The sequence below is a fragment of the Typha angustifolia genome, chromosome 3, assembly GCF_048772165.1.
Source record: "Typha angustifolia cultivar Huaian chromosome 3, ASM4877216v1, whole genome shotgun sequence".
In the NCBI taxonomy this organism is placed as follows: domain Eukaryota; kingdom Viridiplantae; phylum Streptophyta; class Magnoliopsida; order Poales; family Typhaceae; genus Typha; species Typha angustifolia.
Window position 1 is genome coordinate 1,740,160 of NC_133241.1, and position 60,948 is coordinate 1,801,107.

Genomic DNA, 60,948 nt, shown 5'->3' on the forward strand with positions numbered 1-60,948 from the left:
ATCAAGTCGTAATTCATATTTCATATTTGGATTGGCTGATCCTGATCTTTTTCGACTAATTTTTCAAACCATGCATGATATAAAGCACTATATGTCTATGGTTCTGTGTAAGATTAAATTAATTTGTATCAATTTACCTATTTATAATCTAAACCAGCATGAAAGATTGAATGGCTCTTAATAAAACCATCAAATTAGTATTACGAACCTGCTTGATCCGATTTGTAACGGTTGAGATTCAGCACAAATTTGGGATCCGTGAGTGGAGGCACGGATTTCTAGGTATAGGATGAACGTGATGATGGAGTGGAGGCCGAGTAGTTGATGAAGGTGGCTCAACAATAGATGATGGTGGTGGTGATTTACGGGTATAGATGCGATAGATGGATAAAGACCATGATTGGCCTACAACTATGGTAAAAATCGTACGAGAGATAGAGACAATTAAGATAGAGAAATGAAGGAGGAGAAGTAGGCCTACCTTATGGGATTAAGGGATCGACGAAATAGGGAGATTAGAACAAACTAAAAGAGATCGTGCTAACGGAAGAGGTGGCGCTGGTTGGTAAAGGAGGAGGAGGGAGGTGTAGATGCCGGCAGCTTAGTTGAGAGAGATGCCATGCTAAAAGCCAGTTAATCTTTCATTCTAAGCATGCTTAAGATACAAGTCATAAGGCCATATTTATAGATATTAAATCAAAAAGTCCTAAACAAATATAACTAAACCAATCTTCATTATCTTCTCGGATTAACCCTTCGTTTTGCCGCAGATAGATTTTGAATCTAAAAAATTTATGAATAGAAAAATTGTAGATCTAGATGTTTGCGATCGTATCCAACTAGTTCGATATTATTTAGACGTCTGTAGAATATTTTACGAATATTTTTCCAAAACTGCGTTTAGTTAGATTTAGCTAATTAAATAAAATCCTAACATACTAATATTCTAGTTAAACCAAATAAGATAATTAGACTCAATTCATTGAGCTTATTATCTTTCAAGATAATTTGATTTAATCTGAAACACATCAAATAGTGGAGAGACGCTAGATAGGATTGGGCGCTCACCGTCAAATAAAAGAAGCAAAGAAGAGGGAGAAAATATCACGAGGCTAGATTGGTATAAGGAAAAGTTTATGGGAATATGTGATTTTAGACATATCTATATCTACACGGGAGGAACAATTCATAATTTGCGTGTACGTATTTGCAAATAAAGTAATATCAAAACACTCGAATTGAGGACTCTTGTTTTTGCGATTTGATTTTATTCGAATTGAACCTACACTGCATGCAAAGAGAGAGAAGGAAAAACTCCAACAAGCACATATATAAAAGCAAGTAGCAAGTAGCTAGTAGCATCTCAAATGATTAAAAGAAGTCCTATCAAGGTGATCGCTATTTTCCATGACGGACCTTGTAATCACGACTAGGTTGAGTATATGCCTGACCCCTTGCAGCGCACGGGTCAAGACAGGCTGCATGGCCTGGATTAAGTGTTCGGGTTGATATAATCGGCTGGCCGGCAAGTATCCTCCTATGTATCTCGACATCAAATGGCAACTCCATCTCGACCACCTCTTCCACCGCCGTCACCATCTCCGCCGCCGCACACTCCCCGTCGGTCCCGTTGCACGTGCCGGACTGCGTGGTCTCGGTCGCCGTCGCCATCACCGCAGCAGCGGCCGAGCCGGCGACGATGTTATTGAGGAGGAGTAGGACGACGGAGAGTAGGAGAGACAGAGCTCTAAGCTTGTTAGCCTTCTCCATCGATCTTTATAATACTTACTTAGCTGCTGTAGCTATTCTTGCTGCTTCTTTTACGTGCACTGATGCTTGTTATATATAGCAGCTAGGAAGAGCAAAAGGCTCGGAGTCGACGACAATTTTGCATCACATGGGTCAGCTGGATTGACAGAGAGGGTCTTTTTTGTGTCGATAGAACGATCGAGTTAATTATAATAATTTAACTAAATGGACTTGCTTATGTTAAACAGATGTGTATTTGATCAACGAGAAACTTGAGAGTAACTTTCTTCTTTCTCTTCTGTTATAAACCTCTTAAAGATCTACGTACAGGAGAAAACATCTTCTATCCGTCAATAATTAATTATATTGGCTTTACTTTACTTTACTTTGGATGCTAGTAATTAGTAGCTCTCAACATTTCTCCCGTGGGTTCCAAAAAGCAACGACATCGATCCAGCCTTGTTAACAGTGTGGACCAGCAATTTGCTACCTGCTGATCCACATTAGTTACTGTAGAATTTAAGTAATGGCCATTAATAGGCTGAATTTATTTAAGGCGTTATAATTGTTTAGAAATTTAGAAGCCTCTAAGAGTCTATATATACGTCCGTTTGCCTATGAAAAGAAAATAACAATGATATTAAAGCTACTTTACTTCTCTCCTTTAATTCTTTTTCTCTTTTTTTCTATATAATATATGGCAAATACTTCAAATGCACCTTTAAAAATTATAATCTTAATCCAACGGCTATAATAGCCAGTTTTCATACCCGGTACCGGGAAACCGACGGGGTTATACCCTTGAAAAGGAGTATATTAGTTAAGAAGATTAATTACGTGTGCCTAACTTACCTATTTTCTTGTTATACCCTTGAAGATCTTAACCATTAGATTTTCATCAAAGTGATTGATAAACAATTAATGGTACGAAAAAAACGCTCTACACTTTTCTTTTCTTCCGTTAAGATTTCTCTCTTAAATATAACTATGCTTTAATTATAGGAGATATCATTTAATATTAAATAATTTAAATTTGATTATTTGGAGATAAACTTCAATTTAAATATAATTCTCTATCTCTATCTATTAAAATTTAATTTAAGTCAATCTTAAACTAATGGGAGATATATGTAAATAATAAAAATAATCAAAAAGATAAAATGTAATTAAATTTTCATCAGGTTAATTATAAAAGACATCAATACCCTTATTTTGATATATATACATTACTCTCAATTAATGATATATGTCTTTTACTTAATAAAATATTAAGATAATATAATTGTTAAAAAATAATGTGCAAGATTATATATTAAAAAAAGTTACCTGCTGAATCGATAATATCTTTCATTCCTATTATACCCTTAAAGATCTTAACCGTTAGATCTTCATCAAATTGATTGATAAAGAATTAATTCTATTACACGGAAGAAACCCTCATAATATATTGATCCGATAAGAAAAGTGTGTTTCTCATAGAGAGAAGCGAAGAAAAATATGCTAACCATAAAAAAAATAGACGAATAACATTATATATAAGGCATCACTTAGGCGTTAAGGCAATTGCTCTAGGGTTTCTAATCTTTTATTTTATTTATACTAAATAATTTAACATGAAACTTAGATTTACTTGTTACATAAATTTCAGAAATGATTGGGAGAAAATGGCATAACAGTTTGAGCAGTGAAACAGATGAAAGTTTGTGGGCACAGCTTAATTTTAGGTATATATTCTCCTATCTTTAGTTAGCTCAAATCACGTTAATTATTGGAAGACAAGGCTTGGACTCAACGATAATTGTGCATGGCATTGATGTAGATGGGATGGGGCTATTCGATGAGTACGTTGGATCGATAAGAGTAAATGGAATCATCTCGACTTGTATAATAATTCTTTTTTGGATTTATCTTTGCGTGAATAAAATGAGTTAATAAGGCAAAAGATAATAATTTTATGTGAAAAAGAAGACATCACACCTAGTTTTGCCTTTAATCCTCACTATAATTAATGAGATTACAAATCACAAGCTAGCATTAAGTGTCATTTATTTTTATAAGCACTACAAGATAAAGTTAGGTAGAAAAGTTGTTCCCAGGACCGGCATTGGATTTTTATGTTGAGCATAATAAATTATTAATAAATAATTTTATCTATTCTGTGATGCACACTCGGTCTTTAATAATTTTGTAATTTGACTTTTCTTTTTTCTCGAAAATTCTCGTTTAACACCCTGATATTATTTTCACTAATTATATTAACTAAATTACTAAAATACCCTCACCACTATTTTTTATCCTCTTAAGCCAAAAATAGAGCAAGAGCTCTGTGCACTCCAATACACCGGGCTCCATATATATTATAATAATAATATAATATATATTATTATATTAGTTATTTTAAATTGCTTAATAGATTATTTTAGCGTTATTATTTTTTATTAAAAAATATATGATTAGAAAACTCTCATCGAGATCTTTAAAATAAGATTAATATTCAATAGTTTTAGAAGTAATTTTAAATTACTAATTTTTTAATTAAACGCATCGAAATTACATTACACGATTCCTTGCGCGACATAGGAAGATCCAAGATAAAGAGGCTCGTTTTGAGTTTCGAAATGCACTAATTGAACACTTATGAAAGAGGCACGGAAATGAAGGAATATAAATTTTAATGTAATTTTTATTTGATGTATTTCATTTTTAATGTATTTTATGTTTGATGTATTTCATATCTAATGTATTTTAATTTTTAATATTTACATTGGGGATAATTTTGAGTAATTATATTTTAGGATACATAATTTATTAGACTCATTTTTATAAATAATAAAAAAATTTAAATTTAAATTAACTCAAAAATAATTTAATATTAGACTCATTTTTATAAATAATAAAAAAATTAAAATTAAAACTAACTCAAAAGTAATTTAATATTAGATTCATTTTAAAGGTCTTGATGAGACCTTTCCAATGGTATTATTTTTGTTAAAAACCGATTAGTAAAACTAATTATATACTTAGCTTAACTAACTAAATTATTTAATAAAGGATACAAATAGAATTAAAATTATTGAATATAACACTTATTAAGTAATTTTGGCATTTTCAAAAAATTGATGTGACAAATGGAGCCCGGCTCTATTTTCATGGTGGGGCTCCAAATTTGGAGCCCCACTATTCATGGCTCCAAATTCGAAGCCCCATATAGAGCCCGGTTGGAGCTCCATCGGGCTCCAAATTTGGAGTTTTGGAACCTGGTTGGAGATGCTCTAAAAAGCATGGGTAATTTAGATATTTATAAATTATTTTATATACTGGTACCGTTTAAATTAATAGATAGTATTAAATAAGCATTATAAAAAAAATAAGGGTCGGATTATAAAAATTTTAAAATTAGAGTGTAAATTATAAAATAGATAAAATGTAGGATGCTCAACGGTGAATTTGTAAATACCATAATATAAATGTAAGAGCATTAACGACAAGAAGAAATTTAATTGGATGATTAAAGAGGCTTGTATTATATAAGGATTTCGAATTCAAACTTAGATAGAGACCGACTGATTGCTTACACCCCCTACCTCGGAGGAGTAGGGTTTTATTCGAATAAATTAAAGATAGTGCACTAAATAAAGAGAGGAGAGTACATCAAGCAGCTTAGCATCCTCTGTTTTGGTTTTGGTACCTGCAACCATTGTTAGTATACGATCCACCCTTTCCAGGGCACGAATTACCGCAAGCTGCTCTGTCTGCAATACCTGTGTTTCTTGCATCAATCGTGCTGGCGAGTATCCTCCTATGTATCTCCACATCAAATGGCAATTCCATCTCAATCACCTCTTCCACCGTCTTCATCGTCGCTGTCGCTGTCGCTGTCACCGCACACTCTGCCTCGGTCCCGTTGCACGCGGCGGACGGCGAGAATTTGGCCGCCGGCATCGCCGCACCGGCGAGGATGTTATTGAAAAGGAGTCCGATGAGGAGGAGAGAGAGAGCTGTGAAGTAGCTGTTAGTCTTCCTCTCCATATTTAGTTTAAAGGAAGATCTATGTTTTGGCCTCAGTAGACGTTACTCTGTCTCTCTGTCTCTCTCTGTCTCTCTATATATATAGAGGGCTTAGGAAGGCATTAAGGATTGGAAGACATTGATACAGATGGAAGACCAACCGTCCCACGGGGATGTTAGGTAAGGAGCGTTTGGGTCAGGTGAGGGTTGTAATCATGTCCACATGATTACCGACGATAATATAAAAAGTCCCATCGACTTCCTTCTCTGCTCCTAATTTGAGCTTTTAAGACAGGGGAAATTAAATACCTCCAATGCTAATGCTCTCTGTTGTCATTTTCACTCTTGATGAATTTCTAGTAAGAGTTTTGAGATTCCTCTGGTCGGGTATTTTTGTCATTTAGTTTAAAAAAACATCACCGGCTCTTAATATCAATTTTATGTCACATTAAATATAATCTTTTTTTACTAGTATTGAACTAAACATTATAATAACTTATACTAGTATTAGTGCTCTTCTTCTAGTATTAAAAATTAGAATAGCTATACATATTCCACTCTTATTTCACAAGTGAACACAGCCTTAGCTTAGTCGGCATTAATTTTCCCATTTACATTTCGGATTACATTTGTATATAAGATTACACTAAGATTATGACTCAACAAACTTCTAAAGCCTTAGTGTATAATACTTGAACAAAGTCAAAGGGAAGTAGCATGACTACCTAATTAATGGATAAATGAAAAGGAATTAACTTTGTGGCCCAAATAGTTCCTACTTGCACTTGCCAGTAGTATTATACTTCTATATTCACTTCTGAAGATTGAGAGAATGAGATGGATGAAGCAAGGATCTCTCGCTTAGTTTGAGCAATCTAGACCAAAAAGAAGAGCTAAAATTAGCATCAATAAAATTTATATAAGAGATGTTCATATAATTGCCATCAAAAACTTTCAAAATGTTATAATTGAAAGCTATATTCTTTAAAATATTATAACTTAGTCGCTAACTTTGCGACTCTTTCAGAATAATCATTATAGTTAATTTTTAATAAAATATTCATAACAAATTATTATTAAAATTAATAAATATATATATATATAAATAACTAATGTTGGATAGTATTTTAATTGTTTATGCAAGGAAGATAAGTCATTTTGCGATTTAAGTTGTGTTCTAATACTTCACCAACGGGATAGCAATTTTGAAATAATACAACAGTTTCGATGGCGACTATAACATAACATGATAGAAGAATATAGTGACAATTATAATATTTTAAAAGTTATTTCATCGGTAATTATATAGAAATCTCTTTATGTTATATAACGTAGAAAATATATAGAAAAAAGAAAGACCACAGTATCAAACCATGCCAGATGTATTCCTCCATGCTTTATCTAGTTCATCAATGACATCCTTTATCGTCGGACGCCCTTTGCTTGAGCTAGCAATGCAAAGAACAGCAACTCGTAGGATGGATTCAAAGTCCCTTAAGCTTAGTTCTCCGTTAAGGCGTGGGTCTATAAAATCTTCGAGAGGTCTCTTTCCATTCATCACATCCTTAGCCTATATAAACCAAGAAAGACTAATGAATAGATAATCAGATGACTTAAAAGTTCTAAGTAATTACTTAACCAACTAATAATGTATATCATGTCTTTCGTCGGAAAAGAAGAAAGTTATCGGATTGAGCATGTCTGAAGCACAGAGTAATAAGCGACAATATGCACCATATGGATATTTATCATTCAATTCTAATATTTCGCGCTTTTAGTGCCTTTGCATAAGCGTTTTAGGGTTAAGGTGAATCAAAATTAAAAGTCAAAATGTAAGGTATTTTGAGTATTTTAATTTACTCTTTTTTTTAAAAAAGATAACAGAATATTTTATATATTAGTTTAAAATTAACTCATGATGAGTGAGCATTAAAAGTATAAAAGAATCATACTTAGTCTAAGGCAGAAAATACCTTCTTTGTTAGAGAATCTCTGGCCTCTATGTTCAACTCAATCACTTTCCTCCCTGATAGAAGCTGCAAAGCCACAATTCCAAAGCCATAGATGTCACTAGCACAAGTGAGCTTTGCATGTGTGATGTATTCAGGATCCATATAGCCTATGGTCCCTCTGATGTCTGTGTACACTTTGGTTTCTTCTATCTGAAGCATCTTTGCCAACCCAAAATCTGAGAGCTTTGCCTCCATATTCTCAGTCAATAGTATGTTTGTTAGCTGAAATACCCAATGAAAAAAAATCAATTAAAATAGTTAGGTATTCCAAATTAGTAACAATGTTGAGTGGCTTGGTCATTATAGATAAAGTGATTTTTTTTTTAACTTATAAGGGTCAGATGCTGATAGTTTTCTTATTGATGGTATGGAAGTTAGCATAAAGTCCCTCAGAATGGGGATTTATGTGTTTAATTTGGAGATTGCTTCTTACCTTGATGTCCCTATGAACAATACAACCATCAGGGTGAGAATGAAGAAACCTTAGAGCAAGTGCACATTCTCTTAAGATCTTGATTCTTTTATCCCATGAAAGCACAGAGTCACTCCCTATCAAGAACAAAATAAAAAAACTTTAGACTATATCATAACAAGATATATAACATTTCCATAGTAACTTAAGAGGAGTTTTTAGAGAATACTCAATAGATTCTGAGCAAGGTTTCCTTTGCAACAATACTCATAAACTAAGTACTTCTCATCATCCTCATCACAATAACCAAAGAGGCAGACCAAGTTCGGGTGTCGAATTCTCGACAGACCTTCAACTTCTCGCGTAAAAGATCCGTTCATCGCAGTCTTATATATGTGCTTGATTGCTACAAGCTGCCCACTTGGAAGAACTCCTTGATACACTTGACCTGCACTTCCTGAGCCAAGGTTTACTTTGCTATTACCAAAGTTTATGGCCTTCTCAATCTCTGCTTTCGAGAATTTATAGAGCCCTGACCATTTGTTGATCACTATCCCTTTCAATTTTTTGTGACAATTAACAACACAAGAATGTTTTATTAGGACAGTTAGCTACTTGGTTTTGAACCATTTCAACTCAAGTGTCTTGATATAGTACCTTTTGTAATAAGTTTATCCTTATCAGAACTTTCAGCAAAGCCTTTCTTTCTCACATACTTGATAAGAAAAAGTAGAAGAATGAATCCCATGATTGCAACAATAACCACAAGTATTGGCTTAAAAGCAGCACCTAATAATTGGAAAACATAAGAAAGATCATAAGAAAAACTTAGCTATATATATATATATATAGGATATCATGAATTGGATAAGCATCAAAATATTTCAATGGAGAATAAGACTTACGCTTGATCTTTATGTAGCCCTCATCTGAAATCGTCAAAAGAAGTTGACGTTAGTAGGCATTGAGCATTGAGCATTGCAACCCTTTATAGTTTATAACTATGATATCAAAGTTTTTTATACACATGTACTAAGTAGGCTATTTCATTGATAGCCTTCTACATTTATCAAAATTTGGAATTACCTTAAGTATAAGTATAATCCTTTGCTTGTAAGCACCTACAGAAGTCCTTAATATATGGGTCAAAAAGTATAGTGCCAATTATGATATATATATATATATATATATTGTAAAAAGAAAGCAAAGTATTAACTAAGATTGAAGACTGGCCTGCAGTATTGTCTTGTTGAGCCAGTGATTCTCCAAGAATGGTGATGAGGAAGAGAAGTAGGTGAGATATGGGAGACTTCATGCTTCTTCTTTGGAGTGCAATGGGCACCATGGGCTTCAAATGAGAGCTCGATTAGTTATAGGGGACGTTTCTTCGTGTGGACCGTTAGAAATCCGTCTCTTACCTCTGCTTGGAATTGGATATTCTTTTTCTATACTTAGTGTGTATGTTATATATATATATATATATATTTAGAGAGAGAGAGAGAGAGAGAGAGAGAGAGAGAGAGGGAGGGATTATGAGCTGTTCACAGTGCACTTCATTTTATAGTAATCTTTGTGCTCAACGAGTGATAATAACAATTTCGAATTGGTTAAGAGAGCTACATTTTTGTTTGTAGGAATCAGCATTATATATATGCTTGGATGGAGGCGTCAGGATTAATTATCTATTTCTCAAGTTTTGTTTATCTTCATATATAAAATGACCAACAAACCCGTTGAGATTTGGACTCAGAACCACTGTGCTATATCAGGTTGACTCAAAAGCTTAAAGCTTGTAGGTTGAGGCAATCAACAATGTATACTATTCCTATTGTATACTTTCGTTACAAGAACCTAACATTTGCTCACAAAGTTATGTGCTTTGATTATCCTGTTTGAATACACATACCTTGGAGCAACCTGAAAGTAAATCCATGGATTAATTTATGAAATAGTTAGCTAAAACTTTCCATAGGTAGACTTATATGAGCTGTCCCTTTGTCCTGTTTCATTTGCCTGCCTGTTTGAGCTGGACCTCTCTCTCTCTCTCTATCTCTCTGAAATCTCTGAAAGGATCATCTCAATATGGCCCTACAAGAGGAGAGTAAAGCTTAGCAATTACTCCACTAGAACCATATTAACAAAAAGAGGGGGGGAGGGAAACAAGTATGAGTGAGTGCAACATAAGAACAATTCACTCAAGAAGAATACACACTATCTGAATTGTCATCATAACCAAAATTAGCTTGTCAGATTGTTTTCAGTAGAACCAAAAAGCAGCACAATATACACAACTCACTGGTTTTGATTTAAGTTACATATCAAAGATAAAAATAACAAGATAATGAAAGAACAAAAATAAAGCACCAAACAATTTTCTCTAGTGTTTCAATCAGTACAACTTGAATCCAGATACTATAGCAACCATAGGATCAGTTATGGGGTGCTGACTGCTGAGCAGTCCCATGGCCTCGTTTGTCTTCCATGGCTGATCTCCATAGGAGACGGCTTGGCTAAATTGTAATAGCTTTCTTTATGCACTACTACAAAAGCTGTTGCAAAGCTTAGTCTCTTCTCGTGTCTCCGTTGTACGTGCTAAACAATCCTGTAGAGGAACTATCAGTAAATTTCCAATGCGCGAGTCTTCCGTTAAGACCTAAGCTCGATTCAGCTTCATTATCTTCATCTTCACAGTTCATCGGCTTCCACTGATCCATTAAGGTAGAAAGCTTATTCACACAGTGGCTCATGTCAGGCCTTTGAAAAGGCTCGCGTGCAGTGCAGTGACGTGCAAGATCAGCGACATCCATCAAGCTATTACGAGCTTCATCATCAAGATCAAGAGTAGAATCCACAGACTTGATAAACCTTTCCTTGTCAAGTATGTTTCGGCGAAAGCATGCTACAAGATGGCTTTCATCATCAGGGAGGGTGTCATCAAGTACTTTCCTTCCACTGATTAGCTCCATTAGTATCACGCCAAATGCATATACATCAACCTTGGTAGTCACCTTTCCTGTAACTGTAATGTGTAGAAAAATGTAAGTTTTACATGCATAGCATCTCAAATAAGCAATGAAGATACTTTAAGTCACAGAGATAGATGCCATCACAGAACATACTTGAGTTCAATCTCAGTCTTAAATTTCTTAGCGATTCCTGATAAGAACCATTAGATAATTCCTTACATTAGGAAAAGGCACATTATAAAGGTATAACCTACAGTCATATGCAAAGGAGAATGGTAGGCTTTTCCATTATGCAAACTCAAATATTTTGAAAATCAAAAATGATAAATAATGAAGGCATTCATTGAGAGATTATTATGCAAGAGAAAAAAAGTTCAGTTCAACTAGTACTGTTACAGAAGTTCATTCTTTCATAGCTATTCCTAACATTTCCAACCATTCCTAAAGCAAAGTTCACATTTTGATATCTTGATCTGTTCTTTTTTCCTCTCTCTGTACAACAAACCCAAATACTCAGGAAGCACAGATTGATACATCTATTCCTGATAACCTACACACCAAATAAAGGGTTTCCCATGTCCATGAGGCCCCAAAACCCCAACCAATGTAAGGTATGAGGAAGACAAGATTCATGCAGCCTTACAGTTTGCCGTCTTTGCTGTTTACAATTTTACATGACTTCAAACCAAGTTCTGACATCAAGTATGACAACAATAAAGTGCATCATGCAATTGTCAACTGCATGAAGTAAATTGACCTTCCGTTAACATGTTGTAAAGTTCAAGATATAAGTGTTATGGAATATCCAAGACATAATAATCCATGAGATTTCAGATCTTTAATGGTTCTAAATAAGGAAGAGAAAAACCACAAGGGTGAAAAATGAATGGGAATTGGGAAGATAAGAGAGGTTACTAAAGTCACCCAATAAGAAAATAAATAGAAGGTAGGGAAAGGTAAGTTATCAGACTTGCTACTAAGCTAGCATCATGCATAGGTTTTCAGACAATTTATCACACTGGTGTTATAGGTGTCACACCCATCTTATGGGTTATAACAAGAGAAGGGGAAAAACATTACTTTTCTAGTTTTCTTTAACTTCTCAATTCTTTTAACATACACCATATGCTCCTCTCCCAATCTCTTGGATAAACAAAAAAGGAACCCAAGAACAAAAGAATGAAAGAATTAAACTTGAAGATTACAGAGAATCACAATCTTTTCCAAATGTTTCCTCTTTTATTCTTGCCAACTTTACATTTAAACATAACCCAAAAATGTTCCTTATTTTGCATGAGAGCTTATTAGCTCGCCAAATTTTCATTTGTTTCCTTTTCTTTAGGAATTTTTTTTTCATGCTCATTTGTTTCTTCCTTTATTGTGCAATAGCACCTTTAATTGTTCTAGATAAGATGCCTTAATCAAATTAAAGAATGTTTGACAATCAGAGGCTTTTCCTCCATAGGAATTCAATGAGAACTCAAGGTCCTCTTATCTTATCTTGTTGTCGCTTCAAGAACTAATGGTAAATTGCAATTATTATAAGGATTCCAATATTTTCACCAAATTCTAATCGCTCCTCCAACTATTTTCTTTATTCCTCAACTAAATCTTGTTCCATTTCCTGAAAGAAGTGATACCTTATTTTTTCATGATCACTCAAGGAATTGATAGATAATCATTGTCAACATCTATGATGATTTATGATATAAAATTTGCTGACTCCTTTCCTCCATTTCGGAGACCACACTTCTTTCATGAAATGTTTATCTTTCAGTCAATCTTGTGAACAAGTCCCACTTCTATGGGTGACTTTTCCTGCCCTTATATTGGACTTTCCTTCTTCATGGACAAGGATTTGATGATAGTTCATCTTCTGGTGCATCTTAATATTCGACATTAGTGTTTTGTATATATACACAATGATCACTTTTTAATTGATGATCCAAAAATGGATTCCTTTTCTTGCCCAATGCCCCTCTTGAAATTCTTTTGGGACTTAATTTACATTTTTGCCATAGCATGTTAAGCAAGGAGGTTTTCGTAGTAAGATCACAAATGCCTCTCAACAAACATGTCCTTTATTTCATCCCAATATACAGATCATACTCTTAACATGAATTATTTAATATCTCCTAGTTTGCCAGCATAAATACGCTTGCCTTTGATATCATCTCAAAGAATTAGAAAGACTTTCAAGAAAAGCAATCAACTCCTAATGAACAGGTGGTTTCAAGAATCGCATTGTAATCACATTCCAGATCGAGATACAAATCTTCATGAGATCCATGATTACAAATGATTCTCATGTCTCAACTTTCAAGCGGGCCACTATATTAGTTAGGGTCCAAATCCAAAGTCTTCGATAAACTTTTAAGATTTAACATCATAAATGAATGCTTGCAGAAAAATGAAATTTCTGATTAATATAGACCAATGAAGCATGGACACCTCTCCCAGGAGGAGGTCTCCGTGTTAGACATGTGTCGGACGTGTCGAACACGCATCCCGTGGGTTCGGAGTATCCATAATTAAAAATAGAATAAAATAAATCAGGCACGTGCGGGACAATGCTGGGACACGGGCTGGACACGGTAGAAATTTCGGCTAATGTTTAACGGATTGGGTTAGGTCAACTTTTGTTAACCCGGATCCAAACCCAAAACAAAATAACTAAATCCTCACCCAGCCCTAAATACCCAAATCCTCATCCTCACTGAACTTACCCTCTCACCTAAATCCCTCAAGCGGAGCTGCTGAGCAACGATCGCAATGATCCAAGGCAATGATAGCAACGATCCAAGGTAATGATCGCGACGAGCTACTGAGCGAGCATGACGGGCTGAGCACAGGAGGACGACGGATTGCTACAGCGAGGTTCTTCTCTCTCTATCTCTCTAACGTTGATCTAGTGATCTCTCTTCCTCCCTCCCGCCCTCATTCTCTCTCTGTCTCTCTCTCTGATAGGGCTTAATCTTAAATTTAAATTTCTATTAATTGTTTTAATTCTAATTAGTGTGATCAACTTTTAGTTATTTTAATTTTTATTAGTTCTTTTAATTCTAATTAGTGTGATAAACTGTTAGTTATTTTAATTTCTATTAGTTACTTCTTTTATACTGACAGTTCTTACAGCTTGATGTATATTTCTTAGTTCTTTGAATGATACGTCTTAGTTCTTATAGCTTGATATATGTGTATTTAATACTATTATATTGCAAACTTTTACTTTAGATGTATCAATAATATATATATATATATATTTTTTTTTTTTTTTTACTTATTTCACCATGTCTGTGTCCGTTTTCGTGTCCTATATTTTTAAAATTTGTCATACCGTCAAGTTTGTATCATGTCGTGTCCGTGCTTCATAGATATAGACTAAGCATATTGGAATTCTTAAACAAAGATGACCATGATTCAAGAACTTCTTAGCTTCATGGATATCTAAAACTTACTTCTAGGAGGACAAAGAAAGAGAAATTTTCAGGTCGAGTTATTATAAAATAAAATAAAATAAAATAAAAAGAGTTGGAAATGAAAAATACAAGTTGAATGTGAAGGTAAGAAAAGATAAGCAAATGGACTCGTTCAAAATTACAAATCTCACATGGTCACATGTCTTGTACCTAAAATGCAAAAGACAGATACTATTTACTTTGACAAACCATACTCAATTACTCATTCGTCAGATTTTCAATAGAATTTTCAAATTAGTTTTATGTAGTTACTCTTTGATCAATATAGAAGGGCAAAGGATATATACAAAAGAATTGAGCATGAAGATCATAGTGAATCTTGACGTTATCCAAATCTTTCTATTTTTCTTCTATTTACAACCTGTCGGTTCTCCATATTTTCTTCTCTCCTGCATGAGATATTTCCTTTTTTTTTTCTAAACTACCTTTTTCCTCATTTATTTACTTAAACAAAACCCTTTGGCTTCTAAAGCTTCTGTTCTTTTTATGCTGGAGATCTCTTATTGATTGTAATATTTAGGCATGCCTCAGTTAATAGAACAATGTCCCACATCATTCATTAAGCTTCTCAGTCCAAGTACTCAAAATGTATCCTAGAATCAACTAAGCAATATCCCTTGTATTTGAAGAATCATGTACGTGGATAAATTACCTAACACATACCTAGAAACATATCCAAATTCCAAATCTTGTTTTTCAATACAAGAACTGGATAGCAGATGTTGTGGATCAAGCAATTGACAGAGAACCGACTGGAAAAGAACTAAACAAGAGGTTTAGGGTTTTAACAGGGACAAGTGTTAGGAATAAAATTTTCATTACAAAGAATAGGTCACTGAATTGGCTAGTTTACTGCATGAATCCTTTAGTCCAGAAAAATTAGAGCTATCACTAGTGGCAGTAGTAAAGAGAGGGAAAAGTGGAGTAGAAGAGGTGCGAAAAGGGAACATTGTAAAGACAGAAACTATATTAGAGGTAGAGAGGGAGCAAAGGAAAGTGAAAAGGATGAGATGAAAGCGGGTGATGAGTGGTTGTTTGATCTCCTTTGACCATAAAGTGAGGAGAAAAATATAAAAAGTGAGAGAGAGAGACAGAGACAGAGACAGACAGAGAGACAGAGAAAAGAGGTTGTGGCAATGCGCAAACTTCTGGACCATATGGGTTGGGGGAACAAAGAAAGTAAGAAAGGTGGCACAATGAATCTATAGAAATTGGATCTCAGCTACAAGACGCTTTACTATCAAATTGCCCATCTCTTTTGATGTTGTTAAAGGCATGATATACAATATTAAGTAGCCTAAGCTTTTGGGTTAACTGATTATCTCACATAGAGCTAAGTTTTCTAAAGATCATGGCTACAAACCTCATCAAGCACAATTTAATCCTAATTTTCTATTATCTAGTTTTGTTCGATGTGGAGGGTTGGACATCCTCTTATTAATCACATGTTCACATACAATGTATTAAGGCCACTCAGGAGGGACCATGTTAAAGATATAATATACATTGTTAGCCATGACCTGACAACATAAGTTTTTGAGTTAACTGATTATTCAACAAGTTTCCAAATTAGGAAATAAGCTAAGACTCTTAATCAAAAATAGACTCCTTTTGGAAGTGGTGGCAAGAATGAATCTCAAGTAGGAAATAGGCTCTCACACTTGGTTGGCCCAATTATATTCCTTAATGGTGGTCGACCACATAGGGTCTCTCGTACTCTAATCCTAATCAGCTCCTAGACTAAAGGTTCACCCGATGGTTAAGTAGAGTCACATTAGGTCTCTCCTAAGTCCTAATTTAATCCTAATAATTTCCTAATATAAATGTTCATCCGATGGTTCATTAAAGGCAGTATGGACAAAACCACATTTAGACAAATGTGCCACCTAGTGCAGGTTGAGCAGAAAGTAATCTGAATAGGACAACCCCACTAGATAATGTCCAATAGAATATGATCACTACATTACACTAAGATGCAAAAAATCTCAACTCTGTCAAGATAGTGTTCATATATTCGCCACCGCATTTTGTTCTTTTTATCTCTTCCACATCTTGTCGACTCGGTTGTTTTCTTTTCGTCATCCAAACTAGATTAACATCTTAAACAAGCAAGCAGGGAAATTAAGCCGGTAAGGTCAAACTAAAAGCAACATAAAATAACCGCATTAAATATCCCATACCTTCGGTCCATTGGATTTTCTAACCAATGTAAGAAGACATGGTTCAAAAAACTAAACAACATATGACAAGGTTCCAAAAACTAGGCCTCGTTTATTTTAGGAATAAGATCAATTTTAGAATAGGTATTCCTCTTTGTTATTCTCAAATTGAGGTTTTTATTCTAGAAATTATTATTCCTATATTCATTTGTATTTTAAAATTAGAGTGTAACAATTACTTTTAATGTGATATAAAGTTAAGGAAAAGATGAAAAACAAGGTGTTTTATTTTTTTTATAAATTACTATAAATACGCTTTGATTTGATATAAAGTAAATTAATGTGAAAGATATCAAGGGTAAATTAGTAATTGGGTTAGTGTGTGGCATAAGATATAATTTTGATAAATCTTGTTTGTATTGTAGAATATAATTATTATAATATTTAGTTATTATTCTAAAATAAATAGTTGTATTCCGAAATAAGAAAAAAATTTATTCCTAAAGTAAATGAGGGCTAAAAAAATAAATGTAAACTGAACTCAAACAACAAAATGTACGGATGAGTAAAGGGCACTTACTAGCATACTCTGGTGCGAGATATCCAAATGTCCCTGCTAAACGTGTCATCATAGACTTTCCATTGTCAGTAGCAAGTTTGACCAATCCAAAATCTGAAACCTTTGCTCTCATATCCTTGTCTAAGAGTATATTTGAAGGTTTGAGATCCCTGTGAATAAAAGTTTCTTGTGCCATGCTGTGCAAGTACTCTATCCCTCTAGCCACATCCAAAGCTATTGTAAGCCTCTGCTTCCATGTAAGAGGAGAGTAACCACTCTCATGTAAATCAAACAAGTGCTGGCCTAGTGTGCCTCCTGGCATATATTCATAAACTAAAAGCCTCTCGGCACCATTTTCACAGTAACCCAGCAGCGCAACTAAGTGCCGATGCCTGACCTTCTTAAGGACATCAATCTCTGCCCTGAACTCCTCCTGCCCTTTCTTCCCCATTAGATCACATTCATTCCTCTTCACAGCAATTGTTGTCCCATTATGTTCCCCCTTGTAGACCACGCCAAATCCACCCTTGCCCAAAATGTTGCTCTCACTGAAGTTATTCGTAGCATTCCGAAGGGACTGGATCGACATGTGCATTCCCTGCATCTCAAACATATGGGTGCCAGCACTCTCCGCACTGCTCTGGCTGTAAAGCTGGCTTAGACCTCCATTGCTTCCATTCCCATTCATGCCAACAACCCCAATCTTAACTACTTCCTGCTCACCAGGAGGAGTTCCTGTCGGGACCGGTCCAAACTTCTTCACATTCTTCTTTTTGCGGTAATGCAGGAAGAGAGCTACCAAACAAGCAACAAGAACAGCCACAGCTACAACTGTTCCAATGACCACAGTCGTCCCCGATGATTTCGACCCAGAAGACTGATCTTCAGCAGCGGAGGATCCCGACGAGCCATCCGTAGGAGTGCCAGAAGCTCCTTCGTCTCCTGATCCTCCTCCAGAATTTGAATTGCCAAAACTGTTTCCAGACAATTTTACAACCACAGATGAGTTAAAGCTTGGTACCTTCCCCGATAGACTGTTATTGGTAACATCAAGAAGCTGCAGCTGGGGCAAGGTCGCCAAGCTATCCGGCACCGATCCGTGCAGCCTGTTGTTGCTCAGTATCACCTTCGTGAGCGAGGTGAGGTTCGCGATCTCTGGCGAGATCGTCCCCGAGAAGTTCTTGTTCGGAAAGTTGAGCACCGTGATAGCCCCCGCCGTATCGCAGGAGACCCCTAGCCACCCTCCTCCGCCTGCCCCGCATGGGTCGTTCCCCTTCCAGGAGGTGGCAAGCTCGGTCGGGTACCCGAACCCGGCAGCGATTTCCAGCAGCGTCGCCACCCTGGCATCACAAGGCCCGGGGGTCGGCTTGCAGAAGTTGTTCCCGCTGTCCACATCCGCCAGCACGCCGGTGGCGGTGAACGACGGGAACGGCCCCTGCAGCTCATTGTTCGACAGAGTGACGTTCTTGAGCGTCGACATCGACGTCAGCGACGGGGGCACAACGCCGGTGAGGCTGTTGTCGCGGACCTTGAATGACTCCAAGGAGGTGAGATTGGAGAGATCGGGGATCGGCCCGGTGAAGCCGTTCGACTGCAGCCAGACCAGCTTCAGATCCGCCATGGCGCCGATCACGTCGATCGGGCCGGTGAGCTTCTCCGGGGAGACCTGGTTGTTCAGATAAAGACTACGAATGGTCGATCCGGCGAGGGAAGACGGTAGCCCCCCGGTGAAGTTGTTGTAGGACAGCCGCAAGATCTGGAGATTGGGGAGGGAACCGAAAAAGTCTGGGACGAGGCCGCCGATGCTGGCATTGGAGGCGGAGAAGACGGTAAGGCCGTCGATGGAGGCAACGTCCTTGGGGACGGACCAGGGGTCGAAGGGGTTGTCGTCCAACGAGACATACTGCAACCCGGAGAGGCCAGAGAAGAAGTCGGCAGGGATGGAGGAAAAGGCGTTTCCGTCGAGGAGGAGGCGCTGGAGCGTGGCGAGCTTGGAGAGGGAAGGGAGGGGACCGGAGATCTGGTTAGATTGGAGCTGCAACGATTGAAGGGAGGCGAGGGTTGAGAGGGAAACGGGGAGGGAGCCGGAGACGGATGTCTTGCCGAGGTTGATGTCAGTGACGGCCCCGGAGGAGTCGCAGGTGACGCCGTCCCACGCCGGGTTACAAGGGTCGGTGCCGGACACCCAGGACTTAGGCAAGTTAGAGAGGCTCTTCGCGAGATCCCACATCGCCTGGGAATCGCCGGATCTAGCGGAGACAAAGGCCGCTACGACGAACATCATGTAGAGAAGCCGTAGGAGGAGGAAGGAGGAGGAGCTTCCGTTCCCCATTCTTCCCATCTCGGAAGGAGAAGGTGAGAGCACACAAGGTGTTTGTTTGTTTGTTTGTTCGTTCGTTTGGTAGAACGAAAGAAAAGAGAAAGAGGATTGATTACACCACCTCTAAGATCTAGGTTGGCAAAAGCGTGTGTATGGGCCTAATCCCCCGTTCCTCTTCTTCTTCTTCTTCTTCTTCTTCTTCTCTCACTCTCCCCCCCTTTTCCTCTTTCTTTTCTCTCTCCTGCCTTATTTTAGGGTGGCAGTTTGTGAGGTGCACTCAAAATGTAGCTGTTCTTTTGGAAGAGCATATATAGAAAGAGGGTCTCATTGGATCTTTGAATTGGATAAGCCTAAAATTACACATTCACCCCCCATATTTATTTATCTATTTATTTATTAATTAAAAAAAACTATTGAAAATATTATATTTTTAATTATGATTAGTTATATTAAACTGAGGAATTTTTTTTGATAATTATAATAAAAATCCCTTTCCAATAATATAATGAGGAAATCTATATAAACTAGCTAAGATATTACTTAATTAATACTCTTTCCTTTTCCATGCATTACACTTCTTTTACTTTACGTAAGAAATTCTAGTCATCAAAAAGCATTTTATTTTGGGGTACGTTATAGAGTGCACCTATTGTGGCTCTTTTGAAGCCATGTTTACATACTCTTATTATAATGACATCTCTTGAGTGGTTCCTTAATTCCATTGGTCACACTAGATACTAGTTTGAAAACAGTGCATGTTACTACTTAGGAAAGTGACCATTGATGGTGATTGAGGTGTGAATTAATATAAAAGCTTGAGCTTAAATAAAAGGTGTATGTTATTTGGATGTGGACACTATAAGTTGGTATAAAAAGGCTATCTAAATGTTTGGCTCGAGTCCGACTCAACCATCTTAATCGGTATTTTAAATGAGAGTTAATTGTATCTATAAATCTAACTAGCAATTTTAACGATCGTAAAATTATTGCTGCTGATTGGCTTACAAAAAAGAGAAGAAGCCTCGACTTAGGGTAAACGTGGGATAGGAGATTGTCTTCTGAATTTAGGTCAGTTTTTTGTCTCTAATCCTTCCGAAGATTTGTAACCGATTAACTTTTTAATATAATCATCTTTATTTTTTATATAAAAAATAGTGGGCATTTGCATGGCGAGATGTTAATCATCGACAAACAAATAGATATGCATATGGAGAAGAGGCTTCAAAGAGTTTGGAGTGGGCCATTTGGTGGTAAACAAATTAATATGCTTAAATTGAGTCAAAAAGTAGACACAAAAGGAACTTTTAAAGTGTTTTTACCACCTTTGAAGTTTGAAGAGTTATTTTACTTAGTCTGCAAGTTAAGGCAGAGATGCCTTTCTGGGTGTTTCACAACTCATTAATTTTTTACTTTGGAGGTATAGATATTGCTATCATGTGTTGAGTTTTATTTACCAAACTAGCCCTCTTAAAAAATAAAAATTACATGTCCGGTACGCTTTAAGACTGTAAATTATTGAGTCTTAGAAAAGAAATTAGGTTAAATGCATTTTACCCCTCTGTATTTATGTACAAAATTATTTTACCCTCTTCTATTTTAAAAAGACTTAAGTCGGTCTCATACTTATGACTGAGGTGAAACTATTAGTTTTTCCGTTAAACTTAACTAAATAATATCAAAATGACCAAAATACCCCTATCGTGTTTGTTAGAGAAGACATGTAGATTTTAATATAATGTAGTAAAATTATGAAAATAGTCATAGTACTTGGTTAAATTTAACAGAAAAATTAACAGTGTCAATACAGTTATAAGTATATGGATTGATCTGAGATTTTCTAAAGTATAGAGAGTAAAGTGATTTTGGTATAAATAAAGGAGGGTAAAATATATTTAACCCAAAGAAATTTGAACATAATCCTTTTTTCGGAATTGGAAAGAGGTGTATATTTAGAAGTCATTATCTAGTTTAACGGTTTTACTAACGTCTTACGTAACTCTCGAAGTGAATTAGAGGTATAAAAAATTTATCGATAGGTTTAAAATAGTATAAAAAAAACTCATCGGGTGTTTTCTCAAGTGTAGTTAGATGTTCTTTTTATAACGGAACTCATTAGGCTACAGGCTGATTAGCTCTCACTGATATAAAGATGAGCCACAACGAATCCAAACCATGCACACACATACAGTGCTCCAATAGGAAATCTGATGAACGTCAAACTCCAGTGTCTATAGAGTTATTAAAATCATGACATTAATAATGGGTTAGTAAAACCGAAAACCACTTAACCACAATGGTGGCTTGTATGTAATCAGATATTATACAATAGAAAATTTGTAAAATTAATTACTAGATTTGGAATTGGTTGAACCTCTCTAAAATTTATGTCATTATGTATAGGATTGCCAAAGATTGTTATACCATTTTATTAAATACAAAATTCCATATATCTAATAGACAAGATAATATGGCAGTTAATTAGGCTAACAATATAAGTTAATTATCTAGAAATTGGCTTTGGGGTAGAGATAAGCATGAAATGCCTCAACTTCTTGAGATCATCTATTTTTATATTTTGAATGTCATATTAATTGTGATTGTGTAAGCAATATACTCTTATTCTATAAAAATAAATATCACTAGATTCATTTCAAATAAGAATTTGAGTATAGTAAATTATGCAACACACCTTTTTAATTCAAATACAAATTCCTAAATTTCTAGTCAAATGTAATTGTGTATTAAAACTTAATAATGGGCTAAATCTTCTATTAAAATCCCATTCATTCAAACAATTTAAATCTTCAGGATCTTCACTTCACTTGTAGAATAAATTCTAGACTAATCTTATTATCTTTGCATAAGAGAGATTATATAAGTATAAGTTATTATGATATTTTATTTATAAACTAGATGTGAGTGATTGAAATAATGTTCTTCGAAGAGTAAAATAGTAATTAGTAAATAAAATAATATTAGATAAAAAAAAGGAGAGAGAATTAAGTATTAGTAAACTAGTATTGAGATAAGTGATTATCTACTTGTTATACTTAATATAAGAAAGTTTATGCCATCATATAAAAAAATTAACAGTTTTATATTAATCTAAATAATATAGAGTTCATGAGTAATTTAATTTTAGGCATAATCATATGCAGTAACTAAGAAAATTACCCCTCAAAAAAAAAGTTAGGTTAAGATTTAATCAAACCATGCCTCAACTATGCATTAATTGATTCCCACTTGGACTTCTTTTTTTCTACCCCATTTTGTGGAATGATGCAAAGACTGTAAACTAAGGAAAATTTATTGGGTCCTTTGTTACATCCTTTATAATTATGAGGTTGGTAGAGTTGTAAATGAACATGGCCTAACAACCACTCACTTCTCATTTATTGCACTTTCTACTTATACCGAGTTTATGACCAAACTAGCCATGTTATATATATATATATATATATATATATACTAAAATAGACTACTTCTTAAATTTATTGTTAAATTATTATTAAATAGGGTCTAATAGTTCAGTATTTTCATCTGGTCCTAATACGCTGAACTGATTAGTGTTTTATATATATAAATTTTTTTAATTTAATCTTTCAATAATTAAAGAAAAAAATTATTTGGCGATAAAATGTCAAACTGATTAGCATTTTTATTAGGGCTATAGTAAATTAAACCTCATGTAGTAATAAGTTTATGGAGCAGTCTATTTTAATAATAAAAAAATAAAAAAGGGTTCTATTTTTCTTCAAAAACTCCACTTGTACTTCAAAAGAACACTTTTGAACAGCTAAATTTATCTATCAGGACAAAAAAAACCCACATCCAAATTTAATACGCAAAGGATTTGTTTTACTATGGCAGTTATGTAAATGATATTATGAGCATTTTACTTTTAGATAAAAATGTGAACAATTAATTAGAAAAGTTGAATAGTTTGGCATGGTTTAATCAGCAATTGTACCTTTTTTTAATATTTCTGATTGCTACACCATTTTGTAAATCATATCCTATATTTTACCTATTTTTAAATTTTTTGTAACTTGGCCTCTCTCTTTTTTTATAATATTAATTTAGTACTATGATATTATTTTGACTAATAAAGATTAATCATGTTATATGATTTATCTAATTTTACTTCTTAAATTAATAAAATACTCTAGCTACCTCCTCCCCTGCTTTTTACCCCTCCACTTCCTTGTTTTATATTTTCCCAACCACCTCCTCGCGTTGTTGTCGCTGCCCCAACCTTCCCTCTCCGGTTCTTCCTTCACTTCATCTTTTTTTTTCCTTTTTTCCCCTCCTTCTCTTGTGCTTATCCTTGCTCAGATTAGGGGGTTTGCTGAGCATTTCGACCGTCTCCGATCTAGGAATTAAAATCTCTACTTGGGCAAAATTAGATATTGAGGTTGATGGAAAAGATAGGAAAGAATGAGAGGATGAAGAAGGCATAGAGAATTTAGATGTTTTATAAATTATTTACTATACTATAACAAAATATTTCTTTTTTGATATTATTTTTATTTAATTACAATTAAGTTAAGTTAACCCAAAGTGTTAAATAAAAATTATGGGGAAATGAGGAGTCGGGTTACAAAATCCTCAAAGATAGGGTGTGAATCACAAATATGTAAGGTATAATTTGTAAAATTTTTATCTTTTTTATATTTTTTTTCAGAGCAACATATTTTATAACTAAAATGAATAATCGAACACAAATGTGTTATGGACCAGATCTAGAATGACCGGACATAAAAAAATTATAAAAATTTAGGTGATAGCCTCACGAGATAGGGTTCTAATGACTTTAGTTTCATATCAATCAGATATCTGGATGAAAAGATATTATTAAAACAGTATAGCAAAGCCAAAACAGAGCAGAACGGTGAATATCTAACGTTGCAGCGGTCGTCAGAGGGGTGCAGACAGCCAAGGGTGGTGGTGGTGGAAGGCTGTATAGTAGAGTGGCTGCTAGAGGAAGACAGTGGCTAGGGTTTAAGTGTTAAAAGGGTTCTACAGTTATGATCTACTCCTATAAAAATAAAGACGATCTAACGGCTACGATAAAAATAATAAATGCGATAATAAAAAAATAATTAAACTCAATTAATTCCTTAGATACTTAAAGCCTAGTCTCTCTATATATAGAGGTCGGGTATAATGAATCCTATTTGGACTTAGTCTTAAAAGCTTATACGACTTGAACTAGAACTTGTCTTAGAGACTTACATGACTTAATTGAACTTGTCTTAGTGACTTAAATAATTTAATTGAACTTATCTAATGGCTTATATGACTTAACTAAACTTATCTTATGAGCTTACATAAGTATAAACCAATTAAAAGATAAATAGGCTCAATCCATCAAACCCAATGTCCTCGTAATACGATCAAATATGACCCGATTTACATCAAAATGGTAATGTCCAAACTTATAAACCTCTTAAAAGGAACACGTTGAAGAGGACCTATTTTGCAAATTACTTATGTTTTTCAAACTTAGGATGTATGAATCTTTGAGAAAATAATTTCAAATCTCTTTTGGAGTTTTTGACTTATAGTCTACTAAATTCTTATTTTACTTGCCTAGCATGTTTCAAAATTTAAATATAATAGGATTATTTGTAAACCATAAGTCAGCGACTTTTAAATATAAGCGTTGATCAACTTATATGAAAATTTTAAATCTTCTAAAAAAATTACTAAGTGTGAGATATAAATTTTATATAATTTGTTGATCTAGTTTGTGGCTTATATTTTAAAGTCCCTGAATTGAAAAGCAAATTATATAAAAAAGAATTTCTAAAACTTGGCAAGTTTTCTTAGAGGATTTAAAAAATTTCATGTAAGTCAGTGACTAGATCATCGATTTTTCAAACACATATATCTCGTATTTGAATTCTAAAATAAGTTAAATGTGTTAAAAACATTAGGGGAAGACTTAAAATAGTGAAAAACTCTCTTTGTGCTTCAGAAATCCTATTGTCATCAGGTTGTAATAAGCCAGACAAAGATAGCCGATTATTATTTTAAAAGAGCTTTTCTTTAAGGCGTAGATAAAATAGAACCTATTCATCTAAACAATTTAGGAACTAACACATTCCTCGTATAACTCTAAAAACTAAATTCAATTCTCTACTAGTAGCAAAAAAAATTGGGAGGGCTGAGATGGTGGTGGAGATAACTGGCAAAGTACCTGTAAAAGTAATGAGTTTTTTGTTGGACTATAGTACAAAATAGTCTCTAAAATACAAAATACTATATAACTATTTTTTAAACTAGTACTATAGTAAAATTGTTGCCTGAGAGATCGCTTTCTCTGAAAGCGATTTATCTAGGAATCGCTTCCTCTGAAAGCGATTTATATAGAAACAATGATGAAAAAAAGTTCTTTGTCTAAGACGATAATAGTTCTACTAGTTTTTCAGTGTATTGAAAAAAGATTGAAGATCGCTGTCAGAGAGCGATTTTACTAAAGTTCTAGTTTAGAAAATAGCTTAAACAGTCATCTAGTTTGATGAATATTTTATAGTTTAGTAATATTTTAGTCAAAAACTCGAGAGTAATATGAGATAAGAAGGGCCTTTGTGCTAAAGTTATTGGGATAGTAGATGGATAATCTAGCCATTGTATACAGCTTAAGGCTAATTTAAAATGAACAACCCACCCTCCAAAATAAATCACCTGGACATGAAAATGGTCTACGTAAGGAAAACAATTGCTACTCTTATGAACTTTTGTGTTATTTAAAAATATCAAACTAACATTAAGACTCAACATTTTTAGCATTAGCAGACATCAGATTTAGGGCAGGGTGTAGTTCTCAGAACTAAATGATCACTTTGGGCCTCAAGTTAGACCCTAATAATAATGGAACATAAATTTTGTAATGCAAAATCATAAAACGACTATGTACATAGACAGAGAACAAAACCTTAACCAAAAACCCTTTACGAACTGTATTGATGTAGTAGCCTCATTCGCAGGCTAATAAATTGGCGTAACCTTCCTTTTTATAGAAGGTTTATAAAGTGTTTGCATCTATACCATATAATAAATAAGAAAAAAGAATCACTTCACAACCCTTGGCAGGAAAAGAATGAACAGAAGGAAATTCTAGGGAATATGCTGTGTCCTCTGGAAGGTGATTTACATTTTTGCTCATTTTCTAATCAATGTAGAATTCATATTGCAACTCGAATTTCGTTCAACTGAGGTTTAGCTTCTCAGTTAAGCGTCAACATAAGAGTTTGGGACAAGTAGCTTTGACAGTGCTTTTTTTTACTATTAGATGAGGCAGATATCTTACCAACAAAGACAAGATACTGACTTCGCCCACAGAGTTCCAGAAGTGATACACAGGATATTTAAGCTGCTACAAAGTTCCTGCTTGACGGCAAAAAAATGTGACAACAAACACTATATATTTGTCCATAGTTAAAGACATAAGAGAGCGAGTGGCAACGAATGCTGCAAGATGATTTTCTATAAGCATTTTCACGAAGGAGGTCCCCTATTTTACAAGGAACATTTACAAGTGGGCAGAGACCATGCTACAGAAATATCAAGTGGAGGAATCCCTTACAGAGCTCCGTGTGCGCCTTCTAACTCCTTCTGGGATCAAAATCTTACGTCGTTTACTGGGTTGTGGTTCTGTTCTTGTATCATCCACTAATACCTCATCTCTATTCAAAGGACTCTCGTCATCAGTAATTACTATGTCATGGAATGATGCAGAAGGGACATTCTCTTGACAAGCCTCGTCAGAAAGCACCGTCTCTGGCTCGTATGTATTTACTTTCTGATGCGCAGCATCATCACCATCCATTGCCATGGTATTGCCATCAGCCTGGTTATCTTGAATAGCTCCACTATCTGCCTTTCTACTGTCAAGTTCCATGCAATCATCAACAATTCTATCTCCAGCCTCAATTGCACCGGTTGTCGCTTCACTGGTACAAAACTCATCCTCATTTGTTTTAGTTTCCTTACTACCTACACCATCTTCAACATCTAGCTTGATTTTGTCAATCTCCTGAGCAACCTTGCAGTTCCCATCATCTGGATTAATCGGGCTTATCTGAGAACCTTCAGCACAGACATTGAGTTTCTCACCAGAAGATAAAGTTGGGCTATCCGGAACATATCCAAAATTTTCAGTCAGGGGGGTTCCTGTTTTTATTGCTTCATTTTCATTAGAAACTACAATCCCAGCATTTAGAGATTCAAGGGAAGAATCCACATAGTTATCCTTCCCTTCTGTAGAACTATCTTTCATCTCATTTATTCCGTCCTTGTGGGAGCAGGAGGATGAACAAATTTGGTTGTGAGCACTTCCAACCGGCAGCCGGCTATCTTCTCCATCTAGGCCTGACTGAGCCAGCTCCTTATCCAGATGTTCCTAGTAGTTACATACAATCATAAGGGAAAAAAAAAGGAGAGAAATTAATCTAGAAGTGATACTAAAAAAAATCGGTTATACTAATCCAGCAAGGAAAAGGGAATACCTCATGAATGCAAGTTGCTGATGTAAGCATCTGACAAGGTGAATCATGCTGATGAGTGTATTTTCCATCCTCTATGGAAGATACAGAAATTGACCCTGTTTCAAGATTGTTCTCCAAAACAAGTCCAGTTCTCCCGTCAGATTCAGCAGCACAAACATGAGATCTGGCTAACACTTCGGTTTCATTTCCTCCATCACTAGATGGAATCGGATATACTGGATCAACCAGTTTGGCAGGGCAGCAGCGCTCAACAAGATACTCGACAATTGGTTCTTGCTCAACATCATTATTCTCAGTATACCCTTTGGTAAGATGTCCATTTCTGCATGAGGGGACATTTTTCTGAGAGGAGTCATCTAGAAGTTCATATATCAGCTTCCGGATTAGAGAACGCTTCAGAGAAGCATCAGCAGGTGGAAACCATTCAGCACTGAGCTGAAAGAAAACATGTCTAGAATAAGACAGAAAGGCATAAAATTCATACTTCATTGTATTATGTGAGAAAACCTAGAGTATCTGGTGCTTTAGATGGAACTCAGGGACCTTGATTATTGTTAGCGTCCTTCTTTTCAAGCAGTATCCAACAAAAACTAGTAATGATGGTATCATCCAATTATGCTTAGTTTCTCACTATAGTTTTATGGATACTAGAATACTTTCCAAAAATGCATTGACATCTCATTTACATAGTTATATAACATAATTCAACATACAAAAGAGACATAATTCCACAAAGTTACAAGCCACTAATAAGTACTTTGATTATAATCTGCGCTTCATAAAATTGGTTGGTCCTCAAGTATTCTCAGAGTTCTGACTTAGTTTTAACAGAATAATTTACATAGCTTGCAAATCTGTCTGCAAGAATATCCAAAAGCACGATTACTCGATTGGAACTCGTGGAGGCCCATGTAAAGTATTTGGGTTTCTAAGAAGAAAAGGAAGAATGAACATATCCATCTTTTGATTTTTTTTTTTCAAGTAAAAGCTACAAAAACACAGATAGACAGAGAATCTTGAGCCCATATACAATGGCTGCACTATTAAGTCAACAAATTATAAACAATACATTGGAGCATATGTGATCTAAACACAGCATGGAATTTCTTTATGAAATAGATTGACAGTATAAAATCACTCCATATCTTGATTTTTCAAAGTCAGCAAAAATATTGCCGTCTATTGAAGTATAGAAATTCAGATTAAAAAAAACAACTTACAAAGCTAGAGAACTTGGTAATTTTGAATGGGTTGAAAGCAATTGGAGCATCTTGCAGAAACAGCTCTACATAATGGAGTAAGAAAAGGCCACAGTCAAACGAGTTCTCCTGTTGAGGCAACTAAGACACGAAGAACAGATAACGAGCTATTAGTCATAAAGAAAATACTTAAAAGTTAAAGTTTGGCTACAATACTGCAGTATTTAAGACAACAAGAAAAGTGTATAAATCTATATACTGACATAACTGCAACAATAATCCAACTTCAAAGTACACAAACAATGACAGGAAAAAAACTTAAAAGGGCATCCATAAGATATATATTGCATTTCTAGGTAGCACCAAGCATCTATTACAAAAGGGCATCCATAAGATATATGAAGATGAAATGAGTTCTCTTGTGCCACTTTTTGTATCGCTCGATACAGCTAGAGTATCGAGCAGCACATCATGTGTGTTGCCCGATATCTATTTAGTTTACTCAAAGATATCCCTCTTTGATGTCTCTATTTTTGTAGGCTTATTTCCAAACCCAAAAAGAAGAAAATGTGAGAAATCTAGGATAGTAGGTTAATCCAAGGATGAAAAGTTCGAATCTGATCAAAAGATTTTTTTTTTTTTTCTTATTTTCTCTTCCTCTTTTCTTTGGTTCAGAAACCAAATCAGCGATTAACCATCCTAAATGTAGCAAAATGAAGCTAGATCTATCATTTATACAGATCAATCTACATAGATCTAGCATTTTGTGCTAGATCTATGTAAATTACTCTTCAAAATATACAAATAAAAGGGAAAGGGAAAATATTTGATAATTATTTGATATTATGTGTTGTATTTCTACTTGACTATTGCTATATTTAAATCTTTTGCAACATCATCTAGGGAAAACATTATAATGTAAGCTTCAATACATATATTAGAACTTAGAATATGTATAAATACCCTAAAATCCCTAATTACGAGTGTGATCCATAGGCATGCCAGTGTACCAGTGGTGAACTACTAGCTGGCAAGGGATGTGCCAACATTGGCTTGGCACAGTATATATCAATGGCACATGTCATGCCAAGCCGGTGTGCCATGACAAATCAAATGTCCTTATCCAAAGAAACAATCTTTAAACATTTTTAGGGCCTTAAATTAGTGTAACACATTAAAGCCTTTCGACATTATATAATTATATATTAGTGTAACACATGTAATTAAGTCCTAATCCCATAAGTTTCCCTTACTTTTCTTAGATTTTCTAAGTTAATGCAAATAACTTCACAAAAATCAAATATTTCCTTTTATTTTTTAAATCTTAAGTATAATTTATATGACTCAAACACCAAAAGGCAAAGAGGTACAAAAAGGATGAAAGATATCTTAAATTAGGTTTTGTTTAAAGTAAGATATGCTCAATTCCTGATATAATGGGGTCGGCATGAGTGGCAATGATGAAGTATTGAGATACTCCCACATATTGGTACTGATAACTCACTGTCACGATACGTATTGAGTATCAAACTATCAACCCATGCTAATAGTACTATCTAGCAAGGTGAAAACTACAAATACTGGTTATAATAACTAAATTGGAAAATCCACAACTATCTGAACAAGCCCAAAATCTAGAATCATACAGGATAGTTAAGTTTCTACTTAGTAGTTTGGCCCTCATTCGCTTCAGGGTTATTCTTTTCCCTGTTTTAGATTTGGTACACTATTCCATATTAGCATGTAAACATCATAGTTTTCCAGCCCTAGATAGAAGCAATATTCATCCAAATTAAATCTTAGACCACATATAAACTTAATTACCATTTTACTCTTGCTTTGACTAAAATTATTTTAAAAATCCTCTCCTCTCTCCTACCATTCATCTATCTCATTCCAAAAATTAAAAAATTTCGCTCAATTTTCCTACATATATTCTCTTTCCTACCACCCACCAATCTCTTAACCAAGTTTTAGATAAAACAGGTATAACATGTGAAAACCAAGTTTAAAGGGCAAAATAGTAACTTTAGCGAACAAAATGACAGTCAATATTTGTCAACCATGTTTTAAGAAAATAGGTATAACATGTGAAAATCAGGTTTAAATAAAAATAGTAATTTTAATGATCACAATAGGTATTAATATTTCTTAAGAAAAAATAGGTATAACATATCAGAACCAAGTTTGAAGGGCAAAATAATAATTCTAACGGTCAAGATGGGTGTTAATTCTAATAGTCAAAATAGATATAACATGTGTACCCATTGCATATATAGAGAATAATAATATATATTCATTGCATAAATATCCAATGGTAATATATAGTCATTCCATACATTAAGAGTGTTATATGTAGTCACTACATACATAGACAATGGTAATATAAAACCATTGCATACATAAAGAATGTTGCTATGGTCTTGCTTGATTGGTTTTATACATACATCATATTATGTACTCATTGTATACAAGAGAATTGACATGTAGCTATTGCATAACTCGGTGAATGTTATATGTAGCCAATGCATATGTAGACAGTGGTAATAATTTAATCATTGCATACTTGAACAATGGTAATATATAGCCACTGCATACATAGGAATGTTATATGTAATCATTGCATACGTATACTCCCTTTAGAATACAATTGCACAATGCATGTATAATCCCCTGATGATGCAATTGCACACGTAGTGCCGACTACAAAGTATTGCACACGTAGACCTGGCTTCCCTCTTAAGCATTGCACATGTAGCAGCTTTAAACAGAAGCTTTGCACACATTGTGGCTTTAAAAAGCATTGCACACAAAATGGCTTCCTACTAAAGCGTTGCACACATAAGGACTTCCCTCTCAAGCAATGAAACACAAACACCTCTCCCAGGAGTAAGTGTCCGTGTGTCCAGAGTATCTGTAATTAAAAAAATCTAAAAAAAAGGGGGACATATGTGAGACACTGCTGAGACACGAGCGTGACAAGGTAGGAATTTTGGCTAATATTTAACGGGTCGGGTCGGGTCAATTTTTGTTAACCCGGATCCAAAACCCAAACTAAACTCTCCTAATCTTCCCACGCCCCCGAAAAACCTTACTATCAGCTCCATATCCCTCTTAGCCAAAGACGATATAGTGTGCAATGGCGAGCGGTTGTGTGACGACAAACAACGAGGTTATCTCTCCTCCCCCCTCCCCACAACCACTTCTTTGCTCCCCCCCGCAAGCAACTCATGTGTCTCTCTCACTGCCTCTTTGCTCCTTCTCTGCTCTCTCTCTCCCCCCCCCTGCAAGCAGCTTATCTGTTATGCTCTCTCCCCCTCCCCGCAAGCAGCTCCACTCTCTCTCCCGCCCCACAAGTAACTCCTCTCTCTCTCTCTCTCTCTCCCCCTCCCCACAAGCAACTCCTCTCTCTCTCTCTCTCACCGCCTCTTTGCTCTCCTTTAAAGCCTTTCATATTTATATTTTTCCTTTTTTTTTATACCAATAGGGCATTAAGGCTCAAATTTAAATATTTGTTGTTTGTATTAATTCTAATTAGTGTGATACTAATTATATGAAATTTAAATATCTGTTGTTAAATTATATTAAAGCCCCTCTGCTCTATTAAATTGTTAAATTTCTAATACATATTTCTCTATTAATGTAGTTTTATTGTGAATAAAAATGAATACTGAAAATACAGAGTCTAGTCAAAATACTATATCTTCTATAGATGAAAATGCTCATTTGTGGAGATATGTTACTAAGATGAAGAAATTGGGAGAAGGTGAAGGGAATCATAATTTTAGATGTAATTATTGTCAACAAGTCTACAAAGAATCATATTATAGAGTAAAGACTCATTTGTTAAAAATTAGTGGGCATGGAATTAGAGGTTGTCCAAAAGTGAATAGTGAACATGTTATGAAAAAGAAAAGAGTTGTTGATATGGCAGAGTTGAAAATTAAAAATTCGATGCCTAAACAAATTCATTTGCCAAAATTTGGACAAGTGGCATCTTCTAGTAACTCAATTGGAGGTGTAGATTTTGATATAGAAGGGACATCAAGAAAAAAAAAAAGAGCAACAGGAATGACACCCATTGAGAAGTCATTTAATTCTGGTACTCACAATCAATTATGTTGTGAGATTGCAAGAATGTTTTATTCAACTGAGTTGCCTTTTCATCTGGCAAAGAACCCTCACTATGTTAGAGCCTTTCAATTTGCAGCAAATAATAATATTTCTAGATTTGTGCCCCTTAGGTACAATATGTTAAGAACTACACTACTTTAACAAGAGAGAGCAAATAATGAAATATTGCCAAGCCCTATTAGAAGCACATGGGAGGAGAAAGAGCTAAATATTGTATGTGATGGTTGATGCACAAAGGAGACCGCCTATAAACTTTTTAGCAGTGACTGAGAGTGGCCCTATGTTCTTGAGGGCTGTGAATTGTGTAGGAGAATATAAAGACATATTTTATCTCTAATTTGATCATTAAAATCATTAAAGAGATTGGGCCTCATAATATAGTCCAAGTGGTTACAGATAATGCACATGTTTATAAGACAGCAAAATACTGAGACAAATGAGATTGTGTTTGATGAGTGTAGCTGGATTTCAGTAACTGTAGAGGATGAAATGTGAATAAAAAAATTCATCATGCAACATTCAATGAGGTTGGCTATATTTATCAACTTAAAATTGTTTGCTATTGCAGAGACTCACTTTGCTTCAGTGATTAAAATATTGAAAAGATTCAAGAAGATCAAGAAGGGTCTTCAATCAATAGTAATCAGTAATTAATGGAGTTCTTACATGAAAGAAGATATTGGCAAAGCACAATTTGTTAAAGATAAAGTCTTCGATGACTTTCAGTGGGGGTAAAATTGAATATATACTTACCTTCACAGAGCCCATATACAGTATGCTACGGGTTGAAGACACAAATAAACCATGCTTACATTTGATATATGAAATGTGGAATACAGTAATTGAAAAGGTGAAGACGGTCATATTTATGGATGAAAACAAGAAGGCAAGGAATCTATTTTTTATTCAGTGGTGCACAAGATCCTAGTAGATAGATAGGACAAAAGCAATACACCATTACATTGCTTAGCACATTCTTTGAATCCAAAGTTAACTTAATTTCTATAGTCCACTTTCTTATGACTAAATATTTTATTATTCTTTCATTGCTATTGTTTACAAATTAGATGATTATGTTAATAGATATTACAGCTTATCATGGATTCAAGAAGATCTAAATCATGTACCACCGCATAATGATTTGGAAATTTCTAATATGAGAAATAAATGTTAAAAAGATTATTTCCAAATGCAAAAGAACGAAAAATGGTATACCAAGAGCATACTAGTTTCTCCACATCAACCAAAAGTTTTGCCGAGTATGATTCGATAGCAAACAAAAATAGTTTGAACCAAACATGTGGTGGGTTGCTCATGGTGCGGGTTGCTCATGGTTTTTCTGCTCCTATTTTTCAGAATGTAACACTTAGGTTATTTGGATAACCTTGCTCTTCTTCAAGTTGTGAGAGGAACTGGAGCACTTCACAGAGAGCTAAAGATTTAGTATATGTGCATACTAATCTTCGCCTTCTATCAAGAAGGTCTCCAGATTATTAGAGAGAGGAACCCAAGATGTGGGATGTTGGAGGAAATTCTAATGATTCATTTAATGGTGCAAGAATGTTAGAGTTTGCTGATCTCTCAATTGATGAACTGGATTTGGAGACTATAATATTTATTGATGAAGGCAATGGGCCAGCTGAAGGTGAATGATCTACCTTATGTTGCTATTTTGTAATGATTGTTAGTTTTAAAATTTCTGTGGAACTCAATTACGTGGATAGTTGGACATGTTTAGCATTTCTAGGGCTTGTAATGATAATTCGACGCCTTTAAAGTATTTTGTACACTTCTTACTGTCTTTCAATTTGTTCTTACCTTTAAATTAGTTCTTGATGTATACTTCTTAGTTCTTTGAACGATACTTCTTAGTTCTTATAGCTTGATGTATGTGTATTTAACACTATTAGATTGCAAACTTTTATTTTAGATGTATCAATAATATATATTATTTATTTATTTATTTATTTATTTATTTCGCCGTGTCCTATGTCGTGTCTGTGTCCTATATTTTCAAAATTTATCATGTCGCTGTGTCCGTATCGTGTCATGTCCGTGTTTGTGCCGGTATTGTGTCGTGTCCGTGTTTCATTGCTCTCAAGCATTGCATGCATACTGGCAACCTTGCAAGCATTGCATAACTAGCTTATATTAATATATATCCATTGCACATATAGAGACTGTTATATGTAGTTATTGTATACATAGACAATGGTGATATATAGTCATTGCACAACTATAATTGATCAATCCATCCCATTATTCGACTTTATGTCATATCAAAGGGTAATTTCATAAATTTATGAGACAAAACCTCTTTTTTCCTTCTTTGCATTCACTTTATATCACGTCAAATGTAACTATCACACCACTATTCTAAATTACAATTGAACATTAGAATACATGCATCTAGATTTGAGGTACAATTTTAGAAGTAAAAGAATAGATATAACTATTCTAGATTTCTCTTAATCTTAATGCGAACGAAGCCTTAACTTCCTATGGACATCTAGAAAGAATGATGTCACAAAAAAGCTAAAGCAGACAAGTGTATAGAAATGCAAAAGTTTTCGCTAGTCCAATTAAAAGTGATACTGGAGTAGATTCAATGGTACACCAGCTAAGAAGGTTTATTATCTTAGAACCAAGTGTAATGAACTTGAATATTCAAAGGCAACCTACCATAAAGACCAATTAGAGTACCAATGAATCATAGCCTAACCAGAATGAACTGAACTGAGAGGTGTTGACAGATCTGATTTAACTTGAAGTTTGAACAAATATAAGATCATTTGATAATCATAAGATCTACCAGAAGGACATTCAGGTTTACTAGAGCAAGACCCCACCCAGGTTCTTTTGAACAAAATTTCAAGCCTCAAATGCACATTCAGCTAAACAGTAATTTTCAAAAGGTTAGGATGAAACTTTCAACAGAAATTTGTTCCTTTAAATGATCAAGACAATCTCACAAGATAGAAGGACTAATGAGTATGCAGGAGGAGTTAACAAATTGACTAATGTATCCTAGAGGCAATCATAAAATTGACTTCACCATTATAAGTTATAACTAACTGAACTAAAAATATCATTTTACCCATAGTCAGTGATAAATAAAATAGTACCTTAGAATAATAAACTTCGGAGACATCAAAAAAGATTCTAATCAAATTGTTGACGAAGAGATGTATACCTCAAGTGAGACAAATCTTAAGTTTAAGAAATCTGCTGAATTATCATCAGGAAATTCAGGGTGTCTTTCCTTCCATTCCTCCCATAAGTAACTAGCACTCGCAAAGAGAAAAGCATCATCAGTAACAAGAACGAGCAAGTATCAAGCAAAAGATTACATCAACAAGAAGTCAAATAATTCCATGTTAGTAGAAAGGTAAAAACCAACAAGAAGACAGTGCTAGAAGAGATGACCAGTCAAGGCATTTAGAGTGAAACTTCAATGTACAGAATTACAGATAACAATGGAACAAGGAAACCTAAACTAAAGCAATTATTTCTGTAGAGTCTTTGAACTCCGAAAGATGTGACACTTATTTTAAGACAAATCGCAGGTTGGTCAGTGAAAACCTCCCAGGATTGCTGCCATATGCTATGTGCATAGTAATTTGACTATACTGTATATAAAAAATTCAAGCTATTGGCTGAAACTTAAAATGGAATTAACTGAAGAGATCTCTGTTTGACTTCTGATTGGGGAGTTTTGAGTCAAATCCATCTTAAATCATTAGCATATTTGCTACCGTACATGCAGAAAAGAACCTACTTGGATTAGCAAATCATCTTTTTCACGAAAAATATTAACTTTTTCCCATGCAATTAATGAATCACATTATTATGGCTCTATTTGCCGACGGATGAGATGAACATGCCTGTTCAACCTATTGGATCCTTTGGCCATGCCTCCTTCAACATGTAAGAGACATTGAAATCCAACATTTCCATTGCCAAATTAGGAGGCTTATCAAACGTAGATCAAACTTGATGACCAAATCTATGAATACAAGAAGATCTGATTTATCTGGAATTACTTATAAAATATCAATCATAAGAAGAGTACTTCCAATTAACTTTGAAGGATAAAATAAGGCAGGGATAGCATGCCTAAAAGAAACTCTTCAGGTATTCAAAAGTTAAGATGTAAGGAATAAAGAGATGAATAAAGAGAAACAATCTGATATAAAAGTCTACACATCCTCTTCTTTATTATTTCTTGTAGCCCGAGCCTCAAACAGATCAGAACGATTTAACATAAAGACTAAGAAACAAGAGAAATCTTCAAACTAGTTATGTTTTCTCCCTTTCTCCTCTTTTTAACTCAAGTTTTTCTTCCTTTTCTTATGGCACTCTCCTCTTCTTCCTGCTTGTCCTCCTTTTCAGCCCTAAGTCTCTTATTAAATGTCTACTTCCTTAGGGTAGATTGTGGTGAGAAACAACCCCTTACTCCTCTATACAAGTGACATGAATCTTCAAGCAGTCCTAAGATACATTGGAATATTTGTAGAAATCAAGTAAAGCAATTTGCCCCAAGTTGCAATAAGGAAAATAACAGCAAACACAATATCCTGTTGATGAAATCCCAACTAGAACCATTTCCTGTTAATTTGTTACAAAAATTAATCACTAGACTTGTAATCTTACAAAAGTCCCCAAAATTTGGAAATTAATAGCTGAAGTTGAACTCCATGAAGGCCTTCAAGAAATACTCTAAAGATCTTAAAAATCATAAGAGTAAAAGGGAAAGCACTCAAGTTACTCTATGATTGTGTTCTTTGTGGAGGGATCCATGTGCATACACCAATAGATGGCATGAGCACAAAGCAAACTCTACAATCATATGTCGGCACAGTAAAGAAATATCTGAAAACTTGTGTCATGCAAAAGCTAACTACTCTGATCGTTTTCATTCCTACCCCAACCCCAAACATATAAAACATATCTGCGATCTGAGGTACTTAAGGAACTTCTAAGCATACTCCAGGTTCAAACCAACTTAACGATCCTTTGATATCAAAACTTTAAGCTCGAGAATATCAGTATATGAAGGGAAATTCTAATCGTACTCCCACAAGAAAAACTCAAAAGTCATCGACTCACATATAAGTGTGATAACTCAGCAGGGTTGAGACGTTATCCATTGATTGGGGGGTGTGGTGACCTTGGGGGTTAATTCTGGGGTACTAAAGAATTCTTCAAGAAAAACAACAGGTCTCATACAGATGTTCAATAATAAAAAAAGGACCAAGTAAAAGGTCATGAAACTCAAGAATTGCACTCGTATGATGAAAATCATGATAATCAAAGGCAGCAATAACCAAGTACAATAAAAACTATGCACAAAAAGTACTCAGAAAATGATATTATTGGAACGTCTAAGATCACTGCTCTATAAAATCACACTAATATGCTATCATATGGTTGTCAAAACTTCAAAGACTGTGTATTCGTTGTACAGCTAACTGACCACCTACTAGAAACAAATTTGCCCAAGAAATAAAACATCTTGCAATGCTTGTTCGCCACCTGATCCATATTGGCAGCTTGTAAGACTTGTAGTATTAACAAAAAATGATAAAGTCATGCATATCCTTAACAGACCAAGTATAAGACAGCAGTTAAATCTAAAATTGTCATGAAAACTAAATGGATGTTTTTAAAATTCATCTTTTGCATTAACTTAAATAAAGAGAAAAGGCTCAAGTTATACGTGATTGCTACATAACTCAGACATTTAGAAAACTATGTGACCAACAAACTGTGATGGACATCAAAATTGAATAAACCTTTATTTAATCAATAGTTGAATTTATGAATTAGCTAATGTATATTACTAGGATTTAGGAAAAAAGGGAGAAGGTGATCTTCTATTTGTAATTATCTTTCTATATGATTCTAAAAATAATTAGTTATACATAACAAAACAAAGAAATGCTAATGTTTCTTCAAAGATATCATGTTATGCTAAACTAGATTTCTTGAGTTAATAACTAGATTAGTACTAATGATTTGATTAGTGAGCTAATTAATTTTATGTTCTTTAGTTGAAAATAATTAACTTAGTATCTTGTTAACAATCAATAAAGGCAATGGGCAGCCGAATGGTTTTGAAGATAGTGGAAAAGGCTCAATATATATCCAAATTTATATGTAATCATCATTGGGTGTATGCTCTTATGAACAAATACATCAATAGAGAGCTTCTTCGACCTAGGCCAACGAGGCTTGCTATAAATTTTATTGTATTTAACTCTAAATTGCAGAAGAAATTAGCGCATAAGGCAATGTTTACTTCCGAAGAGTGGAACAACTCCGGATTTTCATAGTTAGAAATTAGCAAGATGGTTGAAATATTATTTAAGCCACTAAATTTTAGGATATAGTTCAAGAAATTATTCGCATAATAGAGCCTCTTTATACTGTTTGAAGGAAGGTTGACAAGGAGAAAAGACCGCAAATAGAATATATCTACTACTTCTTACAACAAATAAAGAAAGAAATTATGAGGATTGTTGAAGAGAACAAAGCAAAGCCTTATATTGATATAACTGAGTATTGTTGGGATTTCCATATGCGCAAAGATTTACACACATGGCATGTATATGCAAATATACGTTGCATAAAGTGGATTCTTTGTAAGTGTATTAATGATTAATGAATGTCTACTTAAACTTTTATTCTTAAAATATTGGCAAGTTAAGACCTAAATCTAGCATATCAATATCATTATATCGACATAACCTTAGTGCCTAACCACTGAATATGAGTTGCTTTGTGCACGACGAAATTATACTTTTAGACTAGAGAGTGATTCTAATGTTGCCACTCTAGCTATAAATGAGGGGCGTACCTTTAGAAAGGGTAATGGAAATTTTGGGAAAGCATCTACGATGAATGGGCAATATAACACTAATCTCGGTAATTACTAAAATAGAAAACTTACTTATAATAATAATCTTTTAGACCTCTAGGCTTTGTTTGCTTTGAGTTTAAGGACCCCCCTAAACTAGTTAAGGGACCCCTAAACTGGTTTAATAACCAAACATTTTTTTATCTTTTTCACATCTAATCAAGTTTACTCTCCAAAAAATCAAGATTAAGAAGAGTTCGGAGCTTAACCTCAAACCAAATAAGGCCCTACTAACTCGTGAGTGAATTTTGACGTCATAGGTGAGTGATGGTATTCAAATAAAAAATATCTCTAAATCCCCTGAAAATATATTAGAATTGTATTACAAGGCGTGCGGTCATAGTTAGCAAGAGACATGCCTTCAGTATGGCAATTCTCTAAAAACTATGATATCCCGAAGTATAAATAGGACGAACTCTAGTACCATGAGGGCCAATAGGAGCGAGTTCTATCAGCGGAACTAATACACTAATACTTTGGTATCCCAAAGTTAAAATGGGCAAGCTTGTCAGTGGGCTAACACTGACGATGGTTATCTAAATTGACATATTTTGAGATTTTAATTGTGCTCTAGTGTATCAGTGATTTATCTTATATGGTATAATGGATTTGATTATGCATTATACTTTGATGCTTCAATTTAAATACTAGTTATTGTTGAAATCAAAGGCTTGGGGGCATCCGACTAAGACTAGAGTAGCCCAAAGTTGAAGGTGATTGATCTAGCTTGGTTGCGCACATAGGGCTGATCCAAGCTAAGGGTGTGTCTCACCCTATAGTTGGTAACCTCGTGAGCCCTAAGTGATTAAGGTGATGTTGGACGACCCTAGGAAGGGTTTAGGCAATGCAAGGCACGCCTCAAGGGAAATGAGGTTTAGGGCTTGGACACAAAGAAAGATCTGGCTCTTATCTTGTTGGCCAATTGGACTGCAATTTGGTCAATCACAGCTTGCCACTGGACTAGGAGATGGGTCTAAATCTTGGTAAGAGATGGCTATACAGTGGGCTCAGGGTTTCAATCTAGACAAAGATCAAAAGTGAGAAAGCCCTAAGATGGATGGATTGGCTCGGGTCTGGTTAGATCTGCTAGAGCTTCGGTTTGGTTCAAGCCTTTAAAAGTGGAGTTTGGGGGCTGAAATTTGGGCTGACTAGTGCATGCATGGGCTAGTTTGGGCTGAAATTTGAGCTTTGGTTTGGTTCAAACCCTAAACTAAGCCGACTAGTACATGCATGGGCTAGTTTGGGCTGGTTAGGATTTGGGCTGGAGGTGGCTGACCCGGAGTATAGGCAACCTTAGCTAGGTTACTAGGTGGTCCAAATCAAGGAGGGCAGCTAGGTTATTCAATCGGCTAGTAAACCGGCTAGGACTAGAGGCTGGATAGAGGTTGCGCTTTGGGGCTGCTTGAGAGGTGCAACCAGGGATGGTGGCTGGTTGCGGGGAGGTGCTGGTGGTGGTAGGGTGGCCGAGTAGAGTGGTGGTGGTTGCTCGACAAGGGATGGTGGTGGTGGTGGCCTATGTATGCGAAAGGATTATGACGGCTATGATAGGCCAACCGCGACAGTGGCAAGGATGAAAACCATGCAGAAGGTAAGGACAACTAGGGCAAAAAGAGACGAGAGGGAGAATTCATAGACAACGAAGAAAGAGGAAGACTAGACCCAAATCATCATACGCATGACATAACTAGGACTGCACTCCTTATATATACAGAGGCTAATCTGACTTAAACTGAACCGACTAGCCAACTCGGCTAGAACCCAATTAAAGCAAATCATAAATCGGTTAAGACTGAATTGTACATGACCGACTAGCCGAATCGCCACAAGCTAACTCAAGCTCTGACTCGGCCCGAATCGTATCATTATTTATTTACTCTTGTATATTTTCTATTATATATTCGATTTTTAAAATGGTTCTATTTATTGAGTTGGGATATGAGTTTATTATGTTACTCCTCTTGTTTCGACTCTTACGAAGTGTGAGGGCATATAGTGGGATCCTCTACAACACTATATTGGTAGCATACTACTAGTTGTCACATTTTGTATCCTACCTTATTAAGGGTAGTTATTAGACCTATGTGGCTTGTGTTGTACGTAAAACCTACAAATTTAATATGTATACCAATTTTTGTGATGTTGTAAATAATATCTCCAGATTATGTTTTATAATTAAGAGTTTACACAGATGCACTGTGGCACTGTCTAATATTTTGGTTATTGAGTTTAGCATATAGTTGATAAAAAATAAAAAATAAATAAAAAAGCTTAGCATATTGGAAACATAAAGATAATCAATTGTGTTACTAGGTAGATAATCAAGTGTTGCAGGTGTGTTATAAACCTTGCGCTCTATTAGGCACTATCCCAAAGGGGTAGCGATCGGGGATGCTTGTCTACTATAGTGTTAGTAACGGTTGACATCAACCAGCAATCGCTTTTTTTGAAAAGGAAGTGTCAGGACAAAACACGTTCAATCGTACTGATAAAAAATGCTATCCAGAGATTAAGCCTTTTAACTTCTTCTTACGTATAATGAAATATCAAAACTGTGTCCCCTCCATATTTTGGCACAACACACAACTTGGTGGAATAGAAAGGATATACCTGGGTTATCCCTCTCAATTCTCAAACTAAATAAAAAGGAAGAGTAGAAAGTTATACCTCCACAAAAGAAAATGGTGTGTGCGTGTGACAGATCAAATGCTAAATGTCGACAGTTCTAAACCAATATACAACTAGGAAAGTTTTCTGAAACAAGAACTACCTTTGGATGATGTTCTTCAAACCACTATGACTGCCTTTAATAGAATCCATATGCAAAATACATGGCACTTTAGGTGATTCCTTTAGGTCACCATCTGTAACATCATAAAGCATGAGATAATAACTAAAAGGTTGCAATGGAATGAACAAATAGAAAAGGTCTTACCCCCAAAAGTTGCTATTTCTCCGGGATGACAAATAACAAGCAGACTCCAATGAAGGCTGAAATGCAAAGTTTAGAAGCTTAGATGTCAAAAGTGATTTATTCACACATAAAATGTACAAAAAGGAGATTCTTACTTGAAGTTAACTGGAATCAAAATGTAATCCTTCTCAAATATATTTACTTTTCGAGTCCACTTGCGGACACGTAGGAAAGCTGCTCTGCCTCCTGAAGCTTTCCCAGGATCCTTATCAAGGTCTGCCAGCTTACGAAAGAAAAAACTATTAAAAAAGTGGAACCTTTGCTTCTCATTAGCTTGAATCTTGTCCTTCAAGTATCTGAAAATAAGAAAATCACAATTACAATCTGTCTTAGTAAAAGCTTCACATAAATATGTACAGAAGTTCTTTGTTCTAAATAAAAAAGATAGCTCAATGGCATGGACGTTATAGCAACTTTCAAATGCATGATCTGAATTTAGTTTCTAGTTTTGATAAAATTCTAGAAGATGATTCCAGAACAAGATATTTCCATTGGAAAAACATACTACATCTCAAAGATTAGCAGTCCCTTGCCTATAAATTTATCTATAAAAGGGAAAATGATGACAAAAACAGAAAATTTATTTCCGCCACATTCAACTCAACTGGACCTACACGTTGAAGTTACCTCAAAGAACACGATCATATAACATGCTCTGCCATCTTACAATCTGATCAACTAAGTTGACTATCATTATGCATTGCCTGATGGTTAATCGACGGCCACCCTATATAACTACATTAGATTCGTGAAGATAAGTAACGTGCAATAAAGCTTCTTTACCCAAATGTAGAAGGAAACTAGTGAAAGCACCCAAATAATAAATCATTGTCTCGTTCCTCTATACAATTAAAGTTTGGCACTACTGCTGACGCATCATTGCTTAAAAAGATGTATACCGAGAATATGAATAAATATATGTTATGCATAAAATTCTTTTTATGGGTCTCTGACTGACAAAAAGGTCAAATTAATATCGGAAATGTGAAATGGGATGGATGAACTGTCTATATATACATATCCTTTTGTGCAATATCAGAACACTCTATTATGTAACTTCATAAAGAGAACAATGTAACACTCACCTTGCCTTCCTTTCTTCATATGAAAAGAACTTCTAAGAAATGTAGGCATTCTATTCAAATATCTCAAGTTCTAACTGTTTGCCTCATAACCACAACTTGTGTAATCTTGTGAGTAACTAAGGGTATGTTCAGTCTAAAGATACAAACATGGTCGGGTTCAAGTCAATGTTGAACCTTGCCATCCAAGATCACGCTGTTGAAACTAAAGTACCTAAAAGCCAAAGCACCCACCAAAAAAGTCTCTTATATTTGAAGACCGGGAAGCACAAGAATTGATATAGACATAACACTTTCTATATAATTAGCTAAGAGGCATCTAAGGCTATCAAACTAAATATGTGAACATTTTAAGATGCTAGGTAATGACCAAGTGGTATTTCAGACAACAGTCGGTACCAGTAGACTGTTTGTATTGTTAACTTTCTGCCACACGATGTATATGGGGACAATCCACATGTGAACATTTTAAGATGCCTAGGTAATGACCAAGTGGTATCTCAGACAACAGTCAGTACCATAAAAGTTTCATACTAGTAGACTGTTTGTATTGTTAACTTTCTGCCACACGATGCATATGGGAACAACCCACATGTAGGGGTTACCAAGAACCATACGTATTCATGTGCTACTACCATACGCTGTTAATAATGTAGACGTATGGTAAGGAAAGACAATATTGATTGCAGTTTTAGCTTATACTCAAAAAGATTTTGCAGAAATTGTAACGGCCTTGGGAAGCAATCCAACACTTCCTGAGAGAAATTTCTACAATATATGAATAACAAAGTAGAATTGTAGATAAATGATCTTTCATATAATGATAGATAGATGATCTTTCAATTGATATCTGCTTATCAGCATCCTATGAAATAAACCCAGTAAATCCTTGTGCAATTTCAGCCTATTATATTTCAGTTGGCACATATTTATGCCATCTGCACCGTTCCAAGAGTTTACAATCTGCATAAGCATTATTATATACTTAAGTGAGATTAGGAAGAGTAGATTCATATCCTTAGGCTTCAGTAGTCCCTCAAACTCGAACTTACCATAATAGGGATTCATAGAGAAGAAATGAATATATGGATGGAATCAATGACTCCATACTCTTTTTGGCATTTGTTACCAAAAGATACTAAAAAATCTTCTACAAAAAGAAAATAATAAGATTGTAAGTGTTTAGCCCTTGAAAGAAGATGAAGATACTCAAAATAGCATCAAATCAAAATGTCCTGCAGCTCCTTGTAGATATGACCCTTCATTGTCATGTTTGCACCAAAATGAACCTAGTTCACCTAAAAGATTGATGAGATATATGACGTTGACAGAAGGCTCAAAGTTATCATAGCAGCCATGAAGCTCCCATGAACTTTTCTGGAAACAACTGAAGGAAGGATAGAAGGAGAGGAGGGAACAATACAGATAGGTTGATAAGGCAGTATTCAGTTAAATTTGATAATAACCAAAAAAAAAAGTTATCAAAAGCGACAGATAAATGTGATTCTTTTATCAAAACCATCTTGAGTTTAATTTGCTTCACATCTGGCATGACAATGTGAATCCATTCATCCAGATCATTCACAGGCATCAGCAAGGAAAAATAATTGAAAGCAGACTAATCTGTGGGTTGCTTAGACCTATTTGTGGATTAAAAAATATTACAGAAATCTAACTTCCAAAAAAAAGGAAGTACTTTATGTGCATAGGAAAAGGATAACATTATCGTACTTCATATAATGAGAGTCTGTGCACAACAAAATTTATGTGATTCTTTATTATTTATGTTACAAAACCAGAATACATGCCTCCAGGATTTTGTTAATATCAGGCTCCAACCATCCTAATAAATTAGATCAAACTAATAAGGTCACAAAATCTGAACTTATCAGGCTTCTTTAGACCCAAAAGGAACATATTCAACAGTCAAGGATGTTAAACATACAGGAACCTCCTAACACAGGAATACTAATTCTAACACTGAAAAAGAACATGCAATTGCATAATTCTTACTTGATGTAAAAATCAATGATGGTGTCATTGATAAAGGTCTCCGGTAGTAACAGCTCAATATCTCTTTTATTTATAGAGACAGCATCAGGATCTCCTCTGGGGTAGATAACGTCCTCAAATGGCTCCACAATGCTGGGACAGAACCTTCTATTATTTAGCATAAGGTAGGAAATGCACAAAAAAAAAAGCTAAACATCCTGAAAGAAATTGTACGTCTTTATACAGTTATCAATATCATGACTGTGAACCCAATATTCAATCAAACCACAGAGGAAACAAACTGAAATCTCGAAACATTACGAGAAACTAAAACTGAAATAAAAACTTCAAACCTTGCGGGACAAAAAAAATCGCTTCAATGGAAACCCTCATCTTGGAAAGTCGCCAAATCTAAATAAAACCATACATTGACCAAGTACATGCAAATTAAATGCTTTCCAATATGCTATGCATGTACACTAAGAGACAATATTTACTATTTAGTTCATAATTGATTGCTCATGGACATATGTACTGCATGGAGGAAGAGACAAGAATTAACTACATGTAGATCCTTCTAACAAACAAACGCACTCATGCGCATAGCATATGTTTTGAGTATGCTACCAGTAAATAAAAGTTTTTAAGAAGATTGCACAACTAAATGGTACCAAAAATAATAATAAAAACACTCACCCAGTAAAGTATTGTCTTGGAAATAGCAAATTGGGCTCCATGTCATCACTTTCCCAAACCAAGTCATCACTGGCATTACAAAACAAAAGAATTATGAGATTGGCACAAACTAGAGATAGTAGAGTTAGATTATCTTTCTAAGAGAGGACACGGGAGTAGATGGTACCATCATGTTCTACAATTGGTTCAATTCCCTGAGGAGCATGACATTTCTTTTTTGTGAGCACATCACGTAATACTTGCACATGTTTTATACTATTACCAAAAGCAGTTCTAAAATGGTATTTCTGATGCATTGATCAATATCAAACTAAGAAGACTACATACATTCTTAAATTTTTATTTTTCATTTCCTTTTACAATTTCAAAGAATGGTCTAGAAGAAACCACTCAAACCAGAATACAAAATAAACAAATTCATCTAATTACCTGTACCTAAAGAGTCAAAATAACCTAAGAAGGTGCACTAAAAATGGGCTTGTATTTCTTTTGCCTCTCCTTACACAAGCCTTGGAGCTTAAAGCAGGTGAAATATTGAATTATTATCTTCCACATTGGCCAAGAGTTTATCATCTTTCTACATATTTAAGAATTTAAGTAAATTAATGACAGTTGCTGCTTGGATGGATGAGCGTAAACTGTGCATTTTAAACCATCTTCCGAAATGCAAATGACAACATAGTTATCCAAGAAGTCCTCTCTTGCCTAGTGCTGACCAAAAGTTTGGCAAGCGTAAATAAAATTTAATTAAATGTTATGTTTCCTTAAAGCCTTCTCAACTTTAACCATGATCTCTAGCCCAAATCAAAATTGAATGGGAAATAGCTTGCTTGAGGCATTAAATTTGGGCTAAGAATCAAAGAGCTGATGCTACTTTTATTAACAGAAATACATAAAGAATGAATTCTAAGATCTTACTGTGAAATTGACTTCCATATATCCCGGTATCTTTGTGCGAGAATCTTGATCTTTTGCTCTTTCTCCAACCAATGCAAATCTGCCACAGCAAATCTTACCTTGCCAAATTCTAGGTATAACGTCAACGAAAAAGATAATATCAGTTCAACTTGCAACAGAAAGATCATCAAAATCTTGCAATCAACTAATAGATTAGAAAATTGCAACTTATAATAACATAACAGTATATCTAACAACACAATCATACTCAGGTAACAAGTAAAGCAGCATGAAAGTTCATACATCTATACTAAGAGAAAAGAAAGAAAGTCAATTAGGTTTCCACGATAGGTACAGAGTAACACTAGGAGAAATTCAGAATTTTCTTACAATTCCCACGAAAACCTAAAAATACCTATGTTATATGTACAAGAGGCCTTTATCACTAGCTTCAACAAGATATTGCCCAGTCGATAAAATATGAACTTTGCACAAGCTGGAAATTTCGTATATCAGAAGACACTAGAATGTTGTCCCAACTCACACAACCATTAAAAAAGATATTGTTCTCAACTGCAAAGGAAAGACATGATTGTGATACCCAGATTAAATAATAAAGCCAATAGATTCCACATAATAAAGCTACAATAATTATCTACTGAAAAACATCTGAAATAAGCAAGCTCTATCTAATACTGAAGATAGATCAAAGTTTAAAGATAAAAAAGATCAAGAATTAATAGGAATTGAATACTGAACATAAACAATAAAACAGGGAGCACAAAAACCTTACGTTCTTTCTCATTTTCATCCTCTGTGTTAGCTCGAAGAGAAATTCTCACCAAAGCAGCTTCAACCTGAATAAGACAAGGATGTCACAGCCAAATAAAGCATGGAGGATGAAGCAATAGAGTTTAATTTCTAATCCAGGGTGATAGCTCACACTTTCAGTCCACTGACAATCAATATGAATGATCTCAGAGATCCCCAACTCGATAACAATATTCTCATCATCTCCACCTGAATCCGCATACTCAATCTTAATGCAATCAGCCAAGAAGGTTAATCGAGGTTCCACATACAAGGTGGTGCCATAAGTGACAAAATCAGGATGAACCGTAACTGCTGGATCATTTTCAATCTGCAATATAGAAAGAAAAAACAACTTGTAGCGACTGATTAATATCAAATCTGAACAAAGGGAGATGCAAATGCAAAATAATAACTCAAGATATTACAATGAGTCGGCTGAGTAATATAACTGCATAACTATGCAAATTATTATTAGGAATATACTCCCACTATAATCATGTCTCAGATGAGGATAAGAAGATGGAGTCAAATAATGATTACCAGATGTTTAGATACCTATTGCCATGTCACGTAGTCCTGTATATACGATACTTATTTGTGAGTTCAATTTCTTGATGGTCTGTTGTGGTCATGTATGACTTGCCAGATATGGTGAATGTTCAATAATAGTATTTCGTGAATGCTCTGGACTTATGCATACATATGTATGCTCATGGTATTTGAGGAATAAAGAATCAGGGCAACTAACCGACCAGTGTAGCATCACATCAGACCCGGCATGTGCAACTCACAAGTGCTTGGAAGGCACATGATGGGCATATCGAGAGGTTTACGTAAGCATGTCCAAAATGGTATTTCCTCATGAGTATCAAAAATACAGACTTCATTACAGATATGTTCTTGATCATTTTTTAAAGAAAGGTGCATATGTTCAATAGGCACTAGAGGTAAAAAATTGTCCAACATATGCATTATTTAGACATTTAACCCATGGATGGCTATGTTGGTCAGCATGCCCCATGCCAATAGTGGCACAGCACTTAGCGAGGGGTGTGCCAGTGCACAACCCCGTGTCGAGCCGTGTCATTTGGCACCGCCATGTGATACGTCATTATGCCATGTGGAGCCCTTTTTCTTAATTTTTTCTATTTTCATCAATTACTATCAAATTAACTAATCAAGTGATCATTTAGAAAGTTTATATAAAATTGATGATAATGAGACTAGAAATAATAATGATGATGACAAAGATAGTGATGGTGATAATGACAAGACTTAGTCTGGTGCAATAATAATAGAGATGAGATATCCGTCCTTATTACACAACTTTCTCATAAAGGTATTGTTTTAACGGAGGACTTGAGTCTGTAAATAACAAGATATTACGATAGGTACGTACACAAGATGATATGAGCTCATCATCATTAACATTATATCAATTATACCCACAGAGCCACAACACCCTTATTATACTCTATATCCACAATTTACATATGTTTATAGTGTGTCTATGCTAATACCGGTGCCAATTGTTCCCGTGCATATTCAATATCTATATCATATCATAGGAGAATTATAAAATTTCTATTTATATGAAGACTATATGAGACGTTACAATGAGCAATACTATTAATGAATGAGTTTTGAAAAATATCAATAGTATTTAATGCAACATTCTTATGTTATTTTTGTGCCGACAAATGAAGTCTTCAATTCTCCTCGTTATTCTACATTCAATTAGATTAGTTTTAACTTGAAGTATTATCAATTAATATTATGTGTTGAATGTTATTTTTGTGCCAACAAATGAAGTTTTCGATTCTCCTCATCATTCTACATTCAACTAGATATTAGTTTTAACTTGAACTATTATCAATTAATATAAATGGATGAGTTTTAAAAAATATCGATAGTATTTAATGCAACATTCTTGTATTATTTTTGTGCCGACAAATGAAGTCTTCGATCCTCTTCATCATTTTACATTCAATTAGATATTAGTTTTAACTTCAATTATTATCAATTAACATTATATGTTGGATGTTATTATACGTTCAATTTTATTATGGAGTGTTCGATCATTAATATTAGTTTTAATGAATGTATTCAATCATTTTATGTGTTGAATAATATATATATTTAAGTGTTGCTAAATTAGGTCATTTACAAAAATAATTTAAAGATTAAACATTATAATATAGATTTTACTACATATATTTAAACCAAAAACTAAAGATTGACATACTAAAGACCCAAAATATCTCTAAATATCCTAAAAAATTTATTAAAAATATTATAAATGCGTGCTAGTAATATGTAGGGGCATGCCACTAGCATGGCAATCGTTGCTTTAACCATTATCATAGATAAGAGTAGGATTAGGCCTTTAATGGAATATCCATTTAATGATACCTACATTCATAAAGACAATCTCCAAATTGCATTATCCAAGGAATAAACGTTGCAAAGATAAATAGTTGCCTATAGTAGACATGCTAAACAACAAGACATTGTATCGCTCAACATACACAGTGTAGACGGTAGCATGATGAGCTACAAGTAGAAAAGCGCAGTGAGATAGAAGGTGGCAATGCAAGTCTATCCCCCTCCTTCCTAGCACGAATATGTCACTAGGAACGTGCTTGAAGGTATAAAATATGCCATTTCGTGTCACTTAAGCTAGAATTCCACTTGTAATGGATCGCCACCTTCTTCATTTCAACTTAACATAAACAAAAAAATTCTATAAACAAAGAGATGAGAACAACTCCCAAAATTCTTGCTCATTATGATTGTTACATGTAATCAACAATGTTTTTATATTGACCTTAAGCTGATATAAGTCAAATGCAACATTTTAAGTCCACCATTTCTTAAAATGCCTTGTCTGCAGCATATAGAACAAAATTTAAGCAGTTATCAAGTTGTTGATTTAAGAAAAAACCCAATCCTTTTGCAGTGTGAATACACCAAAGATTTTAATGAATGCGTATACAATGACTTTTAGGTCCAGCATATCATACTTCAAAGTTCAAAGTCTGCAAAGGTCTTCCAACTCTTAAAGGTAATATATCTCTAATCTGCAAATATGTGAAGTTCTACTTATAACCTAGATTATCGGTTAAAAAGTAAACTTTAATCGGACATTTATATATCTTCTGCGGCGTATAAAGTAGAGTATTGTAGGACAACATATCATACTAAGATATATAAGAAATGGAGATATTTTTCAAGATAAACAATGAGATACACTTATCAAATTCCAATAGAAATTAAATTATCGACCAATCCTTAGCTCCAAATCAAATATACTGGTTGATAATAATAATAATAAATTTCAAATAGCATGAACATGCATCATACACAACCAGAAGATATTTCACATGGAAATTCTTACCATTTCGTCATAAGCAGCATAACAACCATCTGATACTGGCTGCTCTAAGTAACCTGAATTTGAACAGAAAGATGTGGTTATCACAATATGATCCAGTATAAACAGCAATGTTAGGAGAAAAGCTGACCTGCATTTCTAGGAATATCGGAATCGGTAGTTGATGAAGATTCAAATCCTGATGTCCAGCATTCTTCATCATCTGAAATCATATCAACCACCATTTTCTGACAAATCCAACCAAAAACCAGTGAGAATACTAGTAGACCAATGTAGTGCTCAAAAAACAAAAAAGACTGTGCAAGACTAAATAACAATTTTAAAGTACGTTAGGTCGAAGTTCTGTCAAAAGACTAGAATCTTTGGCAACAGCAGAATGCTCTCTTGTCAGACTCATGGGCTCAAATTCATTTGAACGTAAGTGGCCATGCTCATCTGACTCAGCTTTCTCATCCAAAGATGTCAGATTTGTTTCTGGTGACTCTAATGCATATGATTGTGGCATATTATCTCTTCCATGCAAATCTACACATAAAATGTCAGTGACATCTGTTCCCTTGAAATTCAGGCCTGCCGTAACTGCAAAACGGACAGGTAAGTAGCCAAAAATCAAGTTCTAGAACAGAAAAAAGAAGATGAATACCTGAAAGAAAACTTGATGAAATTGAACTAAAAGGGTTATTGACACCTATAAGTAACTATCTCAAAGTTAAACTGCCAAAGCAAGTAGGATTACAGGACAACACGGTGCATGAGAACTATAAATAGAAATCTTAATTTGATGGCCCAATAAATAACCTCAGAAAGCATACTTTCCAGTTTCCAACAAAGAAGTGAAAAACACCAAATTGGCATAGAAGGATACACCAGGGCAGAAGCTTCTGCTAGAGGGGCAAATCACAAAATTCCATATATGCTTTTAAAATGGCATAAAGTTATATAATTATATCGAATGTAAGGGCTGGAAAAGTACCTAATAACGCTTATGCGGTCAATAGGTGCACACGCCGACAAATATGCAATACATTGTCGATGCAAATACAACATTTTAAATATAATAAAAACATAAAACAATGTGTAACACAAAATGGAAACACAAAAAAGAATGGAGAGAAAAAAGGAATAGAGAATTTTAAATACCTAATTAAATTGTCGACACTATAATTAGTAATCGATTTAATGCAAAACAAGTTTCAAATTTTAATTTCAAAAAACGAATAATCAATATAAGAGCCACAAATATTTATACATAGAATTTTCTGTACAGGTTGTATAATAAAAAGTATTCTCTTAATGCTCACCCTCTAATATCCACCGACAATGCATAGGAATCAACAACCTGCTCAAGTACACTATAAACATTATACTGCCCATACTCTGATAAGTCCTCTAAGGATGGAATCTATGTAGGATAGATACCAATAGGGGTGTCAAAATAAACGAGCGGTTCGGAGTTAGCTCGACTGAAGCTCGGGCTCAGCTCGACTCAACTCGACTGGAGCTGAGCCAAGCCTAAGCCTCAATTTTAGGCTTAAAATTAATTTAGAGCCGAGCCTAAGCCAGAGCTGGCTCACTAAGGCTCGACTCAATAGACTTGGTATCAAAGTTTCGAAAATTGATATCGAGATCGACCGTCCGGAAAAACGATATGTATCGATCGTATAGGCCGTATAAGCCGTATCGGCTGCCTGTATTGGATTATACTATTTTAATTAAATAAAATTCTAAATATTATTTCAAAATGTTGAGAAAATTCTAAAAATTTAGAAAAAATTATAAGAAAATAAGAAATAATAATTACTCACATATAAAGCCTAAAAGTAAAAAATCTTTCTTCCTCCCTCTCTTTTTTCTATCTCTCTGACTATTAGTCTGAAGTATCCATTCTCTCCCACATTTTCTCTTTCATTCTATCTTTCCCTCTCTTTCTCTCCCTCACCCTCTTCCTTTTTCCCTCTCTCTCCCTCTCTCTCCCTCACTCTCTCTTCCTTTTTCCCTCTCTCTCTCCCTCTCTCTCCTTCACTCTCTCTTCCTCTTTCCCTCTCTCTCCCTCTCTCTCTCTCTAGCTACTGACAACCGCAACTAGCAGCATCAGCAGCAACTAACAGCTGATGGCTGCAGCTAGTAGCACAACTGCTGCTGTACGGCCGAAACCAGCCAGCCAATCCCACTCAGGATCGGCGAAAACTGGAAACTATGCTTGGTATATATACTGAGCACTACTCACAAACCCTATTTCCCAAATCCCAATCCCTTTCACTCACTCAGTCACCCCGCCACCTCCTTCAAATCCTCCTCCTCTAGTTCTCCACTGTTTGTGAGCCTCCTTCTCCTTTGGGGAGCCGCCTCGTCCTCATCCTCCTCCAATCCTCCATCGTCGACAAGCCTCCCCTTCCTTCTCCATTGTCGGCAAACCTCATCCTCCTCCGGGAGATTACCTCATCCTTCTCCTTCTCAAGCCATCGCCTCTTCGTCGTCGTCCTCCTCCTCCTCCACCCAACCTCCTCCATCAGCAAACCTCATCCTCTGTCGGCATTAAGCACTAATTAATATTATTGTTTACATCTTAATATGCTCACTGTCAATTATTTATGCAGCTAAATCTTTGTTTTCGATCATTATGTAAATTAATGTGAGAGAGTAGTATAATAGGTAGCTACTAATGCCCCATCTTAATGTGTTCGCTGATGTGTTCATGAAGATTCCTAAGGTAGTGTGATATTCGGGCACCATAGATTGATTTCTTCTTTCTAATAATGATGAAGCTTTGTAAAATTATTTCTTCTTTAGTTTGATATTCAGATCTAATGGTCTCGGATGTATCTTTTCCATGATGGTCTTCATGCATATAATATGTAACATGAGTAGAGCTGTAGAGATTGGTCTCATGCTTCTTTTCTATGAGTCAACTTTAGATTATCATTACTCATCATCTCTGATCTTTTATTAATGTTTTTTCTGTCAGCTAAACAATCTAAAGCTTATTATACTTATTTTTTATGCAGGTACAAGATCAAGCTTCCTTCTGGTTCTAAGAGTCACTGACTGCAACATTTTGCAAATGACAAATAAATTTAATTGTAATGTTTGGCATGACACTAACTTTTATTGTAATATTTGGTGAGTGAGAAGTAATTTTTATTGTAATATTTTGCAAGTGATAGACTTATAATTTGGATGTCAAAATTTACATTTGTTTTGAGCCAAATTTTGATAAATAGTTCTGTGTCAAAATTTAAAATCTGTGTGATGCTTATTTTTATTTTGATAATTTGATGGTACTTTATGTATTATTGACTCATTCTTATAATTTACAAGTTAAATCTTTAAATTTCTAGTTTTAGTAAAGTTTTGTTTAGTTTAACTAAGTTCAATTTGAATAGTTCTTGGTTGGCTTGCCATTTTAAATAGTGTTATATTAAATTTTTAAAATTTAAAAGTTAATGTTCTAGGTTAAATTTTTAAATTTTAAACTTTCATAAAGTTTTATAAAATTTAACTACTTAAGTTTAATTCAGCTTAAATAATTATTGGCTTGGCTCAGGCTCAATCTGGCTCGGCTCGAATTGAGCTGAGCCGAGCCTGAGCCTAAAATCGAGGCTCAAAATCAATTTCGAGCCGAGCTTGAGCTGGAGCTAGCTCGCTCAGGCTCAGCTCATTTCCACTCCTAGATACTAGACTGAATCCATATATTCGGCTGCATGCAAAGGTGCATGCACCATTTTCTTGAACATTTATATTCAAATTTTTCTTCCCTCCAAATTTCCATATAAAGGTTATGTTGGGTTTACTTTTCGCTAGCATGATGACAAATGAGTCACAGAAATGACTCAATAACGAAGGCTTTTGGCCTGTTCTAGTTTCTGCGGAATTCAAAGAATTAAATTCCATTGCTCAAAGAAGCTTAATGTCTCAACATGAGCCCCTTTGAAAACACGTAGAGACCCATGTTACAAAACATATAGGGTGAGAGCGCAGAGTACTGTACACATCACATAAGAGGCTCAACCCAAGCATTGCCATACACTATGCATGTCGAGCAGCATATTTCATGCCACAAAAGGCGGGCACGAAAAATTTCCTCATGTTCTATTCCAAATAGAGAGGATAGCAAAAAAACTACCTGTCCTAGCTGTCAATTCTATCACCATCACTAGCCCTAAAGCAAAAAGGAAGATGGGTATGGTTCCATTTCGAGGTGTTTCGGAGAGGAAGAAGAAGAGCAGAGATTTCATAAAGATGATTAATAACAACATAACAAGCAACATATTTCATGCTGCAAAAAGCAGGCAATGAAAATTTTACACATGTTCTGTTACAAATAGAGAGAAGAGAACAAAAATGTACCTATATCAGCCATTAGACCAATCATCATCTCTAGACCCAAAAAGAAAAGATGGGGATAGTTTTGTTTCAAGGCTTTCAAAGAAGAAGAAAGAGAGCAGAGAGACCGTAATGATGACAATCAAATCAACAATTTAGCGATATGCTAAGCTTAGTATATGATCCACTAGCTTAAGAAACATCAAACATGGTTGTCTTCTCCTCTCCTTCCTTCTTTATGGGATTTAGACCTCTGCCTCCCTCCTCTATCGATTTCTCTCTATCTAAGCTTTTGCATTGTGGCCCTTGACACAGTTCCATGTGGTGCAACAGAAATCCTAAAATATCAATTGGTGTTTAGGTTTGCACATTATCCAACGAGCATATCAATCATGCTTTAATTCTTCCTACCAATGAAAAGACAGATATATCTAAATGACTCTTATTGGAGTTGACTTAGTTGTTGTATGTTTCTGTCAGCTTAATTCTTTTTTTCCAATCATAAAATAATCAAAACCAACAAAGCATTTGATGCTCAATCCGTTTTCTTGATCTGGATTAATTCAAATAAGCAACCTGACTGTAATTGCACAACTTAACTTGGTGGACATGCCTATTCAGCGCATAGACACCCCTAAGAACTATTGATAAATACCCACAGAAGCAAAGGTTAGGAGAATAATTTTTTGGTCCAAAGCGCAAGAATTCTTTTCCCATCATTGGAATGAAATCAGTGCTCCCACTAGACTATATTTCTACACTCCAAATGCCTTTTATCCAAACATTGAAAAATATAGCGATATATTTGGCAATAGATGCCCGTTTCTCTTCAAATTAGTGGGAGGAAACTGATCAAGGCATAATTTCCAAGTGTACGAACTTCTCAAGTGGCAGTGTCGTATTCATCTAGTTGGCACCGGCTATAGGCGCAACTTTTAGAGTGCTGAGCCAATTTTTATCTTTCGGACTAATCCCAGAAGGACTCTCACATGGGATTGAGGTTTCAACACAATTCAACCACATATTAACGAATGTAAACAACCACTAACGAAATCCCAATTAGGGTTTCGGGGTGAGGAATTTGGCTTACAGGCATGGAGGAAGTTGTACTTGGTGAGCCCATCTTCCATCCTAGGGCTCAACTTCGACTGCAGCTTCGCCGTGTACTCCTCGGAAGCGGCTTCCACGGCCTCCTCCTCCTCGTTGAAATCGTACACTGCGAGATCCTTCTGCGACGAGCCCTTCATCACAGCGACCGAATCGAGCTCGCAGCGGATCCCTCGATTGAAGCCGCGAAACCCTAAGGCAAGAATTTTGGCGATCGAATGGGGTAGATCTCGGGGGGTGAGAGAGAGAACGAATGATCCCAGAGGGCTTCTAAAAAAACGAGACGTCCCAATAACTAGAGGTACGATGATGGACGTTACGGGACTGACCCGTTTGAGTTTTCCGGTCATATTTCCCAATAGTACGAATTGCGAAAATAACTTATTACCTCTAAAATTCCAATCTTGCTTATTACTAAAATTTATAAATGGCTTTTTATGCAAATATCCCACTTTTGTGAAACGTAAAATTTAGTTTTAATTAGACCCTTGAGTAGCGAGTTATTTTGATACGATTTGATCCATATTAAGTTCACTCGTGGTATTGGGTTCATTGCGATGAGTCTATTTATCTGCTTGAGTTTTATTAGAAGTAATAAAATTATTTTTGTCGGAGTGCGTTCAAACGCAGAGACTGCGTTAAATGAGGATGGAAACACCTGCAAAAATCAAAAACGTAAACCGTGCCATCGAACGAGGTCGTTTGAACGCCTGCATACGTTCACAGCGATAGAGAACGGAAATTCTATATTTAGACGCGATCGAGCGCATTCGAATACACCGTGACAAAAGTTGTAGGCTTGTTAGGGTTTGTTATAGTTATTTAACTTAGTTGGTGAGTCCTTAGCGTGAACCTCTATAAATATATGGAGAAAACCATAATTTAAGTTTCTCTTAAATATTTGAATTGGCTTTAGTCTTATCTGTCTCTCAACTTGTCTCTAGCCATTGGCGTCCTCTCCTATCTTCCTTCTCCCTTTTTCCACCGCCTAAATTTTTTGTTAGCCTCTTCCAGCTTCTAACCACCTTCTTCTACAACAACTTCTCCCCCTTTATACTAAGGAGTAAACTTAGCATCTATCTAGCTATTGCATAATTATCAAGCTAGAATCTAATTGACCTCCGATCAATGTTTTTATCGATATCTTGAGATTTAACCGTCAAAATTCTATGATCTTGAATTCATTGGAAAGCTCTCTCCAAGATCAACAATATATCCAAAATTTAGAAGGATCTGTCGATTAGATTATGCACAGATTCCTTCAGAAATTATGGGTTTTAGAAAGTCCAAAATCGTTGTGGATCGAATTTGGCCAGTTTGTAATAGATTTTCACTTCCAACCTATTTAGAATTATTAAATAAAAATAAGCCATTATGTTAATATGTTGTTTGAGTTTCTAAATAGAAAATTGTGCTATATCTAATATAATTAATTATAAACAAAAATACACCTTTCTTTGACCTCTTGTCTCCTTCTATTTTTTTTTGAAAATCTAATCCCAAACAAAACTCATCAGTATTTCTTTTTAACTCTTCAATTCTCATTTTTATTTTTCTTCTTTGACCCCTTGTCCTCTACATCCTTCTGCTAAAATTTATTCACCAACATATATTTCATTACAATGACCACCACCACATCATCCTCTAGACCATCATTATTTTTAGATGATGAATGAGTTGTCATAAGAGTGGGGGCACTTTTATGGTCATTACTATAAAGTTGAGATTTTGCAACATTTTTCTCAGTGGCAATTTCTAAAATGCTGCTAATAAATTGTTGTTGTAAAACTAGCACTGCTAAAGTGAATTCTTTATAACCACTTTAATTTCTAATGCTGCCACCACTAGATATTTAGTAGCAATTATTTTTTAGTGTTGGTAAATTTTATCAAGTAGTGGAAATATGTATTAAATTGCTGCAAAAAATTCTAGTAACTTTTTTGTTTTTGTTACTGACATTAACAGTTAGCAACACTTTATCTTGTATCACCACAAAAGTTAAATATTAATTAGACTTTAAGTAAATTTATCAAAAACATGTTATGTTTTGTATTTATTATCATTAATACCCTATCATACAGATATTTATCATTTGACCCTATATTTTGCTTAAAATTTCTCAAAAACACTACATCATTAGTTTTTTTAATAATAAATTATTATATAGATAAGTTAAGTAATTGGAGAAATAAAATGACCTTAAAACTCTTAAAATTTTTTTGTTAAAATTAAAGCATCTCCAACAGATGCTCCATATTAGAGGCTTCAAATATGGAGTCAATATGGAGCCAAGAGCGTGGTGCACTCCAATGCACCAGGCTCTGTATTTATTAAAATAATAATATAATATATATTTATATTTATATTATCTATTTTAAATTTTTTAATAGGTCTTCTTAGCGTTATTATTTTTTAATAAAAAATATATGGTTAGAAAATCGAGATTTTTAAAATAAGACTAATGTCCAATAGTTTCAGAAATAATTTTAAATTACTAATTTGTTAATTAAATGTATCGAATTTACATTACAAAATAAACATTGAAACAAGCATTACATATATCATTAACTAAAAATATCAAATCACATTACATAAAATAAGCATAAATTAATATTTAATAATAAAATAATATATATTTAATAGTCTGGTAAATTATCTCCGAAGCTAATGGTTCCCTAGCCACTTCTTTTTTCTTGACTGTATTCGCCTCATTTATACCTCCGACTTGAAAATAAATATTGCTCCGATCGGTAAGTCATATCCATAATATTAATGTATTTTTTATTTGATGTATTTTATATATGTATTTTAATATTTAATGTTTATAGTGGAAATTAATTATAAGTAATTATATTTTAGGACACATTGATTTTAAATAATAATAAATATTTATGTTATAAATAATAAAATATTAGACTCGTTTTTATAAATAATAAAAATATTTAATTTAAATTAACTCAAAAATAATTTAATATTATACTTATTTAAAGGTCTTGATGAGAACTTTCCAACGGTACTATTTTTATTAAAAATTGATTAGTAAAACTAAATCATAACTAATTATATTATTTAATAAAGAATACAACTGGAATTAAAATTATTGAATAATACTTATTGGGCAAATTTGAAATTTTTATAAAAAAATAGAGTCGGGCCCTATCTCTAGCCATTAACGTGTCGGTCTCTTCTAGCTTCTAACCTCCATCTTTTACAACACTTAGCATCTATTTAGTCATTAAAGGAC

At 34.7% G+C, this 60,948-nt stretch overlaps 3 protein-coding genes across 3 annotated transcripts; all 3 read right to left on the reverse strand.

The window, feature by feature from the left end:
- Positions 1 to 7,123: 7,123 nt before the first annotated feature.
- Positions 7,124 to 10,645, reverse strand: LOC140758205 (probable serine/threonine-protein kinase PBL28). Its single transcript, XM_073094293.1, has 8 exons — positions 10,578 to 10,645; positions 10,088 to 10,098; positions 9,087 to 9,110; positions 8,839 to 8,970; positions 8,411 to 8,737; positions 8,203 to 8,318; positions 7,731 to 7,991; positions 7,124 to 7,327 (listed from the first exon to the last, which is right to left on the reverse strand). The coding sequence occupies exons 1-8, from the start codon at positions 10,643 to 10,645 to the stop codon at positions 7,124 to 7,126; spliced, it is 1,143 nt and encodes a 380-aa protein (XP_072950394.1).
- LOC140780174 (receptor protein kinase WSS1-like) lies at positions 10,380 to 19,930 on the reverse strand. Its single transcript, XM_073125574.1, has 2 exons — positions 17,366 to 19,930; positions 10,380 to 11,200 (listed from the first exon to the last, which is right to left on the reverse strand). The coding sequence occupies exons 1-2, from the start codon at positions 19,683 to 19,685 to the stop codon at positions 10,743 to 10,745; spliced, it is 2,778 nt and encodes a 925-aa protein (XP_072981675.1). The 5' UTR covers positions 19,686 to 19,930; the 3' UTR covers positions 10,380 to 10,742.
- Positions 19,931 to 26,794: 6,864 nt separating this feature from the next.
- LOC140780050 (probable ubiquitin-like-specific protease 2B) lies at positions 26,795 to 58,014 on the reverse strand. Its single transcript, XM_073125356.1, has 16 exons — positions 57,688 to 58,014; positions 52,603 to 52,853; positions 52,405 to 52,501; positions 52,278 to 52,330; positions 49,011 to 49,208; positions 48,861 to 48,924; positions 48,089 to 48,197; positions 47,171 to 47,239; positions 46,496 to 46,627; positions 43,496 to 43,696; positions 43,362 to 43,417; positions 43,197 to 43,290; positions 36,704 to 36,794; positions 29,398 to 29,517; positions 28,178 to 28,612; positions 26,795 to 28,071 (listed from the first exon to the last, which is right to left on the reverse strand). Exons 1-16 carry the CDS (start codon positions 57,842 to 57,844, stop codon positions 27,235 to 27,237), a joined length of 2,964 nt encoding a protein of 987 aa, XP_072981457.1. The 5' UTR covers positions 57,845 to 58,014; the 3' UTR covers positions 26,795 to 27,234.
- Positions 58,015 to 60,948: the final 2,934 nt, after the last annotated feature.

Coding starts and splice junctions, on each gene's coding strand:
- LOC140780174 (XM_073125574.1), bottom strand. CDS start 19,685: ATGGGAAGAATGGGGAACGGAAGCTCCTCCTCCTTCCTCCTCCTACGG. Junction 11,201..17,365: donor TCTCGCACCAGAGTATGCTA/GTAAGTGCCCTT, acceptor TACACATTACAG/TTACAGGAAAGGTGACTACC.
- LOC140758205 (XM_073094293.1), bottom strand. CDS start 10,645: ATGGGACTGCTCAGCAGTCAGCACCCCATAACTGATCCTATGGTTGCT. Junction 8,971..9,086: donor GGGCTACATAAAGATCAAGC/GTAAGTCTTATT, acceptor TCCAATTATTAG/GTGCTGCTTTTAAGCCAATA. Junction 8,319..8,410: donor CCTTGCTCAGAATCTATTGA/GTATTCTCTAAA, acceptor TGTTCTTGATAG/GGAGTGACTCTGTGCTTTCA.
- LOC140780050 (XM_073125356.1), bottom strand. CDS start 57,844: ATGAAGGGCTCGTCGCAGAAGGATCTCGCAGTGTACGATTTCAACGAG. Junction 47,240..48,088: donor ATATGGAAGTCAATTTCACA/GTAAGATCTTAG, acceptor TTGTAATGCCAG/TGATGACTTGGTTTGGGAAA. Junction 43,291..43,361: donor AGAAATAGCAACTTTTGGGG/GTAAGACCTTTT, acceptor ATGATGTTACAG/ATGGTGACCTAAAGGAATCA.